General features: G+C 37.6%; 4 protein-coding genes across 4 annotated transcripts; 1 reads left to right on the top strand and 3 right to left on the bottom strand.

The window, feature by feature from the left end:
* Nucleotides 1-5021: 5021 nt before the first annotated feature.
* LOC137030799 (beta-1,3-galactosyltransferase 2-like) lies at nt 5022-6131 on the bottom strand. The gene has a single exon (XM_067401232.1). It carries the CDS (start codon nt 6129-6131, stop codon nt 5022-5024), a length of 1110 nt encoding a protein of 369 aa, XP_067257333.1.
* A 5611-nt stretch (nt 6132-11742) lies between these two features.
* Nucleotides 11743-15643, bottom strand: kcng4b (potassium voltage-gated channel, subfamily G, member 4b). Its single transcript, XM_067401515.1, has 2 exons — nt 14897-15643; nt 11743-12600 (listed from the first exon to the last, which is right to left on the bottom strand). The coding sequence occupies exons 1-2, from the start codon at nt 15641-15643 to the stop codon at nt 11743-11745; spliced, it is 1605 nt and encodes a 534-aa protein (XP_067257616.1).
* Nucleotides 15644-31931: 16288 nt separating this feature from the next.
* On the bottom strand, nt 31932-38645 carry dpep1 (dipeptidase 1). The gene is made up of 10 exons (XM_067401514.1): nt 38358-38645; nt 37787-37913; nt 37560-37692; nt 36636-36786; nt 36118-36187; nt 35001-35177; nt 32866-32950; nt 32711-32786; nt 32424-32559; nt 31932-32349 (listed from the first exon to the last, which is right to left on the bottom strand). Exons 1-10 carry the CDS (start codon nt 38474-38476, stop codon nt 32185-32187), a joined length of 1239 nt encoding a protein of 412 aa, XP_067257615.1. The 5' UTR covers nt 38477-38645; the 3' UTR covers nt 31932-32184.
* Nucleotides 38646-43689: 5044 nt separating this feature from the next.
* Nucleotides 43690-52084, top strand: sult5a1 (sulfotransferase family 5A, member 1). The gene is made up of 6 exons (XM_067401513.1): nt 43690-44127; nt 44237-44445; nt 46688-46814; nt 46943-47040; nt 47126-47306; nt 50571-52084. The coding sequence occupies exons 1-6, from the start codon at nt 43989-43991 to the stop codon at nt 50693-50695; spliced, it is 879 nt and encodes a 292-aa protein (XP_067257614.1). The 5' UTR covers nt 43690-43988; the 3' UTR covers nt 50696-52084.
* Nucleotides 52085-54630: the final 2546 nt, after the last annotated feature.

Raw genomic sequence — 54630 nt, 5'->3', positions numbered from 1 at the left:
TTGGTGTCTTGAGTGCAGCGAGAACTGAAGATCAGGTAGAGCAGGATAGATGCCAGAGACCCAGAGCTGAGGCAGATTCACACTGTAATTGACTCTCAAGTGTAAATAAATGCTTTTGAAACCAATCCCATAAGGGGGAACAATAAGTGTCACATGAGCCTTATTGTCATGACTATCTCTCTGGCTACCGGTTTACACCTTTATACCAAAGAGACATAAGCATCCTTAGACTTTCTCACTGGCTTCCATTTCCTGAGAGAACACATTTTATATTTGTCTTACACAGCCGTCAATGCAAGAGCCACACAATAAATAAATAAGCATAGACACTTCTGGTTATGTGAAAAGGCAAGTAAAAACTAAAGTATAGCCTACTACAGTATTTATTACAGTTTATCAGTTCACTATAGTTAATACTTCAGTATGCTGTTGTAAATAAATACTACAGTATACTACAATTTACAAGAGTATGGTTCAAAAACACTATAGTATCATTACTATAAATTACTATAATATTTTTTCATATGAATGCAGGCTAAAATGGAGAAGAAAACAAGGACAATAAAGGGCGAATTATCTGATATATTTCAAAATATTTGAAAGTTTCTCAAATTAAATGTATTATAATTTTTAAATTTACACTTAAAACGAGAGAGGGAGAAAAAAATGTATGTTTTTAATTCAGATATTTACTCGAGAAAAAAAACGATTCTTCAGTGGGAAGGCGGATTCTGACAGCAATTTTATCGTTTGATTTATGATTATGTCGTACAATACTGAGGCGTGGTAGTTTTCTATGAATGCAAAGCGAATTGTTTATAATAATCACATAAAATAAGCATTCAAACTGTCAGTAAATCAAAAGAGAAGTCATTTGAGAATTAAATGTAGGCTATTTGACGTTTGAATCTGGCTTGGACTGTGAGCATGCGCAAACCATGTTGTTTACTTGAGCCATAAAGTTAAGTTTTCATAAACTCCCGACAATAGAAATATGGCATACATATGAACAATAGCATTATGCTAAAAAAAAAAAAAAAAAAAAAACATTAGCACAAACAGGTAGACTATAGTATATATAAACATCGATTCCATGCACACTTTACCCCGCATGCTAAAGACAAGGATTTTATACTTACTGTATGCAAAACGCACTAAAGCTATCTAGGTGCTGTCAGCTCTGTGACCGCAGGGCAGAAAACGTCTCCATGCAGCTGATTGGTGTAAACAGAGTCAGTGGGGAGTTCCTCAGCAAACGCCAGCTGTGGCCTGGGATTTATCTCACATTGTGACATAGGCAAATATATTTTTGGACCCCCTCAAACACTTTCGGTCAGAAACTTAATATGACCAAAACTACTTTTCAGAAAATGGAAAAACACTGTCGGACAGGGTTTAGATTAAAGGGTTAGTTCACCCAAGAATGAAAATTATCCCATGATTTACTCACCCTCAAGCCATCCTAGGTGTATATGATTTTCTTCTTTTAGATGAACACAATCAGAGTTATTGTAAGAAATATCCTGGCTCTTCCCAGCTTTATAATGGGATTGAATAGGGCCCAAGTTTTTGAAGTTCCAAAAAGCGCATCCATCCTTTATAAAGATAAATCGTTCTAAATATAAAAGCACAGCACTGTCCACAGTCACTTTCAGAATTATTATTTTTTTCCAGCTGTTGAACGATAGGATAAAACACTGACAGCAATCAGAATCCATGCTAATTAAAGGGTTAGTTCACCCCAAAATGAAATTTCAGTCATTTATTACTCACGCTCATGCCGTTCCACACCCGTAAGACCTTTGTTCATCTTCGTAACACAAATTAAGATATTTTTGATGAAATCCGATGGCTCCGTGAGGCCTGCATAGCCAGCAATGACATTTCCTCTCTCAAGATCCATAAAGGTACTAAAAACATATTTAAATGAACATGTATTTTGATTGGTAACGACAGTCATACATCATTTCATGACGACAGACATAACACGACTCTGTCATTATTTTTACGTCAGCTAGAGGGCGCATGACTTTAAAACAGAAATATAGGTCATAATAAGGCGCTTGAAAAATGACCTATAGGGTCTTTTTTTTGTTTGGAGGACAGTCTCGAAAAAGACTAGGCGTTGTTTTTATTCCACTTTATTAACTTCGTCAGGTAAATTCACTGTTAGATTAGATCGATTACACTAGCTACTCACTACAAACATAGCATGCTGAGGACATCTGCTGGTTAAAGCCGTGTAAATGCAACAAGAACAGCAAAAGCATGTTGTTCACACTTTCTTGTTTTAGACTTTGAATTCGTGACCGGTGTTTTGTTTTGCTCTATCCTCTGTGCTTCTGTGTTAGTCAATACATCATGCGTTGGGTCAGAGGTCACTCTTCTGCCGGATCTAGACTCACATACGGCCGCTGCCGGAAACCAGTGATTATAGTTTATAAAGTTATAAATATGGATATTTTTCTTACAAAAACCCATTGCTTCACTTTAGAAGGCCTTTATTAACCCCCTGGAGTCATATGGATTATTTTTATGATGGATGGATGCATTTTTCGGAACTTCAAAAACTCGGGCGCCATTCACTATCATTATAAAGCATGGAAGAGCCGGGATATTTTGTAATATATCTCCGATTGTGTTCGTCTGAAAGAAGAAAGTCATATACACCTAGGATGGCTTGAGGGTGAGTAAATCATGGGATAATTTTCATTCTTGGGTGAACTATTCCTTTAAGCCAGGATTAGGCCTTCGTTCAATTAGGACATTGAAGTAGCTTTATAAATGTGCCTTAGAAAACAACATTACTGATGTGCGTCTTGAGACAAAACAATGGCAAAGTTGCTTTCAGGTAAAACAGCTCATTATAGTCTGGGACTAGGCTTAAGCCTTGTCTGTGAAAGTGTGTTCTCAAAGATGACTTTGTGGCTTTATATATGATCATATACTTGCATGTTTCAAATGGAGTTATGAAGTTTTGACCAGGCAGCGAAAGTTGTGTTTTTTTTTTTCCGTCATTACAACGACCGCACCTGAGTTACAAAGTAACTTTACGTTTTCTTCAACTTACAGGTCATGAAGTTTACTGTAGCTATGTGGGTGCTCAATTTTTTCTGTCATTTGGCCAAAATAAGAGTGCTTTGCATAGGCCATTTAAGACAGTACTGGCTATGACTCGACTGCATATGCTAGACTAAGACACAAAACAATCTTAAAGGGATGGTTCACCCAAAAATGAAAATTCTGGAAATGAAAACATTGATCAGCGAACATAAAGAGAAGCTCAACCGTACTTGCTTGACTCGCAAGAATGAACCTCACTGTTGCGTAACACGAGAATGAACCTCATTGTTTCTCGCATACATCAAGCAAACATGCATGAGCTTCCATTTACCACAACTACTGTGTGTTGATGAATATTTAAAATGTCCTAAATTCAGTCTGTTCATCATATAAAGTGATTGTGTCTCTTCAGAAAATTTGGACGAAAGCCCTCAATTCATATGGTTTAGTTTTTCAATGTTTTTATGAACTTTTTATGAAGTTTTTAAACAGAGAGGGTAGGAAGCGCAACAACCTATAACAAAAAAAAAAACAACTAGGAAGTGCGAGAATACAAAAAAAGGAAACAGGAACTGAGGAAATACAAATTAAAAGTCCATAAACTGAACATAACAGTGACAGAGGGTATGACAGAACTTTTCACTTTTGGGTAAACTATCCCTTTAACACACGGTTTAAAGGCTACAGCCATTGAAAGCTTTATAAATCCCATCACTTTCTTTTCAAAACCATAGCAAATAAATTTTGTTTAACAAATATCTTAGCCTTTCTATGGCCTCTACTTTGCATACAGCATAGATTGATTTTTTTTTTTTTTTTTTTTGAAGAGCTGACCTTGATTCTGAAATAACTTGCCAGAAACGATGAGCTATTGTTTATGCCAAAACACTGAAAAATTTCTTTTACTAAAACGGACATTATTACAACATGCATTAACAGTTTATTATATACAAATAAATGTGTAACAGCACAGTAAAAAAATAACTTTTTTTAGTCCAGTTATTTACTTTCTTTTTTAACCCTTAAATGCATACCTCGGGTCTTTTTAGTGACCCCGGATGTCATTCACTACCCTCCTCCTCGTTCATTTTTTAAAGTTAGACATCAGCCTTCTTGGTATTCCTCAATCAATTCATTATAAAGAATATAACAAGAAAAAATCATAAAATTATAAAAGAATGCCTATTTTTTATTCATTTTTTGTAAAAATTGTATAGGGTCGCTAACGACCCGACGTGTGTATGAGTGTATGTATATTTTTTCTGCACAACAATAATTGAATCTTAGATGATGGAAAAAGTGCAATTCACATTCATTCCACAAGGTTGCAATATCTGATACACAATACTGAATTGACGACTCATTCAGACAGAAAACAAAATAATAAGAGAAACATGAAATGGCTCAGCGATTTACTGCAGATCGAGTACTGAACGCAATCAAATATGACTGTCACTGTCACAGGATGAATCTGGTGAAGCTGTTAGCGATCAAAATATTGATTTTGAAGATGTTGAAAATGATATAGTTCTGAGAATATGTTTGAGAATCGCAAATGGGCTCATATTCATGACCTCAAACATAAAACTAGCCTATTATTTGCTGAATTTACTGGAAAATGAGCTCTGACGAGGACAGTGATAATGGCATAAAACATCTGCTCAAACTGAGCCCTTTCAAGCTCCAAAAGGTAACAAAATATGATTTATTTTATTCTTCTGTAATTGTTACTCTAATATCAGAGGAGTTTTATATTATCACGACAGGTAGAGATCCTTCCGTGTTAGATATAGATCCGGGTCGATAAAGACCCGAATATGTAAGAATGATTGGCGAAACAGTCATGCATTTAAGGGTTAAAATGATTTAAATCCTTTTTACTTCATCTTGGTCTTAAATAGTTTATTTGGCTGTTCCATTTAATCATGTGACCATTACACAAATTCAGCTTTTTGTTGTTAGCAATACGGACCAGGTGTCTGTAAATTCCTCCAAAATGCAACTTGGTTTGTCAAGCTTCGCGTCGTTGTGGCGATGAGTTTCGAATAGCGACAGCGGTTATAATCAACAGGGAAGACATTAAATAGGCTTCCATCAGGTGGATCGGTCAGAGGGATACCTAAATGCTCCATGCACAGACCTAAAAAAACATCCTCTATGTAAATGGGTTTGACAAGTTGGGCTGCTTCAACAAGTTTGACTGTCAGGTCAAGAGAGAACACATATCCTAAGCCAAGAGCATAGGGTGGATATTGAGCTCGGGCATAAACCGTTTCTGGTAGGTACCATTTAGAATCGGGGTTTCTCAATACCATTCCACCCCTGGCCACAAGTCCAGACATATAGTTCTGCTTTGGTGCTGACAGAAGCAAATTCACCAAGTTTTTCACATTGAGAAATATATCCGAGTCGACTTTCATTGCGTAGGACGCATTCTGACAATTAGCAGACAGCCATTCTAGCATTACCATTATCTTGATGGTGAGATTGTAGTAACTGTCCCAGAAATCACTTTGTAAAAGGTCATGATACTTCTCACTTTCCTTCAACAAATCGGCTTGAAGCTTTTCGCTATCTTGTGACGTGGGCAGACCTAACAGAAATAACAAGCTCACTATTTTGTCCCCTACTAACCTCTCTGAACCCCATGTTGAACGGATGGCCTCCCGAGCAGCCGTATCACTTGGAGCTACTGGTATAATCAATATTACAAAAACATTTTCCTTCTGGCACTTCTGTGGCTCATTGATGATGAAATTATACTTGTTTGGGTAAGCCACACAATATGGTTCTGGAGGCTTCCACGGATTAGCAGAAGTCCCTGCTGATACTGTAGTCAGCGGGACGTTGGTTGTCGTATTGATGAAAGTCTTTGGATGAAATAGTCCAGCGTTTGGCATCCAGCTTTTCGAATTTTCATAGGTGGGGATGTAGTAACACAGGAACAGGATCAGCATAACGGTGAATATGACAAACAGACGAAGAGATCTGCTTCTTCCATTTGATTGCACTTGCACCAGACTAAAAAGAGAAAACAAGTCTTTTGGCACGTCTATGTAATGATGCATTCAGATAAATAAATGTTTGTTATCATTAATACACACAGCAATGCTGTACAAGGTGCTCCTCATAAGGTGCAACAATTCAGCATCAAACTTTAATGTTAATTTTTTATCAACAAGGTGGAAAAAATCTATATCTAAATCTATATGACACTTCTGAAAATATTTCTTATTTTGCACATTGAATCAAACAGTAGTTAACTATACAGTTTCTGAAAGTATTTTATGCATTCACAATTTCAATACATAAATCAAAACAATCCTTTGTTTTAATTTATGTATTGAAATTGTGAAGGCATAAAATACTTTTCCTAAACACATCAAGCAAATAATGTTGTACTGGTACTTTACCATCGCTCTTCGCTGTCTTGCTTCATGTTTAGTTTCTGCTGTTACTAGAATTTCAGTGGTATTGTCAAGCAGTGCTTTGCCATTTGCGAGTGTGTTGGATGAGAGGTGTGTCTGTGACCAACCTTTTATTTTGCATAACCAGTTCCACCCCTTTGCTATAGGCAATACGCAACAAACAGTGACCATTCTGAGATTCAGTGCCCTCCACTAATATTGGCACTCTTGGTAAATATGAATAAAGGCGGCAGTGAAAATAAATCTGAATTTATTATCCCTTCGATCTTTCATTAAAAAAACAAAAACAAAAAACAAAATTCTACCTTTTATTGAAGTAAAACTTTTGAAAGTGGGGGGGGATCAAATTACCTTAATCATTCATCTATTATTCCCTTAATCATTCATGAGGAAAACCAAAGAATATAGTTCTGATGTGCAGCAAAAGATTGTTGAGCTTCACGAAATAGTGAAAATACATTAAATCTCTTATTTCTGTCATTTGCCTACAGTTCTTTTTAAAAATTAACAGGTTTAGATGTTGAGGTTTATCGAAAAATGTTTGGTTACCATTATGATCATTGTTTCCTTTAGTTGGGCAGTTTGACTTGTTTTTTTCTATTATTTACCATCCTGTTGGCAAAAATGGGTATAAAAAGGGAACTGTTCTTAATAATCAATACATATTCTATTCATCAATAATTGTTTTGTTATTGTTTCAAGAATAAAAAAATACTGTGATGGCATAAGGGGCATATGTTATCCAAGAAAAGCTCGTTGTTGTTTAAAATTTACATTATTAACATTTTGTGATATGTCCCTATCAGGGCGGAGTACCTTCACAGCCGGTGTCTGAACACCCTACCCATAATTATTATTTTTTGAGTCCCTGAGCTTGATCAATATGTATCCTAATACAAACCAGATTCCAAAAAAGTTGGGACACTGTACAAATTGTGAATAAAAAAAGGAATGCAATAATTTACAAATCTCATAAACTTATATTTTAGTCACACTAGAATATAGATAACATATCAAATGTTGAAAGTGAGACATTTTGAAATGTCATGCCAAATATTGGCTCATTTTGGATTTCATGAGAGCTACACATTCCAAAAAAGTTGGGACAGGTAGCAATAAGAGGCTGGAAAAGTTAAATGTAAACATAAGGAACAGCTGGAGGACCAATTTGCAACTTATTAGGTCAATTGGCAACATGATTGGGTATAAAAAGAGCCTCTCAGAGTGGCAGTGTCTCTCAGAAGTCAAGATGGGCAGAGGATCACCAATTCCCCCAATGCTGCGGACAAAAATAGTGGAGCAATATCAGAAAGGAGTTTCTCAAAGAAAAACTGCAAAGAGTTTGAAGTTACCATCATCTACAGTGCATAATATAATCCAAAGATTCAGAGAATCTGGAACAATCTCTGTGCGTAAGGGTCAAGGCCGGAAAACCATACTGGATGCCCGTGATCTTCGGGCCCTTAGACAGCACTGCATCACATACAGGAATGCTGCTGTAATGGAAATCACAACATGGGCTCAGGAATACTTCCAGAATACATTTTCGGTGAACAAAATCCACCGTGCCATTCGCCATAGCCGGCTAAAACTCTATAGGTCAAAAAAGAAGCCATATCTAAACATGATCCAGAAGCGCAGGCGTTTTCTCTGGGCCAAGGCTCATTTAAAAAGGACTGTGGCAAAGTGGAAAACTGTTCTGTGGTCAGACGAATCAAAATTTGAATTTCTTTTTGGAAAACTGGGATGCCATGTCATCCGGACTAAAGAGGACAAGGACAACCCAAGTTGTTATCAGCGCTCAGTTCAGAAGCCTGCATCTCTGATGGTATGGGGTTGCATGAGTGCGTGTGGCATGGGCAGCTTACACATCTGGAAAGGCACCATCAATGCTGAAAGGTATATCCAAGTTCTAGAGCAACATATGCTCCCATCCAGACGTCGTCTCTTTCAGGGAAGACCTTGCATTTTCCAACATGACAATGCCAGACCACATACTGCATCAATTACAACATCATGGCTGTGTAGAAGAAGGATCCGGGTACTGAAATGGCCAGCCTGCAGTCCAGATCTTTCACCCGTAGAAAACATTTGGCACATCATAAAGAGGAAGATGCGACAAAGAAGACCTAAGACAGTTGAGCAACTAGAAGCCTGTATTAGACAAGAATGGGACAACATTCCTATTCCTAAACTTGAGCAACTTGTCTCCTCAGTCCCCAGACGTTTGCAGACTGTTATAAAAAGAAGAGGGGATGCCACACAGTGGTAAACATGACCTTGTCCCAACTTTTTTGAGATGTGTTGATGCCATGAAATTTAAAATCAACTTATTTTTCCCTTAAAATGATACATTTTCTCAGTTTAAACATTTGATATGTCATCTATGTTATATTCTGAATAAAATATTGAAATTTGAAACTTCCACATTTTATTCACAGTTTGTACAGTGTCCCAATTTGTAGTTAAACATGCCACTAATTTGGCAGGATGCTAAAAACATGAAAAATGATGTCCCTTTTTTTCCATAAATTATGAAGCCAAAATGTTACTGGATAACAGGAATAATTCAATTAAGATGTTCCAATCAACTAAAAATGTTAAATCTGACTGGAAGAGGACATACTGTATATGTCACAGTCACCCTCATGTTCTGCTTGTTTTGGTTTTCTCTTGTCACATGTGCTCCCTTGTTCTAAGTTCCCGCCACTCATCAGTCACCATGGACACTAACCACAATCGCAGCTGCACGTCATTAATTTCCCTTTGTGTATAATAGCTCCTGTTTGTGTTCAGTTCTTTGTCCGTTCACCGTCATTTTACGTTGTGTTGTTACCTGCCTGCCGACCTTTTGGATTAAACTTGGATTTTCTATATTTGAACTCTTCTTCTTTGTCTTCCTTCGTGAACACAGCTTGACAGTATGTCTGTATCATCCCAAAAAGTACCCCACACTCACGGGTAAATGCTGGAAAGAAAGGTTAGAATTTTGTGAATGTTTTTAATGAAAGATAAAAAGGATAAACGATGCAGATTTATTTCACAGCTACCTTTGCTCATATTTACCAAGGGTGCAGGGCACTGTATATGACAGAAGCAAAAAAGCAGTCATCTTCTGCCTTGAACATTAGTGAAGATACATGTAAACATGGTAATATAGGTGTGTCTTTTGAAACACCAATAGCAGGCCGTTTTGTGCTTTACATTTGATAACCATAGTACAATTCCCAGAGGTAATTATGATGTTTTGTTCACAAATGACTAGGCAGTGTAAATTAGTCTGCTTTCAAAATCTCTAGCATGAAATCAATTAATTCACTATCTTTAATTATGCTAACTTAGTCAGTGAATGGCTTCGTGTCCTTCAGATGTTGTTCATGTTACTGTGGTTAATCTTTTGACAAAATCATTGAACACAAACATAACCTATTATTTTTAATGTGTATGTTCAGTTTTGGTTTAGTTTCTGAGTTCTGGTCCCGTTTTACCTGCCTGAGTCCCTGGGCAGCGTTTCCCAAAAGCATCGTAAGCTTAAGTTGATCGTAGCTCCATTGAAACCAATGGAGCTACGATCAATTAAGGCTTACGATGCTTTTGGGAAACGCTGCCCTGGTTAGTTTCCTGGATTAATAATTAGTCCCTTACACCTGTTTCTGCTCATTTTGATTATCTTCCCCATGTATTTAAGCCCAGAGTTTCATGGGATCTCATGCTTTCAAGGCTAACTTGCTAATGATCTCTGAAATTGCCTTCCTTATGTTGCTTTAATGTGCATGTTTATTATTTATTATTTGGCAGGCTCTTATGAAATTAGAAACATCAAGTAAAATATAAAAAAAACAAAAAAAAAAAACATTGTGATTTACTACTTCATACAATATTTGTTATTTATTGTTAAATATTATTTATTGTACCAGGGACACTTAAAAAAGATCTTAATTTACTGAAATTAAATAGTGAGTCCTTGAAGTACACATTTAGGTTTTTTTTTTTCTCTCTCAAAGAAATATCTTAATTAATAGGTACTAACTATTTATATTCTGATTGCATTTTTCGCAATATGGATGAATAATTATGCAAACAACCAACCACAAATACCAACAGGTTGAAGGAATCTAAAAGGCTGTGAATTGTGGCCTGAACAAATAATATGAATCAGAATATAAATGTGTAAAACAAAAAAAAACAAAAAAACAAAAAAAAAAATTCCAGCAATCATATGCTTTCATTCACATTTCTGTGTTTGAGGACAAAGGAACTCATAAATATGCAAAACTTCAGTATATATTGTGAACCAATTAAATTTTAAAGGTGCCCTAGAACCAGTTTTCACAAGATGTAATATAAGTCTAAGGTGTCCCCTGAATTTGTCTGTGAAGTTTCAGCTCAAAATACCCCATAGATTTTTTAAATACATTTTTTAACTGCCTATTTTCGGCAGTATACAGTGCATTTACAAAGTTCACACAGCTAATATAACCCTCAAATGGATCTTTACAAGATGTTCGTCATGCATACTGCATGCATGCATCAGATCATGTGAGTATAGTATTTATTTGGATGTTTACATTTGATTCTGAATGAGTTTGATAGTGCTCCGTGGCTAAAGCTAACATTACACACTGTTGGAGAGATTTATAAAGAATGAAGTTGTGTTTATGAATTATACAGAATGCAAGTGTTTAAAAATGAAAATAACGACAGTCTTGTCTCCGTGAATACAGTAAGAAACAATGGTAACTTTAACCACATTTAACAGTACATTAGCAACATGCTAATGAAACATTTAGAAAGACAATTTACAAATATTACTAAAAATATCATGATATCATGGATCATGTCAGTTATTATTGCTCCATCTGCTCCATTCAGCTGTGCACAGATCCAGACGTTAATACTGGCTGCCCTTGTGTAATGCTTTGAACATGAGCTGGCATATGCAAATATTGGGGGCGTACATATTAATGATTCCGACTGTTACGTAACAGTCGGTGTTATGTTGAGATTCGCCTGTTCTTCGGAGGTCTTTTAAACAAATGAGATTTATATAAGAAGGAGGAAACAATGGTGTTTGAGACTCACTGTATGTCATTTCCATGTACTGAACTCTTGTTATTCGACTATGCCAAGGTCAATTCAATTTTTGATTCTAGGGCACCTTTAATGATACAGATACTACTTTTATTGATTTCAGAAATAACATTCCAACAGATTTAAAATCACATGAAGAAAATGTTTGAAGTGATATGGATCAGATGTCATTGCAGCATGCAGTAGCAGCGAGGGTTGGTGGACCTGCAGTTGTGCCATTGCCCTTGCATAGACCTTTACTGTTGGCCAAAGTAAAAGAGTGTTTCTCCAACCATCTCTGGGCGTCTTCTTTAGCACTGGCATCCAGGATGGCCACTCGCTCTTCTTTACAAATCATTTCATGTTCACGCTTCAGCTCGTGATACGAACGAGAAAACACGTGGAAGATAGATGTAGCTGGAAAAGCCATTATGAGAATACCACTCAGAATGCTGCTAAAGGCCACAACCTGGCCAGGTATACTGTGCGGTACCATGTCACCGTAGCCAACTGTCGTCATTGATATGATAGCCCACCAATAGGAAGAAGGAATGCTGCTAAAGCTGTGGGGGCCAGAGGCCTTGCCCTTCGCGAACTCTTTCTCCGCCAAGTGGACGAGAGGCGAGAATAGAGCCACAGCCACACAGAGGAAGAGTAGCAGGAGTCCAAACTCTCGCATGCTTCGCTGCATCGTAAGACCCAGTGTCTGAAGGCCCAGCGAGTGTCGCGCCAGCCGCATCACGTACAGGATCCGCAGGGCCCGCATGACCCGCAGAATCAAACCCAGCTTATCTAAATATCCGCGACTTGTCCCGGCACTGCCGTGAAGCTCGACTTTTTCAGATTCATCTTCGCTATCGACAACCAGAGAAATGTAGTATGGTAGGATGGCTATGACATCTATGATATTAAGTGGATTCCGAACAAACTGCAGTTTGCTTTGAGCCTGCAGGAAACGCAACAGGAACTCCATGGAAAACCAGGCCACACACACTGTTTCCACGATGAATATGTTGCGACACTTTTCCGAGCATTCACCCTAGAAAAGGACAATAAGCAGAAATCAGATGAATGTTTAATTTTAACACATTACTAAAGCAGACTGCATCCTCTACAGAATGTGTGATGAAATTTTATTTAAGGATTCATGTAATGAAAGACTAAATTTCCTTGTGGATACCACATTATCCAAAAGCAAATGTTTTCAGATACAGAAGCAAAAGCGTTTGAAGGCAGGTAAAGTTACTGAGATAAAAGGTGTGTTCGGCTGCAGCTGAATTCGCCAATGTGCATTCACGAGAGCATCACGACGCATGCGTGTTGCGTTCACACAAGAGCAGACATTGTTACATGAATGCACATTGGAGATTAATATTTTGTTTCATGAGTTCGCCTGCCCATTCAGTCTGAATGGTTAATGGTAAAACAAACTTGGCTTGCTGTCCTCAAAGGAGGCTCAAACCCGTGGCTCAGCTTGAGCTCCGAGTTAAACCCCCCTATAACAGTACTGCGTATAGGGAGAATGAGAGAAATAGAAGAGGAGATGGGGAGGAGGAGGGATGCTGGAAGAATTGTCGCTTGGATGACGCAGTGACTGCTGCTTATATACGCTCGTAAAGATGATTGACAGGATTGAATATTTAGGCTCCTCCCGGAACTACATATATAAAGTGATATTTTTTTTTTTTTTTGCAGAAACAAAGCACTTGCATCGCTTCATAAAACTGAGGTTAAACCTCTGGAGTCACTTGGATTACTTTAATGATGTCTTTACTACCTTTCTGTGACATGAAAGTGGTAGATGCATAAACTGTTTCCTTTGTTCATTTTTTTCACACTTCTCATTTGTTTACATTGGTTCCAGTGCCTTGAAAGGGCGAAGGCCCTATTGTTTTTTTGTTTTGTTTTTTACCTTTCTGGCACTTTTGGGTCCCTTAAAGGTGCCCTAGAACCAGTTTTCACAAGATGTAATATAAGTCTAAGGTGTCCCCTGAATGTGTCTGTGAAGTTTCAGCTCAAAATACCCCATAGATTTTTTTAAATACATTTTTTTAACTGCCTATTTTGGGGCATCATTAACTATACACCGATTCAGGCTGCTGCCCCTTTAAATTGCACGCTCCCTGCCCCCCCAAGCTCTCGACTATAATACAGTGCATTTACAAAGTTCACACAGCTAATATAACCTTCAAATGGATCTTTACAAGATGTTTGTCAATCAAGCTGCATGCATGTATCGATTCCTGTGAGTATAGTATTTATTTGGATGTGTACATTTGATTCTGATTGAGTTTGATAGTGCTCCGTGGCTAAAGCTAACATTACACACTGTTGGAGAGATTTATAAAGAATGAAGTTGTGTTTATGAATTAAACAGACTGCAAGTGTTTAACAATGAACTTTTATATGTATAACTCAGTCAGCATGAAGCCAAGACATTAAAGATGCTAAATTGCGAGCGGATTTCTGCTCGTGGCATGGAAAAAATTTATGGTGAGAAATGGGAAACAGGAAGTGTGTTATAACTTCTGTATACATTGACTGATTTTGATGAAACTTCAGCTGTGTGTTCGTTGTAGGAGGCCAATCACATGGATGTGACTATTGTGAGTCAAAGTCATAGTGCCACCAACTGGCAGCAGGAAGTGTGCCACTTCCAAAATGCTTTGAGATCACCCTCTAATTTTTACCCGATTTGCTTCAAGACACCACAGATGTACACCTGTGAAAAGATTCTTGATATCTTGAATACTATCGTGATGGCAACGCATCAAACTTTTATATTCTTTTTGGGTGTTTTGAGGCTCTTAGCATGCTTCAAATTGCATGAAACTTGACACACACATCATGTCAGCCAGAAGACATGGGCAAAGCCAGTCCAAATCGGTCCAAACATGTCATGGATTTTTAAATAACGTAAATCTTTCATGGGTTTTATACTAAATTTTTCAGTAAGAGAAATAATTTACGTTATATTAAGCCATACAAGTCTTAACACCAGGGATTCCCTTGAAGAGTGTATGTTTGCGTTAAGTTGGTGTAGAGCAGTGGTTCCCAAACCTGTCCTGGAGCACCACCAGCCCTGCACATTTTGTATGTTTCCCTCATACATCACATCTGATTCAACTCATGTGCTCATTAGTAGAGACAGCGACACCTGAAATGGGTGTGTCAGAAAGACATACGAAATGTGTAGGGCTGGGGTTGCTCCAGGACAGGTTTGGGAACCACTGGTGTAGAGCATTACCAAAATATCATGGTATACCATGGAGTGTCCTCAAAATAGATAAAACACAAACACAACAGATATAAATAGAGGGATTTTGTACACTAACCCTGTTATCGTGATCAGGAATGGTGCTGATACACAAGCTGATAACTGTCACGGCAATCATGACAACTGAGAAGCATGCAAAAATCTTCCCAGGCCAGCCAGAATGAGGGTTTTCCACTATTTCCTGCAGCCGCCTCATGAGCCCGATGTAGCCCTTCTCTTGTACTATCGGCCTCTGAAGAGCTAGCCTCCTCTGTCTCCTCTCTTCCTCCCTCTTTTTCTTCTCTCCCACTTCCTCCACGCGGGACAACATCTTGCGTCGGCAGCAGCGCTCCATGTGAACGGGGTCGATGCCCCAATAGGTGAGTTCGTCAGACAGAGACACGGCACACAACTGCCGCAGCAGCCTCAGTTTCCCGGCAGCCAGGAAGTTTAAGATAACCCGGAAGGCCACAGAGCTGCGGTCGAAGAAATACTCTCGCCGGGCTTCATCGTAGTCGTCACAAAGCTGGGCAATATCATCCGGGCTGCTGCAGTGACGCAGCTGTCCCAAACGAGAAAGTGGGAATTCCTCCAGTGTGCTCCAGGGGAACGTGTAGCGATCCCCTCCGACGTTGATAAGGGCTAGTTCACTGTGGTCTACGTCTCTGAGGGTGGAGATGCCACGTAGTCGCTGGACCCGATGAAAGTACACACCTTTGATGGTTTTGGTCTCTGGAATTTCTGTGAAAAACAGGTCGAGACTGCTGTCGTCTGTGCTGACTGAGAGATTGCTGAAGTCATGGTTGGCATTGCTGATGATGGGCATGATGGCATCTGGGTATGTGAATGTAGTATGTGTGGCTTAAGCGCTGGAGCTCTGTAAACAAAAAAAGAGTATTATTTTATTACAACATAAGCATCACCAATACCAACATACATCAAGTAAGGAATAATTGCAAATTGCCGGCATCTGAGCTCCTTTGCCTGGTAACATGATCACGTCGAGCTAGGTGGGTGTGAGTCACCTCAGCTCCAACCATGTCCCGCCTCTTTGCCCATTTTCAGATATCCGGGAGTGACGTGCAGTGACGCGCAGATAAGATGGCAGCGGCCTCATTTTTGCTACAAAAATGCTCTTCAGAAATCTATGGGTGACGTCACGGACACTACGTCCATATTTTTTTACAGTCTATGCTTCCGGCGCACTTTCCAGAAGAGGGCGGAGCTTTAACAACTCGTGCTTCAGAACAACAACAAAGCTGGAGAATCTCACGCAGCCAAAATGAGGATTGTCAGTAACGGTGTTCAGCCTTACATTGTTCAAACCGGAGTCGACACTGATGGAGAGACTCAGGAAGAAGTTACAACTTTTAGAATGAAACTGGACGTTTCTGAATGGTTAGTGGATAAATTGATGTAGTTGCTGTGGAGTTGATTCAACTCATCCACTAGCATGTGTCGTCATGATTATCTTTTGTGTTGAACTGACCCTCGTTTATGAAGCAGTCCGGTGAAATATGACGGCATGACAACAACACTCTACTACAACAACTCTTCCTCTTCTCTAAAGCAGCCCAACATGGCCCCGCCCCCTTTGTTGTGTGTTCTCGGGGGCGGGTTTATGTAAATGTTAGGGTTTGTGATGTCACTAACTCAGGAAGAAGCTTGTTGTAGTCCCTACCAGCCATTTGTTGTAGTCCTTAAACAGAGAATTCTTTAAAAGAAAATATCTCTCTTTGCATTGAACTTTGAGTGTTGTAACTTTGCAGATGTTTTTTTATGCTCAAACAGCAACATTACACACGGATTGAAGTTAAAAAAGTGAAATCATAATCAACCACCCCTTTAAAAAGAAAACCAACTTTAGAACTTTAAAGGGATCGTTCGTGCAAAAATGAGAATTCTGTTATTATTTACTCACAATCGTGTCATTCCAAACCCATAAGACTTTGGTTAATTTTCGAAACACAAACTAAGAAATTTTTAATGAAATCAGAGAGGTTTCTGTCCCTTCATTGTAAGGTAACCAAAACTAAAAAGATCCAAAAAGTTTATAAAGGTTTTAAAACGAATCCACTGAGTGATTTAGTTCATAGTTCAATTGGCTGGCTCCTGCGTCGGCCAATACTGAGTCGCCGTTCGGACGTAAAAACTAAAGCTAGTCTGTAATGGAAATAGTGTAGCAGTATGAAAGGGGACAGATGAATTTGTTTAATAAAGTCGTTATTTTTGCTTTTGCGCACAAAAATTATTCTTGTCACTTCATAATATTAAAGGTGCAATATGTAAGAATTTTGCAGTAAAATATCCACAAACCACTAGGCCAGTGTTATATATTTTGTTCACTTGAGTACTTACAATATCCCACATTTCCATTTATAAATCGTGAGAAAATTGCAATTTTACCCAAGGCTCCAGGACGTGTGAGGAGTCGCCTGTCAATTGCGTCATACCCGCGTTATTAGGAATCGTTATTGTATCCATGGAAACACCAAAGATGCTTTAATATGTTACATGTTTTAATAGACAAGGAACATCTGTTTTGATATATTTATAGACGGACAACTAATTATTGTTATATAGCTCAACACGTTTAGTCTTATTGTTTAAATCTAATTTTCTTGATGTTTTGCGAGTACGATACTTTACCATGCCTCAGAGAAAAACACTATTTTGTGAAGTAGCTAACATAGCATAATCAGATGCAGCTTTATTTTTAGTAACAGTAATACAGTATTTTCTCCATCATACAATGTTTTAAAATTAATTACATGCCATTTATCAACACAAGCCATCCAGCATTTAATATGATCTTGTAAAATCGATCTATCTTACTGCAGTGTGTAACAGTGTCTCACAGCAGCCGCCGAGCGAACGCACAGAGTAACGTTATAACATCATTTTCAACACACTCAAATGTATCTAATATGATAAACAGAGCTGCGTTACCTCATTCTCATGACCGGAAAAGAGGAAGCAGCGCCGGCGACTGTGTCATAATAAAAGTCCCGCTGCTCGTGAGGCGTGTGTTGATCAATCGCTCCAGCTCCTGCTCTGCTTCATACTACAGTAACATTATTAATCGCATCCATGAACATGATTTCTTCCCGACTCCAATCCCTAATCTTTTGCACCGTCCATTGAGATGGAGACCACATGTCCCAAGATTCCGTCATCAAGCTACGCCTTTGTTTTGAATAGGCCCCTAGCGACCTCTAGCGGACAGAAATCTTACATATTGTACCTTTAAGGTTGAACCACTGTAATCAAGTGGCCAGTTTTAACAATGTCTTTACTACCTTTCTGGACCTAAAAGGGTGCGATGTCATTGCTGCCTATGTGTGGATCAGATACCCTCGGATTTTATCAAAAATATCTTAATTTGTGTTCCGAAGACAAACAAAGGTCTTAAGGGTTTGGGACGACATGAGGGTGAGTACTTATTGACAGAAATTTCATTTTTTGGGTGAACTATCCCTTTAATTTGTGTTTCAATCATTCTTACGGGTTTGGAACGACGTGATTGTGAGTAAATTATGACACAATTTTTGGGTGAACTAATCCCTTAAAATGTTACTATTCTCACATTCATATAGGCTCACCTCTTCCCCTTATAAATTATAACCTTTAAAATAAAATATTTTAATTTAGCAATCAACAAATGAAGCACATTTAAGATTTGTGTGTGTGTGTGTGTGCCAATGCACTTCTGGTGCTCAATGGTACTAAGATTCTCATTAACACTTTTACTACAGCAATAAATAACTTTTACCACAATGTTGATCTGTCTGTCAATACAAAACAACTGATGACATAAAAACAAAAGTTTCACCACTTACCTGCTTTAAATAAAATGTTAAGCGTCAGTCATCCTAATAGATTTACTCATCTGTCATAATATCATTAAAATATATTATTTCAGTTAGGAAAGTGTATCATCCAAGTTTAAAAAGTTGATTGGATGGAGTTCCTCGTCCCATTTTAGAAGTAAGTTTGCTGCAGTTAAATATTGCCATGAGCTCTTCATGCGTGTCTCTGGTCAGATGGACGGGAATAATCTGCCTTTCTCATAAATATCACCCTGAATCCCTAACACAAGCGGCTGAGACAAAAAAGGTTGAGAGAAAAAATGCACTCGGGAATAAAACCGATTATCTAACACCGCTGTCCTCCCTCTGCTTTTCCGATATTAAACACCAGTGGCTGTGCGCGAGCGCGTGCGTGCGCGCCCACCTACAGCTTAAAAGCGTTCTCGCTTTTTTGGTCACAACAAATAGTAAGTGCACTTTGGAAAACATGCCTGAAAGGTTTAATTTGTGAAAAAAATAAATATTAACTCTTTTCACTGGCTGGATTACTTGCCACCATAATCATAGACTAACTAATATTACTTAGGAGAATAATTATTATTAATAAATTAACAAGTTATTTAACACTATCTTTTTTGTAGGGGTGTTCTTTGGTACAACATGATACAAAATACCTAAAACATGCTTAACTGTGGTAAAAGACCTTACATGATTTATTGCTTTAGTGAAAACATGTAGACTGGAGCCCTGATCCACAGACTAATGAATATCAGGGCTTAACTGTAATCTCCTGTAGACAGATGATGGTGCATGTGAGCATGCTGACGACCCATACGTACCACCTGGGATAAACAGCAACTTGCTATCAAGAGAGATTTGGCAAAAACAGTTGGTGTTTAGAAGATGTCTTTACTCTTCTGCTTCTGTAATCAAGTTTGTTTGTCATGTTCAACCTGTTCTTAAACCTGCTCTCGGGTTACATGTAATTGGATGAATAGAGAGAAACTGGAGAACCTTATTAAGTGCTTTGACATCAGGGTCTCATTACATTAAGCATCTAGGTTTTCTTGCCTCCTGTCCTTTCTGAAATACAAAAAACCCTGCCCAGAGTAATAATATTGACATAACTCACAGTATGTGAAGAAAATATATGGCTGTATAAAACTCGTCGCCAATGCTAGGTGTTTTAGTGTGTTCCTATCTTGTTGCAAAGGTGTTCTGGATGACTGATATCTAGGGCATTGTTGGGCTGTTCTGGGTGGTTGCTTACTGGTCCATGTTAGTCCCTTGGACGCTGGGTTCCCTCATGAAATAGTGTGCTTAATTGAATCTGCACTTGTACAGCAGTGTACTTCAGCACTTAAAAGTATATTTTTACTTGCAGATAATATTTGTAAAATAAGCAGATAACTACTTGCAGATAATATTAATGGAATAAAATGCCACTAAGTGTACTTATGAGTACACTGTTCATATAACTATAGACTTTCATGACTATGTTTCTTAACACAGTTAAGTACAGTTTTAAAAAAAGCTTTATACTTTAAAGTGCACTTTAAACAATCTTTTGTCGTGTTTAAAGTACACTTATTTTAATGTGTTGACTATATACCGAAGCACATGTAAAAGACTTGATTATAACAACTGAAGTGTGTGATTCAATATTAGTGTCAGGTTAGGTGGTTATAATGACACAAAGACGAGGAGTACAAAATAAACAGCACTTTAATAACAATTTTCAAGAGAGAACATGCCAGAGAATAGAATAACATAACCACATTATACAAAGATGACACGTAACACAGAACTGAGGAAACTAAGGACTTAAATACACAAGGAGTGGTAATGAACTGAACAGAAACTGGTGTGCAATTAGTTAGGAACTATGGAAACGAATAGGGAACACAAGCAGGCAAAACACCATGATAATAAAACAGAATGTAACCGTTACAGTAGCTCCCCCTCCCAAAAGGTGTGTCCTTGTGCCAATGATAGTCCAAAGTGATGAGGGATGAAGGGCAGAAGCTCTGGAGGGGGACAAAGTCAAGTCAAGTCAAATTTATTTATATAGCGCTTTTACAATTGGTAATTGTTTCAAAGCAGCTTTACATATTAGAAGCACAGAAAAAAAGGGAAGTGGTTAAAACTGTACAAACAAGCGTGGTAATATGTAACATATACAAGATGGTGCTACATTAAGCCAATGTCGGCTGACTTCCAGGGGTGGAAAAAACCCCCTAGGAGAAAAACCCAGCGTGCTAGCACTGGGAAAAAAGTCCTAGGAGGGAAAAAACCCCTTGGAAGATATATATATGTAAATGTATATGGAGATCAAAATCTGAATTGTACATTTTTATTATAGAGATTAAAAATCGATTATATATAAATATATGCAAGCGGATACGGGGATCCTGGGCTACGTTGTAGTCAGGTCCAGACGCAGGTTCTCCATCTGACCTGGATACGGCCTGGATCCAGCACCCGGCAAACCTCAGGATAAGCAGAGAGACAGATATTAGCGTAGATGCCATTCTTGTTCTGATGTACAGGTATATCTAGTGTTATAGGAAATGTTCTCGGTTCCGGCCGACCTAATTATTGCAGCGTAACAATCCTTTAACGGATTTGAAAAATGTTAATGTATTGATGATGTGTTATGTGTATGCAAGAGCAAAGAGATGTGTTTTTAGTCTAGATTTAAACTGACAGAGTGTGTCTGCTTCCCGAACAATGCTAGGAAGATTGTTCCAGAGTTTAGGTGCTAAATAGGAAAATGATCTGCCGCCTTCAGTTGATTTTGATATTCTGGGTATTATCAACTGGCCTAAATTCTGAGATCGCAATAAACGTGAAGGACTATAATGCATTAAGAGCTCACTTAGGTACTGGGGAGCTAAACCATTTAGAGCTTTATAAGTAAGTAGCAAGATTTTAAAATCTATACGATGTTTAATAGGGAGCCAATGTAATGTTGACAGAACTGGGCTAATATGGTCATACTTTCTGGTTCTAGTAAGAACTCTAGCTGCCGCATTTTGAACCAACTGTAGTTTGTTTAAAAGCCGAGCAGAACAACCACCCAGTAGAGCGTTACAATAATCTAGTCTTGAGGTCATGAATGCATGAACCAACTGTTCCGCATTTGTCATTGAGAGCATATGTCGTAATTTAGATATATTTTTTAGATGGAAGAAGGCGGTTTTACAGATACTAGAAACATGACTTTCAAATGAAAGAATTGGTATCAAAGAGCACACCCAGGTTCCTAACTGAGGACGAAGGTTTAATGGAGCACCCGTCAAGTGTTAGAGAGTATTCAAGGTTTTTTTCGTGAGGAAGTTTTTGGTCCAAAGATTAGGAAATCAGTTTTTTCTGAATTTAATAATAAGAAATTTCTTGTCATCCAGTTTTTAATGTCAGCTATGCATTCTGTTAGTTTTGTGAATTTGTAGGTTTCGTCAGGGCGCGAGGAAATATAGAGCTGAGTATCGTCAGCGTAGCAGTGAAAACTAACACCATGCTTCCTAATTATCTCTCCTAAGGGCAGCATGTACAGAGTGAAAAGCAACGGTCCTAATACTGAGCCTTGTGGTACCCCATATTTAACCTGTGATCGATACGACATCTCTTCATTAACTACCACAGACTGATAACGGTCAGATAAGTATGATTTGAACCATGCCAAAGCAATTCCACTAATGCCAATATAGTTTTCAAGTCTTTTAAAAGAATGTTATGATCGATAGTGTCAAAAGCAGCACTGAGATCTAATAACACTAATAGAGAAATACAGCCACGATCGGATGATAGGAGTAGATCGTTTGTAACTCTAACGAGAGCAGTCTCAGTACTATGGTATGGTCTAAATCCTGACTGGAAATCCTCACAGATTCCATTTCTTTCTAAAAAGGAACACAGTTGTGTTGAAACTGCCTTTTCTAGTATCTTTGACAGAAAAGGTAGATTCGAGATTGGCCTGTAATTTACTATATCTCTCGGATCTAGTTGAGGTTTTTTAATAAGAGGTTTGATAATAGCCTGCTTAAAGGTTTTGGCACGTGTCCTAGTGTTAAAGATGAATTAATTATATCAAGAAGTGGACCTACGACCTCTGGAAGCATTTCTTTCAGTAGTTTAGTCGGCATTGGGTCTAACATACATGTCGTTGATTTTGATGATTTGATAAGTTTAGATAATTCTTCCTCTCCTATAGCGGCGAATGATTCTAGTTTTACCTCAGGGACACTACAGTGCACTGTCTGAAGAGAAACTGTAGACGGTTGCATGTTTATAATTTTCTCTCTAATATTATCAATCTTGCAAGTAAAGAAGTTCATAAAGTCATTACTGCTGTGCTCTATGGAAACGTCAGCAGTTGAATCTCTGTTTCTAGTTAATTTAGCCACTGTGTCAAATAAATACCTAGGATTATGTTTGTTTTCTATTAAGAGATTTGAAAAATAAGTAGATCTAGCATTTCTTATGGCTGTTCTGTACTCAATCATTTTTTCTTTCCACGAAAGGCGAAAAACTTCTAGTTTTGTTTTCTTCCAACTACGTTCAGCTTTTCTAACAGCTCGTTTTAGAGCCCGAGTGTGCTCATCATACCACGGCGTTGGATTAGTTTCCTTAATCTTCTTTAGACGTAAAGGAGCGACCGCATCTAATGTGCTGGAAAAGAGAGAGCCAATAGTTTCTGTTGCAGCATCGAGTTCTTCTATGTTGTCAGGTATACTAAGGCGATGAAACTGCTCGGGGAGATTATTTATAAAGCAATCTTTAGTGGCAGACGTGATTTTTCTACAATATTTATGGCTGGGTGGTGGTTTTGTAGCCTTGGCTAATTGTATTATACACGAGACTAAATAATGATCTGATATATCATCGCTCTGCTGTAGAATTTCAACAGCATCAATATCTATTCCATGCGACAGTATTAGATCTAGGGTATGATTACGACAATGAGTGGGTCCTGACACGTGTTGTTTAACTCCAATAGAGTTTAAAATATCTGCAAATGCCAATCCAAATGCGTCTTTATTATTATCTACATGGATATTAAAATCACCAACAACAAGGACTTTATCCGCAGCCAGTACTAACTCTGATAGAAACTCAGCAAATTCTTTGATAAAGTCAGTATGGTGCCCTGGTGGCCTGTATACAGTAGCCAGCACAAATGTCAACTTACATAATGTTACATAAAGCACCATCACTTCAAAGGAATTATATTTGAAATTCTTTTGAATGATTCTGAATATATTACTATAAATTACAGCAACACCTCCCCCTTTGCCTTTCTGTCGAGGATTGTGTCGATAATCATAACCTTGAGGACTAGATTCATTTAAAGTAATGTAATCGTCTGGTTTTAGCCAGGTTTCTGTCAAACACAGCAAGTCTAGTTTATTGTCTGTGATAATTTCATTTACAATAAGTGCTTTTGAAGAAATAGATCTAATATTCAGTAACCCAAGCTTTATCATTTGTTTATCTGATTTATCTGTGATTTTCATTTTTTGAACATCAATTAAATTTTTACCCTTAAAAGGTTTTGGAAGTTTTTTGTATTTACTAGTTCGAGGTACAGACACAGTCTCTATGTGATAATATCTAGGTGAAAGTGTTTCTATGTGCTGTGAATTATCTGAGTTATGTGACGTGAGGCGGCTAGCAGACAGTCGGTTTAGCCAGTTTGTCTGCGTCCTGATCTGGGCCCTGGTTTGTCATGTTTCAGCTCTAAGACTATTTGCCAAATTTCTAGAGAGAAGAGCAGCACCATCCCGGGAGGGATGAATACCATCTCTTTTCAACAGATCAGGTCTGCCCCAAAAGCTTTTCCAATTGTCTATGAAACCTATATTATTCTGCGCACACCACTTAGACAGCCAGCCATTGAGTGATGATAACCTGCTAACTATCTCATCACTCCGACGAACAGGAAGAGGGCCAGAACAAATTACTTTTGCTGACATTGAATTTGCGAGTTCACACCTCTTTAATGTTAATTTTAGTGATCTCCGACTGGCGAAGTCGAACATCATTTGTGCCGACGTGGATAATGATTTTAGAATATTTACGTTTAGCATTAGCCAGCACTTTTAAATTTGCTTTGATGTCAGGTGCTCTGGCCCCCGGCAAACATGTGACTATGGTGGCTGGTGTCTCTATTTTCACGTTCCGTGTAATAGAATCGCCAATTACTAGGGCACTTTCAACAGGATTCTCAGTGGGTGCGTCACTGAGTGGGGAGAACCTGTTTGATGTTCTAATCGGAACGGAAGAGTGGTGTTTGTTCTTGCCATTATGCCGCCTCACAGTCACCCAGTTAGCCTGCTGCGTGGCTTCTACAACCGGAACCGAATGTGTAGTGTTTACTAGGCTAGTCGCATCCAAAGCAGTATCTAAGGCCCTTTCATTCTCACTATCCTCAATTAAAGTTTGGATGCGTGTCTCTAATTCTGAGATTCTCTCTGTCAGCCTGACAATATCCCTGCATTTATCACATGTGTAAGTCTCACTGCTGACAGAAAGAGCTAAGCTGTACATGTTGCATTTACTACACATGATAATCGTCGGACATGACTGACCGTGTGTTTGATGAACGCCGTCCGAAAAACTGCAACGCACACGGGACTCGCTGGCTGGATGTCTCGGTCGCTTGCCGGTGCCTGGGGCGAGGGTGATGTGCGGGACGCTGTACCTCGCGGTGGATCGATGAATGCCGGGCAGCAACGTCTCCACAGCTTCCCGATCTGGCGAGGACAGATCAGAATAACATACATCGGATAAATCCGCCATTCAATCGACAAGGAAGGTAGGTTTAGAGGAAAAAAAGAAAGTAGACGGTAGCTAGCAGGCTATGGCTAACACTAGGTGATTACGCTGGTGGATTGCTAGTAATAAATCGTTCCGTTTAGTAATACTATGCAATAGGTTAAGTAATCAGGTGAAAAATAAGAAAGTTATATTATGCGAATAGGAATAAAGAGAAGGATTTAGGATAATCTCCACGAAGCTCCGAGCGTAGATCAGACAGCTGGCAGGCAGCAGCGTTCAAAGGGCAGGAGACAAGTGGCAGGAGAAACCAAGGTGACGATGGCAGTGGGAGGAGCCAGGGAGGAGAGGAGAGCAGGAGGAGCCAGGCGGGGACCAAGACCACAGCCAGGACAAAGGCCCATGGCGGAGTCGAAGGAGGAAAAAGCCATGGTGGAGATTTGGCAGGTTTAACCAGGAGGAAAACAGACGGAGATGGAGCCAATTGAGGTGGAGACCCAGGTGGTGCTGAAGAGCCGATGAGACCAAGTGTCACCAATGGATCAGGACGACAAGCGTCCAGGGAGTAGCCAGGGTGCCAGAGGATTGAGGTGGAGCCGGTGGGACTGAGGACCAATGTGGAGCAGGAGGGAAGGCAGAGCTGAAGGGGTGGAGGGAAGAAGGCCGAAGGTCAGTGGCCGTGCGGAGCAGCGTCAGACCAAGGCGGAGCCGGAGGGACGAGGCAGCCTGGTGGAGCAATTAGGACGATGGTCCCCGGTGGAGCTGAAGGAGGGAGGTGAAGCCAACTGGTCGATGAGAGAAGGTGGGCACACATACCGCATGTCTACATTTGAAATAACGAACTTGAGCATGCATAAGACGTGACCTGTAAACTGCATTTTGCATTTGGTCATCCACTGGAAGCTAGTTATTTGAATTTATAAAGTTGTAAATATGGATATTTTTCTTACAAAAATGCATTTCTTCGCTTCAGAAGGCCTTTATTAACCCACTGGAGTTGTATGGATTACGTTTTTTATGGATGGATGCATTATTTTTGCATTACCCTTTGACACACACCAAAGAACAAATACACAAAATATCAAAACAAAAATACCTTTATAACACAATATTTTTATCTGAAAAACAGAACTGCAAACAATTTAACTAATGAAAGTGCAAAATGTTCTATTTAGCAACAAAAGCAGCATTAAATTTGCTTTTTTGTTGTCTTGGCCTGCACCAACAACTCCATTGCCTTCTTCCTCTTTTGAGTCATGTGCCTCAGTTTGGCTTGCTGGCGTTCTTCTACTGCAGTCTTTCTGCTTTGCTCTGCACAAGTTTTTGACCGGCAACCAAACTCTTCTAGCCTCTCTTTTTTCTTCAAAAGGGCCTGTTGCTTTCAAGCCTTGTCCTTCGTTCCTGCAGTATGGATATTCCTGCAGAGGATCTTGTTGGACTTATCAAGCTTCACATTGTCCCTCTTTAACAACTGGATGGCCGTCTGACCCCTGGACCTGAGGGTATACTTTGTAGTCTGGATGGAGTTGAAGGTTGCCATGGTCATTGAAATGCTTTTATTATCAGTGATGTCTCCCATGGCGCTGAAAGACGACTCCACCATGGACCCGTAGAAAATGGACAGACACCCTCGAACCACATGTTTAAGCCTGGGTACCGACCGGTGTCAAACACTTTCACCCACCAGGTCACCATGTCGTCACTGATATTGTACATTGGAAGAGCGGGACCCTGCCCTCTCAATGCAATGTAATGAACGTGAGAAAAACCAACAGACAAATTACGTCAAATATTTTTTCTTCTTCAGTTTGGTTTCTGTCATTTTAGGCAGTTTTTATCACGCTCATGTTAGGTTAAGAGTTCTTTCTTTAAATAAGTTTGATTTCAGTTAGTTATTTGATGCTTTAAAAATGCAGGTTTTACGTCATGATTGACAGGTGAGATTACAGTGAGCGAAGTCGTCACTGAAGCACCAACAGACTTTTCTCTGGATCTTCAGGAGGAGATTTCTACATTCTACATTCTACACCGACATTATGTGTTGTTCTGCATGGGAGTTTGGGCGGGACCTTGCTATCGCGGCTCCACTTCGTGCTCACTACTGCGCAGACTCAGGCTCCAAGTTCACTGTGTGAAGACTCGAGACTCAAGATGTCAGCGCCATGTTGACACACTGACGGCTTCAGTTACTGCAATGTAAGTGAGTGAAGGTGCATTGTCCATCTTTTTTTACAGTCTATGGTTTGCACCCCTGACTAAGGATATTTGGTAACACTTTACTTGAAGGGGTGTGCATAAGACTGACATGCCCCCTTCATAATCATGACATGACACATGAGTTTTTAATGCATGTTTATGACAACTGTCATTAAAAGTCATTCAATGTCATTTTCAATGCAAAGATGACATTGTTTGAGATGTCAGTTTTATGACAACTTGACATGAACCAATACATCATAATCTGTCAGTGTCTTTGTCATGACAACTTGACATTATTTAGCTTTATGGGTTACATTACATTAAACTGTCATGTGGTTGGTTTTGACATTGGCTGTCATGAGGCCATTATAATAGTGTCATGAATATTTTTCTTGACACCTCAACTACAGTGGAACAAATTGAATTTGTCATTAAAATGTCATTAAGTGTTAATACTCTGTCAAATAATTTTATAACAGCGAATTTTTTTCATTTAAGTTTTTTTTTTTTTTTTAAGTTTCCTCCAACAGAAGGTCAGATAATAGACAATATCAAATTTCTTTAAAAAAAAGTTGACACTTTTATAAAATAACGGTAACACTTTATTTTAGGGTCTTTTAACAAGTTGCTTATTAATATTAAAATATTGGCTATCTATTAGTAATTATTAAGCACATATTAATGCTTTATTCTTATTATACATTCTTAATCCTACCCAATACCTAAAGTTAACAATTAACTATTAATAAGCAGTAAATTGGGAGTTTATTGAGGAAAAAGTCATAGTTATTAGTTTATATATGTGTTCCCTATACTAAAGTGTTACCAAAATAATGCAATGTAATGTTAACCCATAAAGCTAAGTAGTTTCTTAAGTTTGACAATTAATCTGCTATGTCATGTTTATGACAGGTTATGTTGTCTTAGTAATGTCACGTTTTCATGACAAAGACACTGACAGATTATGATGTATTGGTTCATGTCAAGTTGTCATAAAACTGACATCTCAAACAATGTCATCTTTGCATTAAAAATGACATAACTGAGTGAATGACATTTAATGTCAGTTTTCATGAACATGCATGTCAGTCTTATTATGCACACCCCTTTCAAGTAAAGTGTTAGCGGATATTTTTAAATATATCTCTGATTATGTTTGTCTGAAAGAAGATAGTCATATACACCTAGGATGGCTTGAGGGTGAGAAAATCATGGGATATTTAAGAATTATTTTCCAATTGCTCTGAAGAGTGAAGAGACTGAAGAGAGGTGAGTTGTCTAAAAAGTTTGATGTGAGTTTTGTTTATTGTAATAAAACGTGTAATTTTGTTCTAAAATGCACTCTAATGTTATTCAAACATGTATGAAGTTTGTGTAGATGTGAGAAAAGGCACAGATCAAGCTTGTTTTGATTTTTCTTTTTATTAATGCAGGTATGTTCTCATTCATGCTTCTGTTAATATTATTTTGAATGTATGTAAAATGCTTTTTATTTTATTTTATACGGGTTACGGGTTGCCTGGAACGCGGCATAAATCATGCCCGAGAGTTAGCATTCATGGGAACATGTCAATCAAGCCAACTGTCCATTCAGAGAAGCCGAGAAATTTGACACAAGCTGATTTCTCACATTCAGTTCCGGTTGACACACAAGCTGGTTTGACTGAAGTATTTGTGAGTTTTCGTGAGGATTTATCTTTTATGGACTGTTTTGAATCTGATAATCACATCTAGCAATGGAGAAGCCTCGATGGCATCGATAAAAGAGATCTTTGAAAGCGAAACTAAAGTGATTATTGCCTCGGCCAGCGACGCAACGGCACGAGAGGACAGGACTCTGCGTTTGGTATGTATAAACTGTATTACTGCATTTACAATGCTTATACTCATTTTTGATTAAATGATTATTATTTTAAAATGTGAAAGAACAGCAAACAATGTGATAAACTATTATTTGCCCCAAAAAAGTAAGCAAACTTGAATTGAATTGCCATATCTACATTTTGATATTGTGAAATGGGTATTATTACAGTGCAAAAATTGTGTGTATAAACAGTGATTTCTTTGTTTCAGATTCTGTTGAAGATTAATGAGCAGCAGGAGGCAGACGGGTGATGCTCAACACAGCTGACAAAAATGATGCACATACAGGGAGTGCAGAATTATTAGGCAAATGAGTATTTTGACCACATCATCCTCGTTATGCATGTTGTCTTACTCCAAGCTGTATAGGCTGGAAAGCCTACTACCAATTAAGCATATTAGGTGATGTGCATCTCTGTAATAAGAAGGGGTGTGGTCTAATGACATCAACACCCTATATCAGGTGTGCATAATTATTAGGCAACTTCCTTTCCTTTGGCAAAATGGGTCAAAAGAAGGACTTGACAGGCTCAGAAAAGTCAAAAATAGTGAGATATATTGCAGAGGGATGCAGCAGTCTTAAAATAGCCCAGCTTCTGAAGCGTGATCATCGAACAATCAAGCGTTTCATTCATAATAGTCAACAGGGTCGCAAGAAGCGTGTGGAAAAACCAAGGCGCAAAATAACTGCCCGTGAACTGAGAAAAGTCAAGCGTGCAGCTGCCAAGATGCCACTTGCCACCAGTTTGGCCATATTTCAGAGCTGCAACATCACTGGAGTGCCCAAAAGCACAAGGTGTGCAATACTCCGAGACATGGCCAAGGTAAGAAAGGCAGAAAGTCGACCACCACTGAACAAGACACACAAGCTGAAACATCAAGACTGGGCCAAGAAATATCTCAAGACTGATTTTTCTAAGGTTTTATGGACTGATGGAATGAGAGTGAGTCTTGATGGGCCAGATGGATGGGCCCGTGGCTGGATTGGTAAAGGGCAGAGAGCTCCAGTCCATAAGCAGTGTCTTTAATCTCTCAGGATATTCAACTGTGTGTCCACTAGGTGGAGCTTTTGGCTTGAAATATTTACAGTCAGACTGAGACACTCTGGTTCTCTGTTGTCAACCCACAACAACTACTGCAATCATATTCATCAGCAGTGATTTTAAGTCATATAATAGATTGGAGTGAGGTGACCTTTATTCACTGGTAACCTTTACATTGCCATTCACTTTTTTTCCTAAAAGGATTTTTTGTTATGTGTCATGAGTATTAAAATGTACACTATAATTTTTAAAACATGCATAAATAAAACATGCATTTTAACAACATCGTTTTGGTTGTGCTTGGGCTCTGCGTGACTGTGTGGATGAATATGTGATTATTACTGATCATAAAATATTCACTACTAGGCTTAAGAGATACACTGCCCTCCAAAAGTTCGGAAACGCACCAGAAAAGTGGGATTTTGGACAATATTGGCATGAATCTTTTTTAATTTGTGATAATTTTGCACTGATAAGGGTCAACACAAACTACGAAAACGTATTTTATTATACACTCTAAAAAGTGCTTGGTTAAAAACAACCCAAGTTGGGTTGAAAATGGACAAACCCAGCGATTGGGTTGTTTTAACCCAGCGGTTGGGTTAAATGTATGCCCAACCTGCTGGGTAGTTTTATTTAACCCAACTATTGTTTAAAAATTGCTATATGGCTAGCTTAAAATGAACCCAAAATAGTTGGGAAATTAAAAACCAGATGCATTTAGAGGCAACAATAATAGACAAAAGGTGAATGTTTATTAATAAGCTTTAATATTTTATGAATATAAATTTAATAGTTTAATAGTTTATTAATATAAATTTATTAATAAGCAATTTAATAAATGTTTATTGTTTAATAATTATTCATTGAACATTAATAAATGTTCATTTCCAACATACTTTGGGTTAATTTTAATTAAGTAATTTTTAAACAATAGTTGAGTTAAATAAAACTACCCAGCAGGTTGGGCAAACAATGGATAATGGACAAGCAACACCTTCTCAGATATTGAAAATAATTTAAAGGAGACAAGAACGTTCAAACTTTTATCAAACTAGTCTATTCTATGACAGTATGTAATTTAAATAATGTTAAAATGTGTAATATTTATGAATTTGTTTATTTACTTATGCATTTGTTTGCTAGTGCAGTGTGCTTGTAGAGAGACTCCGCCCACACGCTCTTCTGATTGGCTGTTATGTTTGATCATTTTGTCGCGTCTAGTGTGGACAGACAAATTGCTTGTCGCTTATCCCATTGCGGACACGGGCTGCATCCTGTCTTGAGTAGGTACTTTACGAGAGCTAATTTACATTTCATTTACACCATATGAATTGCAGTCTGGTTTAGGATGTCTCATTTCACTAAAAAGAGCAAAATAACCACAATACACAGAAAGTGTTTAAATACTGACTTTCATTGTTATTCCAGATATGTGACAGACATCTGTTATTTAGGCTAAGTCATTTCACCTGGTATAAGTTTACTCAAAAGTCAAAAGCTAAATTTTAAATACATTTTTAATTTTTCTTTATTTAGTCTACACTGTTAACCCTTGTTGGAATTTTCAGGGTCAACAACTGTAAAATGGCCAGTATTTTACTCTAAAAAAGATCTATTTTCAACTAAACTTTTCACAGGCCAACTCTTTATCAAAGGTCCCAAGCAAAGGTTGATTAGAATAATTTGTTTAGCAGTGTCAGAACCAAGACAAGTGGATAAAAAGGCTGTGTGCGTGTTGAACTGGATTTATAACCATAGTCTGTCCTGCAGGGGTTTTGGACTTCTTTTAGAGGGATGGGTGTATCATCTGGTTGGGTTCCACTCATGTGGTCTCTTACCTAATGAAAAATAAGTCACTTTTAGAAATATTCAGTGAGCAAACAGGCAGTAGATTTGTGTGCCTCGCTCTTACCGCCTCCACCTCTCTGAAAACTCTTATCAGGTTCCGTCCTAGAGCATCTCTGATCTCATCATCTGTCCATTTACGCCTAAGAAGTTCAGCCACCAGGTCTGGGTACTTTGACACGTCCTCTAGACCTTCTGGCACCCTGTTCAAAACCATAACATTATTTGTCCATCTGTCTTAAACGATTAAAGACAATTTTCTATTACAATACACATGCTTTACAAATGTGTAATGTAGCACAATGACCATTAAACTAGAGCGCAGGCAGTTTTTTCACTAATCAGCATGCTTACCTTGTCACACCATCATAATCTCCTCCAAATCCAATGATACTAGCGTCAGCCACTTTCTTGATGTGGTCAAAGTGATCTGAATTTCATAGAAGTGGAATCACATATTAATGTCTTGCCTTGTTTTCTTAGGCGAGGTTGCTTTTAAGGTAACTCACCAGCCACATCCGAGATGTTAGCAACCTTTTGGCAGGTTACATAATCATTATAAAAATTAACCATGACAATCCCCTCCTTTCTTTTCTGAAACAGAAACATTTTGGAAAATTACACATTGGACCAAATCACAAACCATATTATTATGTTTTCTGAAGAATATACACTACCGTTCAAAAGTTTGGGATCTGTTTTTAAAAGAAGTTTTGTCTGCTCACCAAAATTGCATTTATTTAATTAAAAATACAGTAAAAACAGTAATATTGTGAAATATTATTACAATTTAAAATAACTGTTTTCTATTGGAATATAATATAAAATGTAATTTATTTCTGTGTTGGAAAAGCTGTGTTTTCAGCATCATTACTCCAGTCTTCAGTGTCACATGATCCTTCAGAAATCATTTTAATATCATGATTTGCTGCTCAAGAAACATTTATTATTATTATTAATGTTAAAAACAGTTGTGTACTTTTTTTCCAGGTTTCCTTGATGAATAGAAAGTTCAAAAGAACAGCATTTATCTGAAATACAAAGCTTCTGTAGCATCATACACTACCGTTCAAAAGTTTGGGGTCAGTAAGAATTTTTATTTTTATTTTTTTTTTAGAAGAATTTAAGGAAATTAATATTTTTTTTCAGCAAGGATGCATTAAATCGATCAAAAGCGACAGTAAAGACATTTAAAATGTTACAAAATATTAGATTTCAAATAAACTCTGTTCTTTTGAACTTTCTATTCATCAAAGAATCCTGAAAAAAAAAATATTGTACACAAATATTTTGTACAATTTTACACAATAAATGTTTCTTGAGCAGCAGATCAGCATATTAGAATGATTTCTGAAGGATCATGTGACACTGAAGACTGGAGTAATGATGCTGAAAATTCAGCTTTGCATCACAGGAATAATTTACATTTTCAAATATTTTCAAATAGAAAACAGTTATTTTAAATTGTAATAATATTTCACAATATTACTGTTTTTACTGTATTTTTAATTAAATGAATGCACCCTTGGTGAGCAGACGAAACTTCTTTTAAAGACATTAAAAATCTTACCGATCCCAAACTTTTGAACGGTAGTGTATGTGTGAATGTGTAAGGCCTGACATATGAAATAATAGTAAAAAAATCTAATTTTGTGAAATGGAATGGTTTAATGAACTTTCAGAGAAAATATTTTAAAGTGCCCCTATTATATTTCCTTTCATGCAGTGTGTAATAAAGCTGTTAAATGTAAAACGTTGTAAAAAGTTGTAAAGATCAAAGTGCACGACAAATAAAACTATTGTCACCTAAATGAAAGAATCGATTCTGAACTGCCAAAACGAGTTGTCACTAATTCCAGTCTCACTTCCTGTTACAAACCTACTTAACAATGTACCAGATTTGCATAATACCAGCCTATGTTTTTTCATTGACTTCCATGAACAACATCTACTTTGCCCCGTCCTGTTTTCTTTATTTGTTTGTGTATCCTGATATTAAGCACTTTGGTCAACTATGGTTGTTTTTAAATGTGCTATATGAATAAATTTGAAATTGAAAAAATGTAAAATTCACAGTATAAAGTTGTCTTTAACCATGCCACTGTAAGAAATTATATTGTTTACCATGTAATTGTTTTAAAGTCACCATTATGGTGATCAGTGTTCAATTTGATTGGGACTTTGTATATTCATATTCAAATTTATGATCTAGCCAAGTCAGAAGTGTGACAAATGAAAACATTTGTTAAAGGGATAGTTCACCCCCAAATTAAAATTATTCCATGATGAATTACCCCCCCCCCCCCCCCCCATTCACAACCATTATAAATCTTGGAGGAACAAGCATATTTTAAAATCTTCGTCTGAAAGAAGATAGTGATATACATCTAGGATGGCTTTAGGATGAGTAAATCATGGGATAATTTTCAATTTTGGGAGAACTATCCCTTTAAAACAATGACAAGCTAGAATATAAAATAAGCTAAGTCTGCCCTGGTTTTATCTTCCATAACATCTTTTTCATGTATCAGTAAATAAGTAACGTGTCACATATTTTTTTATGAATATGACAGTGCGTCATTGTCTCATTGGGCAGTATACTCTTACGTAACAGTTTGAGGTTGTAAACTGGTGGTGCACTTACCACTTCCATAAGAACGTCATCAGGAACATTCCTCTTGTGATTACAGATGCTGTAGGCAGAAGAGTGGCTGAAGATCACAGGAGCTTCAGAGATCTCCAGCACCTGCTTCATCACCCTCACAGGCACGTGAGACAGGTCAATCATCATTCCAATCCGGTTCATTTCTCGGATCACTTGCTGAAAGTGTAAATAAAAGTGTTCACCATCGACAGCAAAAACAAATCAAGCTTTCTCTAATAGAGGACAGCAAGTCAGGAGTGGCTTATTTTAACCACCACCAAGTTCATTAAATGCTTTATGTTAATATCGGTCCTGCTTATAGTAATGCGGTTCAGTAATAAATATATTTGATTCTACATCATTTGTGTAAGTTCATAACTGAGGGCAGTCCAGTCATGCTAGCTTTACTGACTGCAGAAATTATTGTGGGTTTTATTCATTTTTCTGGTGATCCATATTTTAAAAAGACAATAAAAGACAATACACATTAAGGTCTTTCGAAGTTGTCCTCATTTATAGTAAGTAAAACTAAATTAAACATTGACTAACTAAATGTTTTTAGTTTTAAATTCATGTAATAACTAATTTAGCTTTTGTTTGATGGTGGAATTAAGTTGTACAAATAAAAAAAAATATATAGAGCATCATTATTGATTAAGTATATTGATTAAGTAAAAACACCATTTTCAAAAGTATGAGGACTCACGCTGGAATTGATATGGGAAAAGCAATGGCATCTTTACTGTTTGCATCGCTGTTTATCAAATACTGATGAAGAACTGAAAGTCTGATATGAAACTGGAAATTTTGTTTCCGACACGTGCTGTAAGTGTTCGACCAATCACAATAGAGTGAGCCATCTGAACAACTCTGGGAAAGAAGGGGCTGAGAGAGACTGAATTTACTGTAATGTACATTATGAGAAAACTGAAGTGTTTTTTTGACCTTTGGTGCATGTGAACCTATTGTAAGAGATCTCCAAAACAAAAACAGGAACCTTTAAAATAACATAATAGGGACACTTTAAGAATAAACTGGCTGTAACAAATTTTAGTATTTTTTATTTTAAGTTGGTCTGAAGTATCATTTCTGACAATGAAAAGCATGTGTGTCTGACCTTGCCAAAATCAGATAAACCATCATGCTGTACAGGATCAGAACCTGTGTCCACCAGCCAGTTGTCTGCCCTAGAAGGAAGTGAGAATAAAATATAGTAAAAAAAACAACAGAGCCTTCATTTGAAATTGAAATCACTTCCCCAGGTGATCGGGCACTAATGTGGTTTTCTTCGGAAACCTGATGTAGCTTTCGTTTCAGCCTATGCTTTCTGATTTGTATTATGTGGACTATATGCAAATGCTGGTAAAGGTTGCTGAACAAGCCTGGGATTTCCCATGAATTCCACACACTGTCAAAAAACTGTTGTAGGTGTGTTATGGGAGTGTGTTATGGAGAAGCCATTTACTTTCCTCTGGTACATGTTTATGTGTACTTCATGCCAAAATGACATGTTATTTCCTCACCTTGCAGGACCAACCAGTATGTACATTTTTGTGGTGAATGCACGGTGTCGTCTCAGATTATTTGTTTATCTAGTTCTATAAAGAGAGGTCAATACTGAGGACAGCCACTCACCAGGGTGTGTTGCAGCTGTGTGTGAGCGTGAGATACCGGGCGCCCAGCTGGTACATAGTGCGCAGGGTCCCCAAACTGCTGTCAATCGAATGTCCGCCTTCCACTCCAATCAGACTAGCTGTTTTGTTTTCATTAAAGGCTTGCATTATATCTATAACAACAAATTGGCTTTGTTTAAAGTCATTAGAAACTATAAACAATTATAAATACACAGAGATTTTTACATTTTCTCAGTTGCAGTTGCAGTGTTTGTGGTTGTTGCTTCAGTTTGTCACTTTGGTTACACTTTATTTTAAGGTTTCCTTGTTCAGTGTAATTATACATTTAAGTACTGAGTACTATGTACTACATGTACTTACTATAGGGTAATGGCTAGGTATAGGTACTTAGATACAGCTGCAAAAAATAGAGATCACGATTCTCCCATGATTCTGAAACTTAAACACTAATAGGTCTTTCCGTTTCCTTAAAAGCGCCTAGCTTAAGTTCAAATAAATCAGTTCAACTGTGTGGAAATAGGTGTCATAATTGGTCTAACTTAATTAAATTCAATAATTTAATTCAATTAAATGCCAATTAAGTAAAAAACTAAAGATTTGTGTTGGTTCAGCTTATTTTATTTAAATAAACTGAGCGAGAAGCTAGAATCATTTTTTGAGTGTAAAGAGGACACCATTAAATAAAGTGTTATCGTCACTTCTAACTGGGCGAAATCAAAAGAGCCCATCGGGTCCCTCCTTCATGTAAAACGATGGATTTTTCCACAAGTTTTATCACTTTCTCTCTTCTCAAAAAACTACAGAATTTGAGGTATCATTCATGTTGAATCAAAGATGGTAACTGGGGGTCATTTTATTCCATTTTGAAGTTTATTTGATTCACCTATTGCATAGATTTATATTTACTGCTCCTTCACAGTCTTACCATCACTGCTAGCAGCAAATTTGAAAACCTCTGGATATTGATGACACATCCTGTGGATTACATCAATCTGCTCCAAGGTCTGTCGGACTGCATCTTTGTACTGAGTTTCACATGGTACATAAGCTGCCCAGAACTGCAACAGAAAATCAAACATAATCACACACGGTTCAGTTTGCTGGTTAGGCTGATTGTTCCTATGTTTTGTATGTCTCTGTGTGTGTTTGTACCTGTGCGGAGAGGTGCCCTTCTTTGATTTTTGGGATGTTGGTGTGTGTGGTGTTTAGTTTGTACAAGTCCACTGTGTTGAGCTGATTATTAAACAAGCTCCTCATCTGCCAGGGAAGGTCATTGTGCCTGTTTTATTAGAGACGACAAATCACTTTAAAAACAGAATCATAGATAATAAGGGGAAACACTGAAAAATTCCTTTATGTGAATTTAACTTTCTATTCCTATGTTTTTCTTTCCTTCTGGCAGCTCTGTTTTATCCAACAAAACATTATGTTCACATGCACTAATTTTCAGTGATCTATATATTAATCCCAAAGCTAAGACCTAAACTCTGCAGGACAATGGCGGTCCAGGAACAGGTTTGTACACCCCCTGGATTACGGTTAAGTCCCATATTTTCTTCAAGCGAACAGAAGTTAGTTTGGAGTTCGTTTCAGGAGTTCGAAACAGCTTGCCAAAGCGAACTTTCTGAAATAGATAGATAGATAGATAGATAGATAGATAGATAGATAGATAGATAGATAGATAGATAGATAGATAGATAGATAGACAGATAGACAGACTTACCCATCTATAAGTGGGGTGTCAGCCATCAGGCTCAATGCACGATCCTGAAATTCATCTGCTATAGAGTTGATTGTGAAAGCCCAGAGCACTAAACACACAGTCTTGGCCCATTCCATCATCACCACACTGTTTTCCCACTCTATAACCTTTAATTATGAATTGCTCCTCTAATAACCCTATCTATCTCACCCCTCCTTGTTTTCAGCTGAGTACTTATATCAACAGATGCATATATTCTTCTCTCTCTCTTCCTTATGATTAGAGACACAGTAAGTGTAAAAGACCAGAGTCAGGGATTCAGTTCTCATCATCATGATGATGCACTGAGAGTTAATGTATAATTTGTGGTTGTAAAATGTCCCATAAAAGCCATGTCTTTATTTTTAATGATAGACTAAGGTGACATAAGTGACCAACATAAGTGAGTGTTTTTGCATTTTCTTGTTTAAAGTCCATCTGCGGGATGTGTGCTCTCTGGACCATTATCATTCTGAGCTATTCCTTCTGGAGAAACTTAAGTTCAGCTCAATGCAATATGACAATTTTAATCAGTTAATTATTGACATTTATGGAATAAATGTTGTGTAGAACTACCTGTTCCCATGATAAAACTGTGATCAAGACCAAATAAAGGATTTCAGTTTGGGATGATGTTGTATTATAAGTTTGTTTCACTTCCGGGGCTTGATCCTCGGTGCCAAAGGCACAGGTTTTTTGGCCCGCCAAAAACCTTGGTCCAAAGCGGGCCAGCTGGGGCTTGAGGCGCGGTTGAGGTGAAAGGCGGAGCTAATGGTAGTCAGGTGATGGTCTACATGCTAAAATGGGTTAGGCTGTGTGACGTTTGATCAAGGGAGGTGTGTTTAAGGGCGGTTTTTAGATCAGCGCTGCGGAGCTAGCGGACCGACAGTGGAAACGCAACTTGATTTTGGCCTCGGTGCCTAAGGTGTGTGGCCGGCACGCTGTTAGCCCTGGCTCGCACTGGCCAGACAGTGGAAAAGCAGCTAATGACTAAAGAATAGAGTGCATTAGTGCCCCTCCATTTTTTTTTTCAGCAGGGTTGATTCCCGAACAATTTCTTCCATTCATTTTCTCCAATAGGGATTAAAAAAGTTTTTTTTAAATCATTAAAGCGTTATAAGCCATGAACCAAGCCAACCAGCAACAAGGTGAATCATAGCATTATAAAGTTTGATTTGAAGCAAAAAAGTACTTGAAAATCAGACAAAATACAAAGGTACAAGACTGTGAAGTGAGGGAAAGAACTACAATCCCATGAAGCATTGCAATAGGCATAATTAAAAACAATGGAGAAATATAAATCTACTCATTTAAAAATGTTTCACTATAAATATACATCAATCAGGCATAACATTATGAGCACCTTCGTAATATTGTGTTGGTGTCATGATCACTAGTGGGAGTGCCCTAGAGGGCACTCCAACCCGGACTCTTGTTTTCACTCTTGAACTTCATTTCCCATAACACACTTCCCGGACTCATTATCCCGTTTCATTGCACCCAGCTGTTTTGTGTTTGTTCATTATTGTCTGTCTATTTATACCTGGTTTGTTTCTGCTTTTGTTATGGTGTTTTCATGTATGGTTTCTCTGTTTTGGTTTTCCTTGTGTTTTTCTTATTTTTGTATGGACTGTTTCTGTGTATTTTGACCCTTGCCTGTTTGGATTACGTTTCTGGATTACCCCATTAAATCTGCACATGGATCTTACCTTCTCGTCTCTGTGCCATACGTGACAGGTGGTCTCCCTTTTGCTAGACCCCTGAAGGTGTGCTCTGGTATCTGACACCAAGATGTTAGCAGCAGATCCTTTCAGTCCTGTAAATTGTGAGGTGGATCCTTCATGGATCTGACTGTTTTGCTCGATTGGATTTTGATCGGGGGAATTTTTAAGCCTAGTCAACACCTCCAACTCGTTGTTGTGCTCCTCAATCCATTCCTGACAACTACATGGATGGCAAGGTTCCCAGCAGAACATTGCCCAAAGCATCACACTGCCTCCACCGGCTTGCCTTCTTTCCATAGTGCCTCCTGGTGCCATGTGTTCCCCAGCACACACACCCGTCCATCCATGTGATGTAGAAGAAAATGTGATTAATCAGATCAGGCCACCTTCTTCCATTGCTCCATGGTCCAGTTCTGATGCTCATCTGCCCACTGTTGGCTCTTTCGGCGGTGGACAGGGGTCAGCATGGGCACCCTGACTGGTCTGCAGCTCCATACGCAACAAACTGTGATGCACTGTGTATTCTGACACCTTTCTATCAGAACAAGCATTAACTTCTTGAGCAATCTGAGCTACAGTAGCTCGTCTGTTGGATCGGACCAGATGCTCCCAGTCGTCTAGCCATCACAATTTGGCCCTTGTCCAATGGGCGGAGTTAAAGAGATCTTTTGGTGCGTATATCTTTGATTGGACCCTTACTTTCTCATGTTGTGAATAAAAGATAGTGAACGAGGGCATGTGGGGCCAACTTTGCAATGACATTCACTCTTGAACTTTTGAATTGATGAAGTTGTATTACAACAACATGAGTCATAATCAAGTGGTCAGACAATTTTATCTAAAGCAACTTACTCAAAGCCATAATGGTCATGACTCATGCTTGCTTCTTGTGACTGTAGATCCAACAACCCTCCATTTAAAGCCCTGAGCTTCAGCAACAAGTGTTTTTCTTGACACAAACTGAATGACATAAAGCGTTTCATAAGATATTTCTGCTCATGCAAAACTATTCACACTTATCAGAAAAGCCTTTTTTCTTCACATTTTTATTACTATTCCTCAACACTGCATTTTTACTTATTAATTAACTAATGCGAAAGCAATAAGTGGTGTTTGTGGAATGTGTTTGGATAATGAAAAACATACTATAATCTCAAAATTTAATCATAAGGTCAATTTATTTTTCCATAAAACTGACTGGGCCGTCATCTCGGCATTGAGACAAATTTGTTTTCTAGATCTTTTTGCATGTGATATGTACAACCCCACTGCCAAAAACGGGCCCGCTGATGACTCAAATACAGCAAACAGATCTTTTTTAGCATTTTTTTTTTTTTGTCTCAAACTACACACCATTATTGAAATAAAAGAACAGACCAATTTGAACATACAAACCTTTGATATACATGTTATCTAATATGTGATTGCTTTACAATATGCAATACACTTAAGAAGGCAGTGCAAAATAATAAAAATATTCATTTCGGTTTGAGAGAAATGAATGTGTAACCTGAACTCTTCTGCACTACCAAAGCTTAGTGTTTGTGTCTTTCACCACTATGGTGTGGCTGTGTACAGGCAGCGCCTGACTATATATAAGCTTCACACATTGGTTGATTTGTCATGTCTGTTTTTAAGTGCTTCTTGTTTTTTAGGTTGGTTGAATTTTTTAAAAATATGAGCCCAACAACTTCTATTTATTAATGAATTTGTTTATTTACATCTGAATAGAACTTGTATTTTGTTACATTTAATGTAACAATACAATAAAGACTAATAATTTGAAAGCATTTTTATTTATATTTCAAAATGATTACACTTTTGCTTTGATGGTCCACTTTAGACATTCTACTAACTATAAGTAGCTACATGTCAACTAGCGGTCATTAGAGTATTAGTAGACTGTTAGGTTAGGGTTCAGGTTAGTTGACATCATGTGATTTTCCACACTTTGGTTCTCCTTGCTTTTTGTCATTTTTTCTTTAAGGTATTCATTTCTGTTGTCCTCTGTCTGCTCGTATTTTCTTAAAGGGATAGTTATTTTAAAAAATATCCTGGCTCTTCCCAGCTTTGTAATTGGATTGAATGGCCCCCGAGTTTTTGAAGTTCCAAAAAGCGCATCCATCCTTCACAAAAGTACTCCATACGACTCCAGGGGGTTTATAAATGCCTTCTGAAGTGAAGCGACGCATTATTTTATTTTATTTTTTTAGAAAAATATCCATATTTAAAACTTTAAAAAATATAATCACTGGTACAGAAGAGAATTAGGGCCAAGCAATAAAAAAAAAATAAAACCATCTTGAGATTAAAGTTGTTAAATTTCGAGAAAAAAATTGTTAAATTTTGAGAAAAAAGTCTAGATAAATGTTGAGAATAAAGTCATTAAATTATGAGAAAAAAGTTGTTAAATTACAAATTTGTTTTCATAATTTAATGAATTTTTTCTCGTAATTAATGACTTTATTCTCAACATTTATCTCGACTTTTTTCTCAAAATTTAACATTTTTCTCATAATTTAACGAATTTGTTCTCGTAATTTAACGACTTTTTCTCATAATTTAATGACTTTATTCTCAATATTTTATCTCAACTTTTTTCTCAAAATTTAACAACTTTTATCTCGAGATGGTTTTATTTTTTTATTATTGCTTGGCCCTAATCCTCTTCCGTACACTGGTTTCTGGCAGCGGCCGTATGTGAGTCTAGTAAGAGTGAGCTCTGTCCCAACGCATGAAGTACTGACAAACGTAGAAGCGCAGAGGATAGAGCAAAACAAAACACTGGTCATGGATTAGAAATTTAAAACAAAACATTTAAAGAGAAATGTTGGTGGATTTCGATATAAGAGAAGAGGAGCTTGAGTTTGTTGGCCATCCATATTTGTTTGAACCGCGAAAGGCGTCTCAGCTTACGATACTCCTACATCCTACATCATGGGCCGGGTCAGAGCTCACTCTTCCACTGGAACTTGTTTGGCCATTACTGTATATTAACCACTGGCTTGAGGGTGTTTAAATTATGGGATCATTTTCAATCTTGGGTGAACAATCCCTTTAACACAATGTCAAATCTCTTCTTTTCATCCTCCTCATTAAAGGTGAATGATTTAAATATGTGTTTGGTTTCATTTCCTATTGCATAGATTAACAAACTGATCTGGGCTGTGTTTCTCAAAAGCGTTGTAAGCCTAAGTTGATTGTAAAGACCATTGATGGCAATTGTTCTACGATCAAATTAAGCTTACAATATTTTGGGAAACGCAGCTCTGGACATCGCCGTCTTTTTTGTTTTATTGCCAGTTTTATTGCCATCTGAAAGCGCTGAAAACATTGCTTCCAGTCAGCCCACTCATTTGGATGATCAAATGGAAAACACTTGAATTCAGTCATCCTTTCGCGGCAGTGATGTGCTCGTCAAGCGCTTCTGACACCATGTAATGACTTCTAATGAACACACTTGTCAGAACTTCAACGGGAACCGTGAACACACACACACAGAATCCAGCATGATCCACTAACATGATCACAACATAATCAAGTTCTCTTAAAGGCATACACCCATTTCGCTAGAAAAATAATTTCTCTGGTTATCAAGACATCACACATGCAACAATGTTCACACGTGATCCCTGCTGGGCAAAGAAGGTTATGCAAAGATAAAATGGCATATATTACATTACAAATCAATACATCACTTTGACATAGTTTTTACCTGGAATTTTTACAGTAACCGGTTTCTCAGGTAATTTTTGTACCGATCCTTCTGTACTTCCCCGATCTCAGTATGTTGCATCAGAGTTCTTCCCTTTTCTCTTCCTTTATAAGCTGACAGTGTAGCACTGTTGTCAGACTCTGTTCATTATTCCTTTTGTACACACGTGCAGACATGTCTCGACTAGATGTCACCGAAACCTTTCACAGCATCACGTTTCCTGGGCACCTGCATACCCAAGACTCCCTGAATTATGCGACCAACTTTAAGTTCCAGGACACAGATACCGTAATTGTCACTTATCCGAAATCAGGTAATATGCGTCATCTTTAGTTTCTCTTTTAATTGGGTAGTGTAATTTAATTGTGTGCAGTAAGCTTTTTTTCAAAGATTATTATTCATGGTTTTTCCTTGGCTCATAGGAACCACATGGATGCAGGAAATCATCACTTTGGTTTTGAGTAAAGGAGACCCAACTATAGCCCAAACTCAGCCCAACTGGGCCCGTGCCCCATGGCTTGAGCAGTACTACTGCCCTGACGTTCTAAATGCCTCTAAAGGGCCTCGCATTATTACTACACATCTGCCTTATCGCCTGCTGGCTCCGGCCCTCAAACAGTCCAAAGCAAAGGTGAGTAGATGGGCAAGCCGCAAATTGTTATATTTGGATGGGATTAGTTTTCCCAGAAGATGTTAGAGAGATTTGTGTTTCACATGTGTACTTTGTGATTTTAATCCCATCTCAATCTGCCATGTCTGTGTTTTTTCCTCACACAACCTCAGTAAAAAAATCCAGAGGAAATTACCTACTGTTTTCTTTGGCAAACTCAATGATCCTCTGGGAAAACTAACGCTTCTCCTTTTGTGTGTGTTTTTTGACCCACCTGAGCTACTGTTTGAACACCAATCTTCTGCATGCTTTCATTGCATTTCAATAAGCAATAACAATAACAATAAATAACTTGTAAAAATAATAACAGACAGTATAAATTAAGCAGTATAGTGCAACCACAATGTATTGCCACATAAAATGAGCTAGTACAGATATACTTTAGACAACATCAATATTGCACATATATTCATGTGGATGAATATATACAGTGGCATGAAAAAGTATGTGAACCACTTGCAGAATCTGTGAAAATAAGAATTATTTTAATAAAATAAGAGGCATAATAATAAAAATGCATGTTATTTTTTGTTTAGTACTGTCCTGAGTAAGATATTTTACATAAAAGATGTTTGCATTTAGTTCAGACATCCAAGAAAAATCCTCCAGATCCTGCAGATTCATCAGTTTTCAAGGATTTTTTGTATATTTGAACCCTTTCCAGCAGTGACTGTAGGATTTTGAGATCTGTGTTTTCACACTGAGGACAATTGAGGGACTCAAACACAACTATTAAAAAAGGTTCAAACATTCACTGATGCTCCAGAAGGAAACACGATGCATTAAGAGCTGGGGGGTGAAAACTTTGAAACAGGATGAAGATGTAACAATTTTTCTTATTATATTTAAATATCATTGTTTTTCATTTAGTACTGCCCTTCGGAACCAACAGAAGATTTCACCCCCGACTCTTAATTTATCATATTTCCTTCTGGAGCATCAGTGAATGTTTGAACCTTTTTTAATAGTTGAGTTTGAGTCCCTCAGTTGTCCTCAGTGTGAAAAGATGGATCTCAAAATCAGGCACTGCTGGAAAGGGTTCAAATATGCAAAAATGCTGGAAAACTGATGAATCTGCAGGATCTGGAGGATTTTTCTGAAGAACAGAGCTCAGTTTAACTGCTCAGGACAAACAAGCGACTCATGAACAACCATCACAAAACATAAAAACAGTCGTGGATCATCAGGTAACACAGTATTGAGAATCAATGCTTCACAAACTTATGAATGGTTTTATTTTTAATAAATTCAGCTATTGTTTTGTCTTGTGAACTAAATGCAAACATCTTTTATGTAAAATATCTTACTCAGGACAGTACTAAACAAAAAATAAAATGCATTTTTTTATTATCCCTCTTATTTTATTAAAATAATTCTCATTTTCATAGATTCTGCAAGTGGTTCACATACTTTTTCATGCAACTGTATAATATTTGGATGTTAGTACAGTATATGGTATGGTAGTATATGGATGTTATCTGATGAAATAATTAAATATAGCTGTGAACAGCAGTTATCGGGGTTCAAGCACTTTAAGGCCTTTAAGCACATGTGTAAAAAAGGTATTAATATACAAATCTTTACGCATGTGAAAAACATGAAGGCGCCCCCTGGCGGCTGATTTGTTTTAAATTTCTCACAGGCCTCTAAGCAAATTTCATTCCGATCGGCCTCCTTAACCTTGTCTAATAAGTGCTCAAACTTCATTGGCCAATGGCGGCCATGTTTTCTGAGATACGCCAATGTCCTCATAGACTTTTACGGCACCTTGGACAAAGACACTACATACCAATTTTCAAGTCATTCGGACTAAATGGTTAAGTAGTTATAGCCATTTTCATGATTTTTTACTTGTTATAGTGCGACCAAGTGGCCAACCGCCACATTTTTTCCATGTGGCCAAAGATTGAGCCCATACACACATATTCCAAGTTTTGTGAAAATATCTAATTCCGTTCACAAGTTATAGCCATTTTAGTAAAAGTGGCTCCACCCATTTTGAACGTTTTATCTCAGTTTCTATAGTTCCCCTTGTTAGTTCCCGTGGTTATTGATTACCTGCATCTGTGCATTGTGTAACCCCTCCAGTTCTACTCGCCCCGCTCCGAGCGGGATTGTCGTTTAGAAAACTAGTCCCATCTGAATCACCTAAACTTTCTTTGTTGAATTTGCTTGCAAGTGACAAATGTTTGCCTTTCCTCAGGTTATATATGTGGCCAGAAATCTCAAAGATGTGGCCGTTTCATATTATCACTTCCACAATGTGGCCAAATTTCTGCCTGACCCAGGGACTTTCTCTGAGTTTCTGAATGCTTTCCTGGAGGGTTCAGGTTAGTTGATGTTTACAATATCAGTCAGTTATTACCACCACTTTGAGTTTTCACCAATTGTATGATATGCCATTTTTCTTTTCTACAACCTATTATTATCAATATTCATGGTGCCTTTTATTCACCAGTGCATTATGGCTCTTGGTTTGATCATATCAAGGGATGGACCAGTCACTCAAATGATATTCAGAACTTTCTTTATGTCACATATGAGGAAATGTGGCAGGTAAGATCATTAATTTGGTGACCACATATAAGACTACAGATACTTAAAGAAGCAGTTTCACTTTGCAACATTTCAATTTTATCAGAACCTTCATGGGGCTCTTCAGAAAGTGAGTCGTTTCCTGCAGTTCCCTTTAACTGATGATGAGCTGATCCTTGCTAAGAAGCACTGTAGTTTCAATAACATGAAGGAAAATGCCATGGTGAACTACACCCTCATCCCTCAGGAGATCATGGACCACAGCAAGGGAAAGTTCATGAGGAAAGGTATGTGAATTACATTATATAATCATTTCATGAGAGAATAGCTTGAATTTAATATTTTAACACAAGCATGATGAAATGTATCTTTCAGTTGGAAAAACAAGTAAACATTGTCTACGTTTACATGGACCCTAATATTGTGATTGTAATTGGACTAGTAGCACAGTTGGAATAAAAAAGTCACATGTAACCACGTCAGTCGGAATGAATTAGCCAAATCCGATTCAAATTTCATTTTATGTATTGTAAGGGTTTAAACATTTTCTATTCTGATCGAGAGGACATGTAAACAATTGACTGGATTGAAAAACGAAACTGGAAAGTACTGCAATGATGAAGAAATTGCGTAATGACGGATGGCGCGTGGAGCGAGCTGTTGTTGTTGTTGAATAAAGCGTCATAAATGACTTTCGTTTCATTCTAGAATTCCTCTTCCACTCATCGCCTGTGAAGTGTAGCAGGACAACGTCCCTCCAGTCATTGTTTCCGGCACAGGAATGGGCGTTGCACGGCAGTTCATGTGCTCGTCGTCTCCTGAATAGATAAATATTAAGGGTCAGATTTGCTAACCTCTTGCACCAGTGCAAACCCTCTTTTGCTTTTAAAAATCTAATGTCAGGATTTACTAAGGACATGCAGTGAAAAATTAGCGTTGAAAAGGCATGGACAGTTATTTTTGCGGCTGACCTTATTGCATATGCATGCAACATTTTCCCTTTCAGATGCAACATTTAAGGGATGATAGTAGAAATTTTACATTGCCAGAACATTCTCAGAATGTCCCCGCTGGTGTCAAGGACGTTGCCTAGTAACGTTCCCAGAACGTTCTGTTCTTTAAAGGTTTGAGAGACGTTATTTGGTGGACCTTCAGGGAACATTCAGGATGTTCTTGGAACGTTTAAGGAACCATATTTTATTTGGAAATTTTATGTCCTCAGAATGTTCTCAGAACGTCCCCGCTGGTGTCAATGATGTCGCCTGCTAACATTCCCAGAACGTTCTGAGATTGTCATGATGTGGAGTTATTTAAAGGATTGGGGGACTTTACTTGGCTGACCTTCACGGGACATTCAGAATGTTCTCAGAACGTTTAGGGAACCATATTTTATTTGGAAAATTTATGTTCCCAGAATGTTCTCAGAACTTGCCCCGCTGGTGTCAATGACGTCGCCTGCTAACGTTTAGCTAACACTTAGGGATCCATATTTTATTTGGAAATTTTACGTTCCCAGAACGTCCCCGCTGGTGTCAATGACGTCGCCTGCTAACGTTTAGCTAACACTTAGGGATCCATATTTTATTTGGAAATTTTACGTTCCCAGAACGTCCCCGCTGGTGTCAATGATGTCGCCTGCTAACATTCCCAGAACGTTCTGAGATTGTCATGATGTGGAGTCATTTAAAGGGTTGGGGGACATTATTTGGCGGACTTTCACGGGACATTCAGAATGTTCTCAGAACGTTTAGGGAACCATATTTTATTTGGAAAATTTATGTTCCCAGAATGTTTTCAGAACTTGCCCCGCTGGTGTCAATGACGTCGCCTGCTAACGTTTAGCTAACACTTAGTGAACCATATTTTATTTGGAAATTTTACGTTCCCAGAACGTCCCCGCTGGTGTCAATGACGTCGCCTGCTAACGTTTAGCTAACACTTAGGGATCCATATTTTATTTGGAAATTTTACGTTCCCAGAACGTCCCCGCTGGTGTCAATGACGTCGCCTGCTAACGTTTAGCTAACACTTAGGGATCCATATTTTATTTGGAAATTTTACGTTCCCAGAACGTCCCCGCTGGTGTCAATGATGTCGCCTGCTAACATTCCCAGAACGTTCTGAGATTGTCATGATGTGGAGTCATTTAAAGGGTTGGGGGACATTATTTGGCGGACTTTCACGGAACAATCAGGATGTTCTCTGAACGTTTAGGGGACCCTATTTTATCTGGAAATGTGATGTTCCCTGAACTATCTCAGAACTTGCCCCGTTGGTGTCAAGGACGTCACCTCGTAACGTTCCCAGAATGGTTCGAGACGGTCACAATGTGGAGTTCTTTTAAGGGTTGGACTATTTTTGGTGGACCTTCAGGGAACATGCAGGATGTTCTGGAAATGTTTAGGGGATCATTACTATAGGACGTTCTCTCTAAGTTTCTATACTACATTCCTGTAACGTTTACAGACTAACCTAGAATGTTATTTTTAGGTCCTATATAGGTCCTTCTGTCACGTTAACTGAATGTTTTCAGAACCTTTAATAACATTACAGGAACCTTTAGGGGACCAAACTAGAATGTTACTGCAGCACTTCTTTCACACTGGTCTGCAGAACCTTAATCAGGCATAAGCACTGTGTTTTTTTACACTTAAAGATAAAATACAAAGCAGGAAACTGTCATTCATTTACATTGTGGACAAAAACAGATTATAAATGAATATTCAATATGGATGCACACTGCTGTCCCAGCAACACAAGAACAACAGGCTGGTAATCCTTTAAAACAATGGAGATAATTAAATTCATATACATTTTGAACTCTTTCAATTGCATTTTAAATAGTTACATTGTAAATTAAAATATTTTAAATTATAAAGAATTAATAGTCTATATAATATCACAAACATACCAATACACTGTGGAAAAAGCTAAATCTAAAATCTATTTAGGTGCTGATCAAATCAGCGCAAAAGTTGTGCAGCGTTATCTAGCCTTAATAGCTAGATTTGCTAGTAGATGTTAATTGACCTTTAATTAACCTTCTTCATTCTTCTAATGCTCGTTATTTATAGAAAGGGGAAGTTCTTGTAAGCTGAAAAGTCTTCTTCTCCTTTGTCATCTTGAAAGCTCTGCATAAGGAACAGTGGCTTCCTTCTCTTTTTCTTTTTCTTCTTCTTCTTCTTCTTTTAGCTTTTAGGCGGATTGCAATCATGAGTTATCAAGTGCATAGAGGAACTTACTGAATAGGAGTATGTAGCATGGATTATGGTTTGATAAAACTACTTTACATAATATTAATATAAAACAAAACAAAACAATGACTTCTGGTGCTGCACATGATGTAAATAGGCTGCCTGAGGAAAAACATGGAAGCTTGTGACATCGACCAGATCGCTTTATTTGGCGTTCATGTAAACACTACGTTCAGATTCATCATTAATGAATTCATTCCAACTGAAACAAAAGGTGTCCATGTAATTGGTTTCTGTGTCAAACTTGTGATCTCCTTTTCATAATCATCTGAACACTACAATCCTTATATCCTATAGGTAAAGTCGGAGACTGGAAGAACATATTCACTGAGGAGCAGAGTTTTCTCGTTGATGACGTCTACTCTTCACAGATGGCAGATTCCTCTCTGAAGTTTTTATGGGAATGCCCTAGGGAGACTTAGGCCTCGAATAACCATTTATAATCCACCATCACCCAGATAAAGATCTGTTAAGATGTTGTATTTATCGTTATCAGCGTTTTATGCTTCAGCTCTCTTATTCAGATCTATCACTGCTAATATGCTTCATTTTACATTTGTTAATGTTCCTAATATTTCACACTGAAATGCCCTGGCGTGAATAAGCTGAAAAAAAAAAATAAGCTGATGTATTTTGTTTTTTGTTTTTTTCAGATTTTTTTTTTTTTAAAAAAGGTTTCAGCCAGAGACCTTACGAGAAATGTAGCAATATTTATGTAATTTATTACTATTCATTTTATATTTTTGTTTGATGCAATATAACTTACATTATAATTTTATGTGAACAAACCAGTCATGCATATCAGATGAGTGAAATTATGATCTATATTGTTTGACCTGTTAGAGATTTACAAAGCAAAATAACGAATTTAAAGGGTGATTTTGTGTACTAAAGCAATGCAAAGCTTTGAAACATAATGATTTTTCATTTTGCTTTACTATTATCATTAATGTGCAATGCTATTGTGAAGCAAAAACATCACAAAATATACATAAACCTACTGGACAACCTCTGCTCTTATGCTAAATGTGGTCATTTTGAACCTACTATCAAGTGAAATTACATTCCGATGGTGACAGTTTTGTGACGCTAAAAACAAAAACAGCAGAAGAACTTGTTGAGCTCATTAGATGTTCATTTGAGAGTGAGGCCCATCTAAAAGGCCAAATGCTCTTTAATGAAGAGAGTGAAGTGTTTAGAAACCGAGTTTCTGCACCTGTGCTGCACTTGAAGCGATGGATGGCACTTGAAATTTGCATTTGGAAGGAAGAAGCAACATTTCAGACTCTAGCTGAGTCTGCCAATCTCACATGTAAAAGACATCATGTTACGCTCTTTACAGCCGTGGCCAAAACTTTTGGCAGATTTTTAAAGTTTAAAGTTTTAAAGCCCTCACTGTCTGTTATTATATACATAGACATGCTTAGTAACTGTGACTTGTGACCTTGTAAATGTATAGTTTAAGGTAAAATGGAAAATTAAGTAAAATGCATTAAATGCAGGGTGCTGGAGTTATTGATGCACTTTTTCTTTCTTAGCACCATCACTAAACAAAGACACGTCCAAAAGGCTTCAATTTAACGTCCACCGAGGAGCCAGATTACAGTTTTTATGACGTCTTTTTATGACGTTTCCTACTTGAATCAAAACAAAAATAAAGTTTGTTTTTTGTGTATTATTTTATGTATTATATGTTTAATTTGTCAATACTCTCTGCCCCTCGTACCAAGTCAGTTGTTCTTTTAATTGTTAAATTCAGCTTTCAGAAGGCCTATATGTTGATGGATTGAATGTTAATTGTTGTTACCTGAAAAGGCGCCTTTTACCCCATTTTACCCTATATATATACATATATATATGGGGTAAAAGGTGCCCCTGCTGTCGGGGCAAAAGGCACAGTAATTAAAAAATGATAATGAATATCTGGCTGACTTTTCCATTTCTTGACATAACATGGTTAGATTCAGATGGCAAATATCATATATCAAATTGGGTATCCATCTTAGAGATAATACCCATATTTAATTGAATTTAAAAAAAAAATATATTATATTATCATTTCATAATAAAATATCATTTATTGTTACTACTGTAAATCTATATTAAATATTATGGGATCCCCTTCAATGCTTTCAGAATCTTTACTTTTTAAAGTAATTTTGTTTCTGAATTTTTTAAAATATTTTTTATATTAACATAGGCCTATTTTAATGACAGTGTATTTATTGAACTCAAATTAATTATTTTATTCATCAAATATAAATAGAAAATAGACATTAAAGACATTATTAAAACATATTATTTTCATTAAAGTATTTGTATGAATACTGTGTGCCTTTTACACCATGCTGGGGGGTAAAACCTCATACATTTATAAGATTTTATACAAAATTAACCACTTTTATGATTTATTTTCACACAAAATCTGTTGCTCCATAAATGTTCATTACAAACATATATATTTTCCCTGCAATCATACCTTTGAGAATAGTGAAAAGCGATTTTTTTCTTAAGGTGTGCCTTTAGCCCCGTTGTATATATCTTTTTCGTTTTTTGCAATTGCTTGCGCCATCACGTTTACGTCATGCGTCATCACGCAAAAAATGTAACGTTTAAATTGATCAAAAGCTTTGTAAATCACACACTGATGTTACGCTTTCTGTATGTCTTAGTGGAAAATTATATTAAAAAGTGATTCAAAAGAACATTTTGGCCAGGATGTAGTTTGGTACTGTCATTATTTTTTATTTATACTGTATATACAAAAAATAAATAAATAAATAAATAAATAAACACCTAAATAAAATTTCTCACAAAAATACATCTGATATTTACATCTTTTGACTCAGGACACAGGACTACTTGTCATTTTCATTTGTATAAAAAATGTCTTATGTCGATTTCCTGAACCTGTTTTGCACGTCTTGAAGATGTCCAAGAAAACTCCTAGTCAGAAGTATTGAACTGCATATTTACGTCCAAGAGGGTCCCAAGTCAGACGTTGAGATATTGAACCTGTATTGCACATCCAGCAGACGTACAAAAGTGGGTCTGAACTTATGGACGTTATTAAAAAGACATGATCTGAACGTCTCCCTGACGTTGTGTGTTCTGTGTTTCTGTGTAAGCCCCCCCTTATCTCACCCCAAGAAAAAAATACTAGAGCCATCATTGGATCCGTGCTTTTTCCCAGCATGATGGAGCTAGAGATATACTGAAGTGGCTCAGACATCATTGGATACATGGCCAGTCAACTCCCCGAAACGTAATCCCATAGAGTAGTCAAGGATCAGTAAGCAAAAGTCCACAAACTTTGATCACATATTGTTAACATTCCTGCTTGGACCACTTAATGAACAGGTGGAACAAAGTGTAGTGTAAAACATTTCAATATTCAATTGAGGGTGACCTCTGGTGGTGGGGATGTGGCATAACAAGCTCAGATGCTACATGGAGTAAAACAATGTTGGTAATCGACTTCCATAGTAGGGAAAAAAATACTATGGAAGACACTGGCGTCAACTGTCTGGTTACCAACATGCTTTCAAATATTTTCTTTTGTGTTCAGAAAGAAGCTCATACAGGGCTGCGTTTCTCAAAAGCATCGTACGTCTAAGTTGATCATAGAGACCATCAGTGGCAATTTGTTTTAAGATAAACTTAGGCTTACAATGCTTTTGAGAAATGCAGTCCAGGTTTGGAAGAACTTGAGAGTGAGTCAATGATGACAAAATTTTCATTTTTGGGTGAACTATCCCTTTAAGGGACTATTGGATTTACCCCTGTAGAGTTGCTTCAGGAATCTCAGAAAGGAGTCAACTCATCACCAGCTCCCCTTCATTTTTATTATTTATTGAGATTTTCATAGTTGCATTAGATTTAAATGTCTACATTTAAATGTTTGGGCAACGATTTAGGAATACAACAGTGCAATTTTCAAACCGTGTGATGGAAGCTACCTTATGTAGGCTATTGCTTGGATATAGTCTATTGTTTTTTTAAACATGATCATTGGTATGCTGCAAGCAATGCTCCTTAGAGAAAACTCTTTTTTTTTCCTCAAAGAAGATGCTGTTCAGAATCTGAGTCAAAATCTGTTGACTCAAATTAATTAGGATGCCTGGTGGTAAACAGAAGAACTTGACTCAAGGTTAACCTAGCTGTGGCTTGTCAGTATTTGACTCCCTGATGAAAGATGAGAGCAAGGCAGATTGGGAAGCATTTGGGATTTTCAGGAAATGTATCAGTTAATTTACTCTGCACGCTCCTTGGGTCTCAGAACGATATGCACAAGATATGTGCTTATATAACCTTGACAGCTTTGCTCTTGATGTGTTCTTTACAGTAAGTAAAGTCT

The sequence above is a fragment of the Chanodichthys erythropterus genome, chromosome 11 (assembly GCF_024489055.1).
Source record: "Chanodichthys erythropterus isolate Z2021 chromosome 11, ASM2448905v1, whole genome shotgun sequence".
Classification (NCBI taxonomy): domain Eukaryota; kingdom Metazoa; phylum Chordata; class Actinopteri; order Cypriniformes; family Xenocyprididae; genus Chanodichthys; species Chanodichthys erythropterus.
The sequence above is the reverse complement of the archived record's forward strand: the minus strand, read 5'-3'. Positions and strand labels throughout refer to the sequence as shown.

Coding starts and splice junctions, on each gene's coding strand:
- LOC137030799 (XM_067401232.1), bottom strand. CDS start 6,131: ATGCATCATTACATAGACGTGCCAAAAGACTTGTTTTCTCTTTTTAGT.
- kcng4b (XM_067401515.1), bottom strand. CDS start 15,643: ATGCCCATCATCAGCAATGCCAACCATGACTTCAGCAATCTCTCAGTC. Junction 12,601..14,896: donor TTCCTGATCACGATAACAGG/GTTAGTGTACAA, acceptor GTCCTTTTCTAG/GGTGAATGCTCGGAAAAGTG.
- dpep1 (XM_067401514.1), bottom strand. CDS start 38,476: ATGATGGAATGGGCCAAGACTGTGTGTTTAGTGCTCTGGGCTTTCACA. Junction 36,188..36,635: donor CACAGCTGCAACACACCCTG/GTGAGTGGCTGT, acceptor ACTTCCTTCTAG/GGCAGACAACTGGCTGGTGG. Junction 32,350..32,423: donor TTTTCAGAGAGGTGGAGGCG/GTAAGAGCGAGG, acceptor ATTTTTCATTAG/GTAAGAGACCACATGAGTGG.
- sult5a1 (XM_067401513.1), top strand. CDS start 43,989: ATGTCTCGACTAGATGTCACCGAAACCTTTCACAGCATCACGTTTCCT. Junction 44,446..46,687: donor TCAAACAGTCCAAAGCAAAG/GTGAGTAGATGG, acceptor GCCTTTCCTCAG/GTTATATATGTGGCCAGAAA. Junction 47,041..47,125: donor CATATGAGGAAATGTGGCAG/GTAAGATCATTA, acceptor CAATTTTATCAG/AACCTTCATGGGGCTCTTCA.